Genomic DNA, 72,089 nt, shown 5'->3' on the forward strand with positions numbered 1-72,089 from the left:
CTACGAATACTCATTTGCCATAAAAGTGCATACTATTTCAAATCATAAATGTAATTAAGTGATCGTTGTACATACCTTTTGCTATGTATTATTATTAAACGCAGACTTTCGACTTGGTACATTTGTGTTGGATCCGTTTCATCAGGTGGGAGTATTTATCATAATTATTTATACCTAGTACTGGGTGGCCAGAGTCTAAAGTACAAGAGGTAGTGGTAGTAAGTATCATATCTAACAATACAGTCAGGGAATTGTACCCCTCAGTTACAACTGGCGTCTGCTATATATATCTATAAGGCCCTGTTATCTGCTATTTATCTTTAAAGTCCTTATATATGCTATCTATACTGTATAACGCCCTGATATCTGCTATCTATCTATATGTAGCAGCCTGAATATTCTACAAAGTATTCAGTAGTGCTAACTAACTGTTACTTTCCCTGTGTGTGTATAACGTGTGCCTAACAGTGTTCCTTTGGATAGCTCGCCCAGTCTAACGATGAGGTGAGGTGCTACTCTTCTCCGGCTGCAGTATGAATTACTAACAATAACATTGAGCCCTTTTTCCCTTTCTGGAGCGGTCCTTGAGTGGGACCAGTGGAGGTTGCCAGCAGGGGGCGGAGTGGCAGTGGTGGCAGGTGGAGCGGGGGAGAGAAGCAAGCAACGAGGAAGAGGGAGTTACCTGGAGGCAAAGGGAGCAGGAAGCTCTCTTCGACATTGGACTTGACGGTGATCAGTCGCAGTTACAGTGGGCGGGTGCTCAAACGAGCCCCGTTGTTGGGGAGCCCCGTCGGAACGAGCGGCGGGTGACAAGAAGAGTGCCCCGTTGGAATGAGCCGCGGGAGAGGAGAAGTACTTGCTAGTGACGGGTTATCCTAGAAGTATCAGCGATAGTGTGTGAGTAAGAGAAACCGAACCGAAGGACTAACGTCTAGAGTTAACGAGACTAACGTCTAACGTTATCGGGTTATAGTAGTTACTGTGTGCGGTATAGTAGTATGCTGCTAGCGGCTCTGTCGGACTTGAGTAGACTACCGGGCGCGTGGCGCTGAAGTGACAGGTGGTATAGCCAGCCACGTTGCGTTAGCAGTGTAACCGAGATAGCAGGAGAGTGCATCTAGACCCAAAGCTTAGCTGTGTTTAGGGTAGCAACAGTATTAGCTCGCGCGACAGAAGCAAGCCAGCAACAGCAGCGGTGGACGTCTCCCAGACGGTACAGAGGACGCCTCTTCCCACCAGCAGAGGACACCATACAACACGCTCCTCCAGCTAACCACTGCCTATGCTGTCCGCCCAGCCTGCTGGCTGTGCTCGCGGATCGCCGACGCCATCTTGTCACCTGGACGAGCGGTGACAAGGGTGGGTCCGCCATCTTGGCTAAGTACTAACGGTACCACGTGTATCAACAGCAACGTCCATTGAAGTGAACGCTAACAACCAGTGTCTAAGGGGTACCCCGAACAATTTAAGACGGCTTAGGTTAGGTTTTCTTTTGGTAACGTGGGCCCACATTTACTTGGTTTTATTTTGTTTTTTGGTTATTTGATTAGTGGATTATTTGGTTCTTTGAACTCCCAATGTGTCTCTATTTTATGCCTGGGTTCCCCTAGTACAAGCGGGGTGTTTTAAGGTATTGAGCACTCGGTGCCTATGGTGGGAAGAGTTTCCCCTACATTATAATAGCAAGAGCACCCGGTGCCATGTATTAATGAATGACAGTGTAATGGATAACATGCCCAGGCTTCTATATAAAGTAGACATTATCGGGATCATTGTGTGTGTCTGTTTCTTCCAATTTCCATTTGCTATTCTAACCCTGGGTAAATATTGTGACTGCATAATTATTTAACCCTTACACCCCATTTACAGAATAGCATTTGAAGGGTCTATACAGGTGGTCAAGGAAGGGTACTGCTTAAAGGGAAGCCCAATAATACTATTGAACTAACAGTCACTGGGTGTGGGAGGGCTGTCGGAGATACTGGGGGAAGTGAGGGTGTGTGGGTAGCTACTGCTGACCGCCTTGGAAGGCGAGGGAGACCAAAGTATCAGTCCCCAGGTTAGTAAATCCTGGGCCCCATCCACTCCAGCTGCAAGCCCTCCAGAACGACGTTCTGGGCCAAAGACGGGGGTACTTATAGGTCCAATACTATACTATCCTACTACCCAGTGTCTGTGTACTACTACTCCCACAAGCAGGGATAATCCACCCTTCTACATTTGGCGTCACGAACAGGATCAACATCCTACTCCACTTCCTTGACAGACCAATAGAGAGACCATGACGTCCAAGAAAGGAGTCCGCGCCACGCAGGCGTCGATCCGACAGCTGTTCGCTGGCCAAGAGCGGTTGAGCGTGTGCCTGGAACAGGCGCAGGAGTGGCAGGTGAAGTCTGAGCAGCGGTAGCTGCTGTGCGACCTGCTGGAAGTAGAGCTGGTGGACAGGACCAGGGATCTGGAGGAGCGGCAGGAGAAGTGCCGGACTCAGGCTGCACTCCTGGAGCAGCAGGCCGAAACAGTGAAGAAACTGGAACAGACCCAAGCCAGGGATCTGGAGGAGTTGCAGGAGAAGTGCCGGAATCAGGCGGCACTCCTGGAGCAGCAGGCCGAAACAGTGGAGAAACTGGAACGGACCCCAGCCAGGGATCTAGAGGAGCTGCAGGAGAAGTGCCGGACTCAGGCGGCACTCCTGGAGCAGCAGGCCGAAACAGTGAAGAAACTGGAACAGACCCAAGCCAGGGATCTGGAGGAGTTGCAGGAGAAGTGCCGGAATCAGGCGGCACTCCTGGAGCAGCAGGCCGAAACAGTGGAGAAACTGGAACGGACCCCAGCCAGGGATCTAGAGGAGCTGCAGGAGAAGTGCCGGACTCAGGCGGCACTCCTGGAGCAGCAGGCCGAAACAGTGAAGGAGTTGGAGCAGGCACTCCAAGAGAAGCGTCGCTCCCAGGCGGCTCTGGAGGAGCTGCAGGAGACGTACCAGACGCAGACGGCACGAATGACGACACTGGAAGAAGCAGTGACGAGACTGGAACAGGAAGAGGCCGTGAAGGAGTTGGAGCAGGCACTCCAAGAGAAGCGTTACTCTCAGGCGGCTCGGCGGGAGCAACGAGACGGCCAAGACGCCGCCACCGAATAGAACCCATGCATTTACACTTTAATAAGTTATTGCGGGCTGCCAGAAACGCTTTTGAGGGCCACCTTTGGCCCGCGGTCCACACTTTGACCTGATCTATACATTAATGATCTGCTATCTATCTATGAGGCCATTATACTATCTGCTATATATACTGTAAAGTCCTGACATCTCTATATATCTACTGTATAAAGCCCTGGTATCTGCTATCTAGCTATAAGGCCATGACATCTGCTATCTATCTACAGTATACGGCCCTGATATCTCATAATTGGGATACAAGTAGATTTGTGAAAAACTGTGTTGCCCATCATAAACCTAGAGAGAATAACAATGGGCGAGCAATTATTTCCAACACAGACACAGTGCTTGTTCACACACGCACGCACGCACGCACGTGTTTTGTACTGAATATGCAGTGCGTGGAAAATTCAGATCGAAATCAGATGGCAAAAGAAACGTGACGAACACAGGTGTCAAGGCAGATGCCCACACTCACTCACCACCTCACCTTCCTTATAGACATCTCTGCGATTAACGGGAATATATCTGTCCTCAGTGTCTGCAATGCACAGTGTGCAATGCACAGTGTCCACAATGTACAGAGTCCACAATGCCTTCAAATGCAAGATGTTCGCATAAAACATGAGCATGCCCAAAACATATTGCTTTCTTGGGACTGTAGGGTGCATTTGAAAAATGTATCAGGTGAAATGTAATCCTTTTTCTTGCATCATGGCAGATATGTTCCATGTATCGAATAGTAATGCAGTGCTAATGGGCAGTTGATAAGAATAATAATAAACCATTCAGTTCAATTCTGTCCAGTTCAACTTCATTATCCCAAATGGGAAACTTTACTTGGAGTCAGGGGCGCAAGATAAAAACAACACAAGTATAAAAGATTATCCTGAACGTAATAAACACAACGCAACAAGCAATATCTAAAGTGCTAGATTACATGAGCAAATTGAGCAGGGATATTGCACAGGGTACAATATTCAAAGTGCTAGATTACATGAGCAAATTGAGCAGGGATATTGCACAGGGAACAAGGGATATTTTACTCCTATTGTAATTGTACTTACTGGGGAACTCTACATTTTACATTTTGTCATTTAGCTGATGCTTTTATCCAAAGCGACTTACACGTTTTGTACAACACGTCAGCAGGAAGGGTACAACTCTATCAGCTGAGTATCAAAGTGTTGAGTGCTACAGTGTAGGTTAGTTTATTAGGACAAGTGCATGACAGTAAGGTTAGTTAGGGTTAGATTATTATAATTTTTTTCATTTCAGATAATGATTGAAAAAGTGTGTCTTTAGTCGACGGCGAAAGATTGGACGGGTTTCGGCTGTCCTAACTGTGGTGGGAAGTTCCTTCCACCATTGTGGGGCAAGGACCGAGAATAGGCGACTCCTCTTTGATGACCCTCCCGGAGCTCGGATAGGAGTAGGTCTGAGGTGGCCAGAAGATGCAGAGCGTAGGGGTTACATGTAATGTAACTCTAAATCTATGACCTGAGGCTAGAGCCTTGAACTCAGAGTGAAGGGGGTGGACTAAACTGTCCAACGTAGACCTGGTCTTGCGGAGAACTTGCTAGTCTCTAGATATCAGGGGGAGTCTGTGGGACATCAATCACCTTACCAGCTACCTTCACAACAGTGCTCTGGTGGTGAAATTATCTTTGATGTTCAGGTTAGCGTACCAGGCAATTATATAAAAAGTTCAATTAAATGAGTAAAACAGTGACATAATTGAATAATTAATCTACATTAAAGTAATTTAACGTCCCAATGAGGGACGTCATATTATTGCCAATGACCATTCCAAGATATTTATATTGTTCTACGACGGTCGATGCTAGATGAGCGTCTGAGATGGTGGGTGAGAAGATTTCCTTTCTGACGACAACGGCCACATCCTTGGGCTTTGTGACGTTTAGTTGGAGAAAGGCCTGATCACACCATTTGACAAACTCATCTACACGCTCAGATCTGTCTTTATTGCACAGGCTGATGATAACTGTATCATCATCAGCAGTAGTGGTGGTAAATCCGGTTAATTTTATGGACCTGGGTTAGTGTGAGTCACTCACTAAAGTGATCCGTTTCACGTGAGATCGCTATTTAACTTATTACTTAGATTTCACTGACTGGAGTGAAGATAGTGAACGGAATTCATTCAACCTTTATTTTGAAAGGCACGGAGGTTTCCATAATTTTCAGCAATGACAAGATTACATAATACATAAAAGTCTCCAGAACATCCATTGAGTCCACAGGAGATCGCTAACCCAAATCTTTGAACGAATCTGAGTCCGCGGTGCTTCCGGTGAGGCCGACCGTAACCGAGTTATTGAACACATCTGAGTCCACAGCCTTTCCGTTTCAGAATCAAATTAAATATGAACTAAATTAAGATATAAGCACAATAGAATAGAATATAATTATGAAAAAATAAATAGGCCAGGGCTGTACAACTGTAAAATTTAAAGGTGGAATAAAATAAAATGGGATATATACTCAATTAAATAGAAGCACAATATAATATAGTATAGTTATTAGTAAAACATTTAAATAGGCCAGGGCTGTACAACTGTGCAAGATGTGGTCAAGTATATACACTAATTCGAATAAAAATAACAATACAGTGGGATGAGATATATAGCAGGGCTGTGTGTGTGCAATTGGGAATTGTGTGTGTGTACTTAACAGGCAGCACTGCAGCAGCCAGCCAGTCAGAGACAGACAGACAGACAGAGGACTCATAGGATCCAGGTTAATGGAGACCTCGGACTTGTGATTCCTGATTCAGTACAAAGATTCAGATCTTTAACCCGGATGAGTCAGGAACCGCCAAACACTAATCAGCAGTGGTGGAATAAGTGCACAGTTTCTTAACTTAAAGTAAAAGTTAAACTACACAGATGAAATAGTACTCTGGTGAAAGTAAAAGGCCTTCATTCAAAATTATACATACAGTAAATTATACATATAATTAGAGAAGTATATAATACAGAATTTACTTAAGTATCAAAAGTAAAAGTACACATTTTATATGCATTGACCTGTAAAGGTCATGTTAAAGTGGTATGTGATCCAGTTATTCTATGTCCTCTTGATGTTGGCAGGCCTCGGATTTTAAAGTGCATCATCTTCATCAACGTATGCCATGTTTTCTATGCTAAATCTTTTTCCTCAAAGTAACTAATAACTGAGTGGAGTAAAAACTACAATATTTCCTTTGGAGTAAAAGTACAAAGTTCCCTACAATGACAATACCCATGTAAAGTTTAAGTATGTTGGAATTGTACTTAGTTACTTTCCACAACCGATCATCAGTGAATGTCAGGATGTCATCATGCTGGCTTCTATAGTCATCGGTGTAGAGAGCGTAGAGTGGACAGGTCGCGGCCCCCGAGGAGGAGGGCCAGTGGAAGAGGAGCGTGGTTATTTAAATTTTTTATTAAATTCTTTGGTAGATATTTTATTGTTTTTTTCCGGGCAGTCCGGTAGAGAGAGAGAGAGGAAGTATGGGAGGATAGATGGGGGAAGACATTCGGGAAAGGTTGCCGGGTCCGGGAGTCCGGAGTTGCACCGCAGTGCTGTACGTGGTGCGCCACACTGGCGCCCGAGTAGCGCTGTTCTGACAGGAAAACCGCTCACCTGTGCCCTCCTCCGAGATGTTTTCTCTCAACTCGCTTAGCAATTATCTTTATTAAAATAAAAAGGTGACTAAGGTGAACTAATTTAACAAGAAAAGTGAATTTTTTCCCTCTTAATTGCAGATGTTTCTCATCGAGGATGTTCCGGTCGGCTCTCATGGGTGTAGCGCACACAATGCCCTTTTGTAGCTCCGCTCACGGTATGCTAATGAAGCAGAAGAGTAAGTAAAAGTTCAATAAAAACTATTTCATATCACATCCCCGGGAAATGACCTTGACAAATAATGAATATATTAATAAAAAAAAACAGTTTGTTCAATTTAACCGTGAAGCTGTGAGATGGTTACTCATCAGAGAAACACAGAATATAACATAACAAAGGGGAGGAGGAGCACAAAAGACTAATACACAAGCTCTTCCAGGCGTTTAATGAGTTTGCACAGGATTGCACCAACACAACCCACAGTGCCTCGTGACCCAATCACGACAGACTTCATTCCAAACTTTGGAATAAAACTCCCCGGCCTGGCGGCAAACTCAGACAGCGCACGTCTCTCGCTGTTGCCTCTGATCAATGAGACTGTCGACCTTCGTGATGGACCTCAAACAAAAAAAAAGAAAAGAGAAAGAAATTGGGCCTTTTTTTGTGTGAAGTATAGTTACTGTATGTCTTTTGATCTGGGCTTGTGATGACGGCTGGAGTGTAAAAATGGCTCGCAGGCACAGGACGATTGTTTGAAAGAGTACCGTGGGTTTCGACTACTGGGATGACAACCGCTCATCATCGCCAGCTGACAGCTGAGAACGGAGTCCAGAGGACTGAGCGGTAAGACCGGCCGACTCAGAGTTGAAAGTGGTCTCCGGAGCTAGTAACGTGATTCATTCTGGGTCGTTTGGTTTTCTCCTTGAGTGACGAGCAGAGCAACATTAACAGGCTAAAATTTGTACTTTTGAGATTCCATCAGAAATAAGTTTTGACAATTTTTGTTGAACATTACTTATTGTTATAGGTTAGCCTTTTCTTTTTTGATTTCTTGAGGATCTGCTATAGTTTATGTATAATTTTAGCACACGACTCCACTTACCCCCCTGCCACAGATATCTGTGGTTGCTGCAGATGTCTTTTGTTTTCACTTAGAAAACCTATAGTATAACAAGCGCAAATCTGCAATAGCTGCAACCGTGTACAGTTTGCGTCATGCATCCACGCACACACACCCACACACGTGACCTCCATGCCAAATATTTGCCCCCTAGGGCGAAAACTGGTGGGGACACTTTCGTGGACCAACCAACCAATCAACAGAGCGAGCTATAGAGCTGCTGGTTGCATATAAAACGCTGTACCGGTGGCTGCCAGGTCCAGCAGCTCAGTGTCCTTGTTGGTCTTGTTAATTAGTTCCGATCCTTGGCCCGGCTTTCTCTTCGTCCTACTGATTTGGCCACTACTACTGCCTCGGGACAGCGGCACTACAGGGCACGTCAGGGGGGACGGTGGTGTTTACTCCGGACCCCAGGCCTCAACGTCCCAAACGAGATTGGGGCGAAGAGGATGTAGAGCGGGGGAGCTAAGAAAAGAGGACGCCGACTCGGCCTGTCTGCCGTTATTATAAACGATCGCTGGGGAATAAAAATGAAGGAGCATTCCTGCCTGCTGGGAGCCAGTGGGAATATTGCGAACAGAGCCTATGGTGCATCCTTCTCGCAGTGGCGGCCGGTGTGAACTACATTTGGGTGGGCGCGGGGGGGGTGAAGGGGGTGGGGGGGGGGCAAGCGGACAGCTGACCAAGCGAATACTGACTCATAACGTTACCCGAGACGTGAGCGATTCGACTCACGCTCACGGCAATATTTCGGCTCTTATGAACGAGTCGCTCGTGACCGACACAACACTAGTTACCCCGTTTCCAACGTTAAGTCGAGTTCATTCATACTACACTAGTACACTTATGATCAATCCAATAATGAACACATATATATATATATCTTGTCATTTTAAACAAGTTACCATTCATTCATTCATCCATTATGCGTCACCTGCGGCGAAATTAAATGTTGTAGTTCAACAACAACACGCTGTGTTGCGAGAGCGAGAGAGAGAGAGAGCGAGAGAGAGAGAGAGAGAGAGAGAGAGAGAGAGAGAGAGAGAGAGAGAGAGAGAGAGAGAGAGAGAGAGAGAGAGAGAGAGAGAGAGATAGCGAGAGAGAGAGAGAGAGAGAGAGAGCGAGAGAGAGAGAGAGAGAGAGAGAGAGCGAGAGAGAGAGAGAGAGAGAGAGAGAGAGAGAGAGCGAGAGAGAGCGAAAGAGAGAGAGAGCGAAAGAGAGAGAGCGAGAGAGAGACCGCATTAACTCACTTTGTTTAGTTGAAACGTGGTCCAGGAGGGCTTGATAAAGTGTATATGTCCACTGATCCACAATCCCAGACTGTTGATGTATATCCACTGTCCAGACTGCATCCAGCTAGCCAAATAGCTTCTTGTTAGCCAGGTTAGACACCACAACACAAGTACTGTGATGAGCTGTGTCTTTCCCCATTTCCGCATCGAACAGCCTGCAAACTACCTGGCGTTCTATCGCCCTGCTCTAAGACAAACTCTAACATTAACCAACTTTGAAAGAGTGCCTAAGCTTAACCGTCGAAAGAACTTGCCGTCATGCTCTAAGACAAACTCTAACCTTAACCAACTTCAAAGAGTAACTAAACCTAACCAGTGTAGAAGCTGGCGTCGGCCAATCAGAGAGCGTCTCCGAGAAATGCGGCTAGAGCGTCTCCGAGAAATGCGGCTACGGAAAGTATAGACGCTGCTTGCTTAGATGATATAGATCGCTTGAAAACGCGCCCGGCTTCCATCATATTACATCATATTTCAACGCACAGTGCGTTACGTGCGTTGACCTATTTGATTGGCTGCGAGGATACAGCGATGAAACCAGTGCACGCCCTGCTGTGTGCGATATGTCTCGCCCCGGCCTGAGAGGTAGTTACTAGTGACTTCCTGTGAATGAAAAACTATTATTTATATTTGATATATTAACGTTATATTGTGCATTGGAAACACAAACATACTTAAAATGAGTAAATATTATTCATTTTAAACATGTTTATTTTATTTCTAGGGCTCTATTTTTTTTTTTTTTTTTTTTTTTTTTTCTTCTCTCTTTTAACCAGGGAGGGCAGTGCTCTAGCGCCCACTCTCGGCCGGCCGCCACTGCCTTCTCGGCTAAGCAGCCACCCTCCACAGCAGACGGCACACCCCAGCCATCCACTTCCCCACCAGTTTTCGCCCTAGGGGGCAAATATTTGGCATGGAGGTCACGTGTGTGGGTGTGTGTGCGTGGATGCATGACGCAAACTGTACACGGTTGCAGCTATTGCAGATTTGCGCTTGTTATACTATAGGTTTTCTAAGTGAAAACAAAAGACATCTGCAGCAACCACAGATATCTGTGGCAGGGGGGTAAGTGGAGTCGTGTGCTAAAATTATACATAAACTATAGCATATCCTCAAGAAATCAAAAAAGAAAAGGCTAACCTATAACAATCTATGCTAAATCTTTTTCCTCAAAGTAACTAATAACTGAGTGGAGTAAAAGCTACAATATTTCCTTTGGAGTAAAAGTACAAAGTTCCCTACAATGACAATACCCATGTAAAGTTTAAGTATGTTGGAATTGTACTTAGTTACTTTCCACAACCGATCATCAGTGAATGTCAGGATGTCATCATGCTGTCTTCTATAGTCATCGGTGTAGAGAGCGTAGAGTGGACAGGTCACGGCCCCCGAGGAGGAGGGCCAGTGGAAGAGGAGCGTGGTTATTTAAATGTCTCTTTTCTTTTTTTCTATATTTTATTGTTTTTTTCGGGCAGTCCGGTAGAGAGAGAGAGAGGAAGTATGAGAGGATAGATGGGGGAAGACATTCTGCAAAGGTTGCCGGGTCCGGGAGTCGAACCCGGGATGTGAAAAGTGAATTTGTTCCCTCTTAATTGCGGATGTTTCTCATCAAGGATCTTCCGGTCGGCTCTCATGGGTGTAGCGCACACAACAGCCTTTTGTAGCTCCGCTCACGGTATGCTAATGAACCAGAAGAGTAAGTAAAAGTTCAATAATAACAATTTCATATCACATCCCCAGGAAATGACCTTGACAAATAATGAATATATTAATAAAAAAAACAGTTTGTTCAATTTAACCGTGAAGCTGTGAGATGGTTACTCATCAGAGAAACACAGAATATAACATAACGTTAGGTTATGACTATAACCAAGTTCTGTTAGTTAGGGGCGATGCTTGGCATCGCCTTCTGCACTATCTCGCGTACGTGCACGCGTACTGAATAAACCACAAATGTACCTCTAATACCAGTATTAGTCTGACCACACCCCTCATCAGCTTACCTTCATAAGCAGGTGTGTGGTCACCTGCTCTCCTCCTTCCCAAGCTTTCACCACAAGGTGAGGACAAGGGCTGCAGCGGCGTCCGATGCCAAGCATCGCCCCTAACTAACAGAACTTGGTTATAGTCATAACCTAACGTTCTGTATCGTTAGTGGCTTAGCTTGGCATCGCCTTCTGCACAAGGGAGGCCAAGCGGAGCCACTTGGCTGACAAATACACCCCGCTGACAGCCCCCCAAAACCATCAGAACAGGGAGGGCCGAGCCCCCCCGACCCCCCCTAATGGAGGGTAGCCCCCCTATTAGGGACGTCACGGGAGGGCGACGGACCCGACCGTGCGAAGAGGCACTCAAGCAACTCAACGCACAGGGTGAGCAGACCGTGGCTTGACCCCACGACTACACACACGCACAACCCGCATGCCACCCGGGAACGAACGGAGGAACAACCTCGTTACTGCCCCCAGAATCACGGGGTCAAGGGCAAACCCAACCCCGTGGCAAGGCCGTAGCAGCGGAGCACGAAGGAAGACCCAGACCCACCAAAAGGACTGGACTCCCTGGAATGGGGGCCCGGAGAAGTCCATGATGCCAGCATCAAGACCCCACCAGGTGGGCACGTAGTGCCCCGCCCCCCACATCGCCAGCGTATTCGGACAAAGGCCCCTCAGTTACTGCACCTGGTATTCCCAGGCGGAACCAACCAGGCCAGAACCTGCCCAGCTTCCGAGATCGGACGAGACCGGGCGTGTTCAGGTCGGTATGGCCGTAAGCTGAGCGGGCCCCGTCCCCCCAATAGTACACCGCCTGGCACACTGACCCTGCAGAATAGGCAGTCAGCATGGCCGTAAGCACACAAAAAAGGTTAACCAACGGAAGCAGGCAGCGCACCGGGGAAAAACCAGGCAACAGGCTGTTAACCCTAGCCTGGAGACTGCGGACGAGACAGGCGCCAGAGGGGACAGCTGAACACAGCCGCCCCGGCGGAAGGAGCGTAAGCTGGCGGTGTTGCATGACCAAGCCTCCATTTAACAACCCCCACCCAGAGGGGTCGAGGCAGAGAAGGCTGACACGATTGGCAGACGTCATGAACGTGCAGGGGCACCCTCAACCGGTGAACCCGGGAGTTGACACTGCTCCAACACACCAGGGAATCAACCACCTCGGTGTTACCCAATGCGGTGGTTGTTCCTATAACCCCTCAAGAAAAAACTCCAAAACACACCTGCGGGTATACACCGGCTATACCGCAGTACAAGTGTTTCAGTTTCCAAAAAGGGTTAACCCAGGCCTACGGGTCGCAAACATCACTTCGGACCGGGCCTGGCGGTACGGGAAGCACAGGGTCACCAGAGGAGGTCAAAAAACCACCCCCACAGGCCCCTCTTCGCCATGCGTGAGAGAGGAGCGAAAAATAATGGAGAACCAGCCCCTAAGCACACCGTACCCGGTATTCCCCGGCGGTCTCCCAACCAAGTACTAACCAGGACCAACCTGTGTAGCGGCCGAGATCCGACGAGATCGAGCGCGTACAGAATGGCATGGCTGTAAGCCATGACGACAGTGCTGAGTAAAAACATACCCAACCAGGGTCTCCATAGCGCTTAACCCTGTGACACCCAGACCGACCTGGCATTTTTCCCCCTGAAAAAAGCCCAAGTCCCTCAGGGTACCAGAACAGCAGATCTGCATCCCCGGCGGACAACGGGTTCAACTGATCTGGACCAGCGTGACCAGAACCAGTCCCGTGCCCTAACCACGCCGACATGCCTACTCCAGGAGAAGGGCAGATATGCGTGTTGATCTTAACATGAAAAGAAGGCGCCACCCAGACGTCGGGACGAACCGCGCCTGGCGGCCCACCCCAAGGGCGTGAGACCCCACTACATATGTTCAGATCCATCCCGTCATCATCCCCCAGACATGAACGAGAATCCGTCGACAACCCACCCAGGTCATGGGATGTGGTCACCGGAAGAGGAAAAACCCCCATCTCAGTTGCTTTATAAAAACGCTGTTTCAACCACAAGCAACTAAGGCGTGCCAGTCAATCGCCTGTTTACAGCGAGCTAGCACTATACGTGCGTCGGGACACACCCCCATCAATGAACAGGCTATTTAGACCTGTCATTGAATCCCCAAGGCGCCCAGGGGAACGACAAGAGGGGTGTGACACTCCCTAACTCCAACACTTCTGGAATAGAAAGAAGGAAGCATCAACAGTATGTATCCCAGTCTACACAGCCGGGGTAAAAAATGTTCACATTTTTACATCCCACCACCCTCCCATAGGAAAGAGACGGGGATCCCCAGAGAGACTTCCCACGCGAGCTGTACAGATTGAAAAGAATATATTGCACCTTGAGCCATGTAAAAAACTGGTTTTAGGGCCTCCGGGGAAGAGGCACCGAACCCATACACACTCAATAAACGAATTGAATCGAATATACATACAATAGAAAAGGACCCTTCTAGAGGGTCCACTCACTTTGACAATCTGAGGAGGAAGGCTCTGTACTCTGATGGAGGCTTCCTCACATGGAAGAAGGAGTCCGAACTCACAGAAGGCCTGAGTAGGCGCTTGGTGAGGAGGAGCCCTGACCACCCCCCCTGAAAACAGATCCATCACATGGACCTGAACAGCACACGGAAGTCCTACCAACAGAGACGCGCACGGTGACGTACTCTATGGCGGGGGAATTCCTGCGGTGCACACGCCCAATATACCAGGCCGTGGGACCAGGAACTCCCTCCCCCCCCCCCCCCCCCCCCCCCGTAACGTGCCGAACCGCCACGTGACGGGAACCTTGAAGGACAGGGGGTGTACCCCTGACCGACAGAACAATGGGGAGAGGAAAGGTTACCAGTTCACCCCTTTACGACCCCACACCCATGATACGACATAACGACAAAAAAAGAATATGACACAGTCATAGTCAGCTCTATGAAGCGTTTCACCGCTCCACACAGCGCACGAGCTAACCTGCTATCTGATTTTTACTAAGGAAAAACACAGAATAGAGAGGGCTCTAAGAACCCCGGTCCAACATACACATGTGCTTCTGTGGCCAGTACAACCCAGTTGTAGGTCACATGACACACACAACCCATCATCACCTACAAAAAATGGCAAAAACACTCAACAGAGGAACGCCGTTTTTTTCACAATGAGAGAATACATCATTCTTGATTAGTATCGACCACAGGCCTTGCTAAGCACACATGACAGCAACCAAACCAATTTCCCTTTAGGAAATAAGTTTCTCCAGCAGATTTAGCACAACCTCAGCAATCAAGCTGAGAGTTACATCGTATCCCTACCACACAAAAGACACAATTAATGCACAACATGTCTGATAGGAGGTGATAAAGTCCCCAGGGAACCGGGGGGGGAAACACAATCCTCCTATTTTACCCTCAATACGGCCAGTTAAAACAGGAAAACCTGTTAATGTGTGAACTCACTGTTCATTGTCATTACAGTCTGAGAAAGAACATTCTTTTACTCACTCGTCACCAAGCATAGCTTCATAGGTTAGTTGCCTTAGTAGTGAGTACACGGTACACATAAACACCATGATGTTTCTCACACAACAACCAGATCAATACATCACGACCTGCACGGAGAAGCTAACTGCCAGTGACAAAAACAGCTCACACACAACCCGCAACGTATCTCAAATGCATTGCAACAACACACGTTTTGGGAAAAAACACCGTTATTCACAATACATTTAGCAAGGTAAAACCAGAAGACGTGCTATGGGGTCTGGCCAACCCCGTACCTGCCCGGAACGCAGATCAGCGAAGTGCAGTCACAAGCCACCGTAGAACACAGCCGTCCCGTGTTGTTCGATCCGGGCAGCGTCGCCGCTCCACCAGTCGCTACAGTCCTCTTTGTTGACGCAATCCCCGTCTAGGCTCAGGCAGGGTCGACGAACATCCCCTGTCAAGGATGACGTCGTGGTCAAGAGTGTAAAACATGTTAAAAATCAAAGCACGTTCAACAGAATAGCATCAAGCTAACGGCTGCTCCAACCGTTCGGGTGCTATTGCTTCCGCTCGCGAGACGCCGATCTACGACGCACGCGATCAGGAGCGAGCTCCCGGCGGCGCGCGAGAAGCCAAGCTACCCCGCGCCAGGCCACCGACCGGCTAACCGTAAGCTATGAACATGTAAACAATGACATAACACTCACCCAGACAGGCCGCCGTTCTGAACCCTCCTCACTTTTTAAGAAAAAAGAGAAAACAAGACGTCAACACCGCTTCACAACGGTGATAATACCACGTCCGGCGGAATCAGCACAGTACCAACTGGCCTGTATAGCTGACTTTGAACATGAATCTGCCGCTATCGCACATTACATGCACATATCCCCTCGTGAAGGAATACTCTCATTTGGATATGAAAGATGGGGTCTTAACACGGTGACAGAGAGAATCCACTCGTCCAGAACACACAGGGATCACCAGTGTCAATGGTCGCGGCCCACTAGTTAAAACTATAATGGTCGCCAGACCAAGGCCTTCTGTCGCCTAGACGGCTAAACAAAGGACCCTAGCCTGGGGCCGGTTTCCATAAACTTTGTCTAGTAGCCCCCATAGCACTAACAGACAAGTGGAGCCCGCCAGCAAACACTACTCACCCAACCTGGAACGCACCGCTCCTCACAACAGCGGCATGTCCGACAGTTCAGCTGTGGCCTGACAGGTTTCACCCCAACAAACACAGCAAGGAACTGCAGTTGAGAAGCATGCAGCGGCGTGCTCCCAATACGAAAACCGGTGGAGGGTTTGTAGAATGATCATCATCTTCTAGACACTCCAGTACGAAGACAATATCGCCGTATTTTCTCGAAAATAGTGAGAGAGAAAATAAAGATATGATGTCAACGTATCCTTGTTTCCCAAGCTGTTCCTAATCCAATTTCTTCCATCATGGTGTCAAGTGTGGGGATCTACCGAGGCACCTCTTCCTTGTGGTGAAAGCGAGAAGGAGGAGAGCAGGTGACCACACACCTGCTTATGAAGGTAAGCTGATGAGGGGTGTGGTCAGACTAATACTGGTATTAGAGGTACATTTGTGGTTTATTCAGTACGCGTGCACGTACGCGAGATAGTGCAGAAGGCGATGCCAAGCTAAGCCACTAACGATACAGAACAAAGGGGAGGAGGAGCACAAAAGACTAATACACAAGCTCTTCCAGGCGTTTAATGAGTTTGCACAGGATTGCACCAACACAACCCACAGTGCCTCGTGACCCAATCACGACAGACTTCATTCCAAACTTTGGAATAAAACTCCCCGGCCTGGCGCCAAACTCAGACAGCGCACGTCTCTCGCTGTTGCCTCTGATCAATGAGACTGTCGACTTTCGTGATGGACCTCAAACAAAAAAAAAGAAAAGAGAAAGAAATTGGGCCTTTTTTTGTGTGAAGTATAGTTACTGTATGTCTTTTGATCTGGGCTTGTGATGACGGCTGGATTGTGAAAATGGTTCGCAGGCACAGGACGATTGTTTGAAAGAGTACCGTGGGTTTCGACTACTGGGATGACAACCGCTCATCATCGCCAGCTGACAGCTGAGAACGGAGTCCAGAGGACTGAGCGGTAAGACCGGCCGACTCAGCGTTGAAAGTGGTCTCCGGAGCTAGTAACGTGATTCATTCTGGGTCGTTTGGTTTTCTCCTTGAGTGACGAGCAGAGCAACATTAACAGGCTAAAATGTGTACTTTGGAGATTCCATCAGAAATAAGTTTTGACAATTTTAGTTGAACATTACTTATTGTTATAGGTTAGCCTTTTCTTTTTTGATTTCTTGAGGATATGCTATAGTTTATGTATAATTTTAGCACACAACTCCACTTACCCCCCTGCCACAGATATCTGCGGTTGCTGCAGATGTCTTTCGTTTTCACTTAGAAAACCTATAGTATAACAAGCGCAAATCTGCAATAGCTGCAACCGTGAACAGTTTGCGTCATGCATCCACGCACACACACCCACACACGTGACCTCCATGCCAAATATTTCCCTCCTATGGCGAAAACTGGTGGGGACACTTTCGTGGACCAACCAACCAATCAACAGAGCGAGCTATAGAGCTGCTGGTTGCATATAAAACGCTGTACCCGCGGCTGCCAGGTCCAGCAGCTCAGTATCCTTGTTGGTCTTGTTAATTAGTTCCGATCCTTGGCCCGACTTTCTCTTCGTCCTACTGATTTGGCCACTACTACTGCCTCGGGACAGCGGCACTACAGGGCACATCAGGGGGGACGGTGGTGTTTACTCCGGACCCCAGGCCTCAACGTCCCAAACGAGATTGGGGCGAAGAGGATGTAGAGCGGGGGAGCTAAGAAAAGAGGACGCCAACTCGTCCTGTCTGCCGTTATTATCAACGATCGCTGGGGAATAAAAATGAAGGAGCATTCGTGCCTGCTGGGAGCCAGTGGGAATATTGCGAACGGAGCCTACGGTGCCTAACGGGAGACGTGGCCGCTCGAGACGAGTCCTGCGTGTCCATGGAGGGGCGTCAACTTGTGCGGGCGGACAGGCACCCGAGGGAGCGCGGGGAGAAGAAAGGCGAGGGGGGCTTGCCGTGTTCATTAATAACAGACGGAGTAATCCAGGGCATGTCACAGTTAAAGCACAAATCTGCAATGCTGAGATTGAGCTTCTTGCAGTGGCCATCCATCCATATGAGTTACCTTGTGAATACGTATGTATGTAGCTCACCCTACACTCCACCACCACCCTGACCCCCTTCAAAAGAAATGACTGCCCACGTAGTCCCTGTGCTCCCTACCCAACTGAACACGCCCTCGAAAACCCCCTCCTACTGCCAAGTGCACACTTCTCCCGAGACCAGAAGACGCATGTCTTCACAGTCATACAGCTAGGATGTACCTATCAGAGGCTTCTTCGTCTGGTCTCGGGAGAAACGTGTGCTTCCCAGAACTTTTATTGCAACAGGAAAAGCAAGTAAAGCAGGGTGAAGTAGAAGCAGGCTAGGATTGTACAACTTCAAGGTGCCTTTCGAGTGCCGTTGCTGCAAGGAAGGAGCGGAGGAAAGACCTATGCTTAGATTCGGATGTCCTCCACAAAACAGATATGACCGCGTCATATTGTGTAAGGCTTTGTGTCCACCGGGGAATTTTTTTCAAGACGGACCGCTTTGAATAGCAAAAAAAAGCTCAGAGCGTTTTCCTGAGTCTCGCGACTGCCGCGGCTCAGCCACTTGCTCGATGTTGATTGGTCGGTCGAAAAAGGTTACCTTGATGAGCGGCGCTCCTCTCCAAAAGTTGAACTAGTTTCAACTTTAGGCGCTGAGAGCGATCCGCCCAAAAACGCCAGCCGCCAAGAGCGCTAAAACGCGAGGCGCGGCGCTGGGAAAAGGAGCACGCCTGTCGCGTCTGTAGCATAGAAATGAATGACAGAAAGGAGCTGACAACTCATAAAACGAACCGGTCGACACGGGCCCTAAGCGTCCATCCAAATTGTCAATAGCGACACAGTTGTCTGGATTAGGGGCTAAGAGTTACCTCCACTATCGAAGACCCTGTGCTCCACAAGGGGTGCCTGCGGGGGACATGAACATGAAGCGCTGCCAACTCTCCTGGGAGCAGTCGCCTGGTTGTCCACACCAGCAGCGCTGGTCTGCTCCGGCTGCTCTTTTCATTTAATTTCAAACCTTTATTTAAACTCGAAAGGCAACTGAGGTTTCCCTAATTTACAGTCAGGTCGGGTGTACAAAAAAAAGGCATATCAAATCACACAGCATATAAAATCATATGCAAGGCGAGACAAAAAGCGTATTAATTAATTAAAACGTGTATAACTTCATTGACAATGGTTGGAGATCAAGGTTTTAAACTCTGAAACAAAGGGGATAATCTCAAGCTTTAAACCTGTAAGGCACAAATTGGACTGTTGGAGTTAATTCCATGAGCTAGGGGCATCATAGCAAAATGCAGATTTACTTTTATAATCACACATAGAGCTGATCTTTGTCATGGGTAAGTAACAACCTCATCAATTTAGAATGGTATTTATTTATGACAATATACATAAATAATAATAATATAGAATATATTTATATATATATAATTATAATATAGAATAATCTAATAATATTTATAATATATTATTATTCTGCTCTTAGGTTTATTATTGGTGATGTTTATAGCACTCATCATTGCATTATGTATGAAAAAGCCATCTGGTCTTCTCTATCTGAGAGACGTGATAGACACTATGTATTTGTTTATCTACAAGGCCCTTATTGAAAACTGCCATCTTACATCACATATCTGCTATTGGTCCTCTGGACCAGACGACATGCGGTCTAATGACTCACTTTCACTGCAGGTCCCTCGTGTTCATACTGAGCTTGGATGATCTGCTCCAACACTCTCTACAAGATGCCAGAAAAATCCAGAGCTTGGTACCCTTGGCCATTTAAAATCCATTATTTTAAACCATTCTGTCTCTGTTTGTACCGGTCTCTGACTGCCAGGATGGTCCAGAGAGAGAGAGAGAGAGAGAGAGAGAGAGAGAGAGAGAGAGAGAGAGAGAGAGAGAGAGAGAGAGAGAGAGAGAGAGAGAGAGAGAGAGATAGAGAGAGAGAGAGAGAGAGAGAGAGAGAGAGAGAGAGAGAGAGAGAGAGAGAGAGAGAGAGAATTTGCTATCTCTGCTATCTCTGCGTTCCCTCCTCCTCTCCTCATAATATTATAATATATTATAATTTGATCGCCAACCTGAAAATAATAATACAGTATATCAGAAAACACAGAGGCCCTCTATAGGAGGAAGGCTGTTTTTCCTGGCTGTTCTTACCCGAACCATTTCATAAAGAACATCTTACCCTAACCACTTCATAAAGAACATCTTACCCTAACCACTTCACAAAGAACATCTTACCCTGCCCACTTCATAAAGAACATCTTACCCTGACCACTTCATAAAGAACATCTTACCCTAACCACTTCATAAAGAACATCTTACCCTGACCACTTCATAAAGAACATCTTACCCTAACCACTCCATAAAGAACATCTTACCCTAACCACTTCATAAAGAACATCTTACCCTGACCACTTCATACAGAACATCTTACCCTAACCACTTCATAAAGAACATCTTACCCTAACCACTTCATAACGAACATCTTACCCTAACCACTCCATAAAGAACAGCTTACCCTAACCACTTCATAAAGAACATCTTACCCTAACCACTTCATAAAGAACATCTTACCCTAACCACTTCATAAAGAACATCTTACCCTGACCACTTCATAAAGAACATCTTACCCTAACCACTTCATAAAGAACATCTTACCCTAACCACTTCATAAAGAACATCTTACCCTAACCACTTCATAAAGAACATCTTACCCTAACCACTCCATAAAGAACATCTTACCCTAACCACTTCATAAAGAACATCTTACCCTAACCACTTCATAAAGAACATCTTACCCTGACCACTTCATAAAGAACATCTTACCCTAACCACTTCATAACGAACATCTTACCCTAACCACTTCATAAAGAACATCTGGACCTGATTGATTGATTGATTTTTATGTATCTCGAACCAACACACATAACGATCACAACAAATTGATACAAGCTAAAACAATATACATACATAGTACATACTGTACACGTATACATATATCTATCTACATACACACATACATGCAAACACATATATACGTACAGTATACACACATACACACAAACACACACACATACAAAGAAAAAAAAAAAAAAACATCGAATTTGGTTCGAGAAGGGTCAGAAAGAAGCAGTGCTTATCTAGTCCTGCCCCTTCCTTACATCACACAATTCACAGATGCATGCTCTCTATTTATAGTTTATGATAAAAAAAGTAAAACACTGAGAGAAGAAAAGAAAGCAGTATTTGCAAGGAATATAATATGTCATAATCATAAGAAGTAACAGTACTACTCTAGATTTTCCTCTTTCATGTATTTGTCTAAGAATGTGTGTTTATAACTGCTTTTAAATGTATTCATATTTTGACTAATTTGTTGCGTCTCATGCAGGCTGTTCCAAAGTAACACCCACAGACTGAGATCTCCATTTGCTTCAGGGTCATACGTGCTATGGTGTTTTAGGAGCAGTTTCCTTCTTAACCCGTAGATACCATCTCTGCCTGTGAACATTTTCTGAATGTTACTAAGCACTGTATTATTGATTACTTTAAACATAATTTGCGCTGTTTTTAATTGAACCAGGTCAGTTAATTTCAAAGTTTGATTCTTTAAAAACAGAAGGTTAGTGTGATCTCAATAACTGGCATGATGGACTATCCTTATCGCTCTTTTCAGATCTTTTTGCAGATCTTTTGTAGGTTGGTTTCATAGGTGTTTCCCCAAACTTCAATATGACATGTAAGGTACAATAAGTGTGCAGTATAAGGTGTAAAGTGCCCTCTGGTTCAAAAACTGTCTTGTTTTACCCAATAGTCTAACACTTCTGGATATCTTTGAGCACAAGTATCCTATGTGGGGTTTCCAGCAGAGCTTGTAGTCCACTATGATGCCCAGAAACTTGATCTCATACACTCTATCAAGTTTAACATTATACATTTCCAAATTAATTTCTATAATATTTTAACATTATAACATTTTAATTTGGACAATTCTGTATTGGCTACCTCTAATAGCTGTTGCAGGTCAACCTCAGAGCATAAGATATCTGTATCATCACACTGCAGTTTGCCTACCAGACACAAACTTTGAACTCTGTTGCCTCAATTTATACCTACCTGTCAGAATGCAGGTAGGTGAATTCCAATGGTTGAAGGCAATCACAGAGACAGAGAGTGTTTACTCTTGAACAGGTTCGACTTTAATAGTAAGAACACAGAGTAAATTCTAAGAGAGAACAAGTGCTAAAAGCACAAGTGTAAGAATAAGGTAAATGGGAGCTTATTGGAGGTCCACAGTAGAACCGTCCGCGTTATCCCCGAACGCAATTAGTGAAGACCTGACAATGGACAAGCAGAAGAGAGGTATGTTAAATAGAGACAAGATAACAACATTCCACACACACCCCCGTGACAGCCAATCAGGAACCACCCCTAAGTGACAGCACTAATTGACAGGGAAATGACAGGTGACAAGCCCAGTGACATATGCCAGGAATGTGGGTGGTCACCGACCGAGGTCGGTGTCCAGAACGTAACACCTACCTACTGCTTTCACTGTCAACAACCGCCCTACACTGTAGGCCTAATCATAGTACCGGTAATCATAATAATCATAACTACCTACCTACCTCATACTATAGTCAACCCATATAACTCTGTATGATAACATGATACAATAGTGCTGTATATACCGTGTATATACATAATATATATATATATATTTATCGCATACTGTATCCATCTGTAAATACCTGCATATATATAATCATTCTATATACCTACTTATAACCCATACAACTCTGCATGATAGCATATACAATAATGCTTTATATACCATATATATATTACGGCTGTCAGTTTATCGCGTTAATTAGATTAATGAATTACAGAGCAAATTATCGCGTTATGCAAATTGACTCAAAATGTATTAAAATAAATTGTTTTCAACTTTTTTTTTATCTCATTCATTCCATAAGAACGTAGAATACACATTTACAGACTTTTTTTATATGGTCCATTTGCATGTTCTTGGTATCTGATTCTAGGGACATCTATGGATCTCCCAGTGTCAGAAATACTGTGTCTGTTACTAGGCTTGAGTAAATTGTAATGACCCAAATGAGAATATCAATTAATTTTTTTTTATCTTTGACTGTGAATAACACTGCTCAAATTAACCAGACCTGAAAATCTAAATTAATAGATGGAAGATGATTAAACAGAAGGTTTTGTAGATACAGTACTGAATCCTGCCATCCGGACACATGCAATATGAAATATGATTATAGAATATAGAATATCAGGCATAAAATGGTTATGCGATTAAAATGTGATTAATTAGATTAATTAATTACAAATCCTGTAATTAATTAGATAAAAAAATGTAATCACCTTAAACTTTTTTTCTCCCATCCCAATTTCTCACATTACATTCACCCTGAATGTTGACGTTATCCAGGTGAAAAGTTAACTTCATTCAAGCGAGGCATTGCAACCAGAGTAATCTAAAAACTCCGCCTCCAACCTGCTGCTTCATGAGAGCAATGGCGCCATCGTCTGTAAAAATCAGGTGACTGCAAGTTCTGCAACTAGTGGATGTCCCTCATCCTTGACATAAATCATTTGATGTATAATTAAATCAAAGGAAATGCGTTTGTTTTGGCAAAATTCTTCTGCACTGTGTGACAATAAATAAATGAATGATGATGTGCAATTTAAAACCAAAACTAAGGCCTCAGTATGAGTTTAAGACGTGAACATGGTCATGTTTGTTGAATTTTAAAAAAAAGTTCAAAAAAATTTAATCCCGATATATATATATATTTTTTAGCCTGATCTTCTGAAAATCACATGATCGGCTCCCGATCCCGATCACGTGATCGGATCGGGACATCACTAATATATATATATATATATATATATATATATATATATATATATATATATATATATATATATATATATATATATATATATATATATATATCCACATCTGTCTGTGCATACCTACATATAAGAATTGTTTACATATCTGTAGATACTATATCTATATCTGTACATATTCCTTACCTACACTTACTAGTTGTAAGATGACACCATTACAGTATGACACCATTACTACCATAGTATCTTTATGCCTGTATCACATGAATTTACATATGAATACTACAGCTCTGTACATACATTTACCATTTACATCTGATTAGCACTATTACTAATTTATATATGTTTAATACCAGTTTAATCACCTGCACATTGTATATTACTATTGCACTCTACTGTTACATTTGCACTCTGGTTGGATGCCAAACTCATTTCCGTTGTACTGTACTTCTGCTGTATAGTGACAATACATTTGAATCTAATCTAAATATGACCCGAAAAGTGCCATGAAAGATAAACAAACTTGTCTAATGAGCTAGAAGGAGGGTTTTTGAGTAAACAACTCATCCCCTGTTAAACCTTTACATCCTATTTGGTTCAGTTTCAGTTTTCAAGTGTGTGTGTGTGTGTGTGTGTGTGTGTGTGTGTGTGTGTGTGTGTGTGTGTGTGTGTGTGTGTGTGTGTGTGTGTGTGTGTGTGTGTGTGTGTGTGTGTGTGTGTGTGTGTGTGTGTGTGTGTGTGTGTGTGTGTGTGTGTGTGTGTGTGCGTGCGTGCAGGGAGGTTCCAGAGTTGACAGACTGGCACCTGACTGACACGCTCCACCAGCTGAACAGCGTTAAGGCCGCTGAGCCGTCTGAGAGGGTGATCGTTGGCCAAGGTGAGGACACGACAGAGACACTTTTGGGGATAACACATCCATTAAATCTCATTTAAAGCTGCGCCGGGAAGTTTTGAGGGGAAAAAAGAATGGCGCGTTGGAACAAAGTGAACCGTCGTTGAGCTTAGAGAGGATTCAGGTGGTGGGAGGGTAAGAGCACCACAGTCAGATAAGCAGATAATTTCTAGTTTCAAATAGAATAAAATAAAATGTAGTATATGTAAAGCCCGAAATCACAAGGCAATGCCCCCATGGGCTGGACAAGTCTTCTTTAAACAAGTCAAGAAGAAACATCACAATAAATCAAGAACAAAATCCACCATAAAATCTAAATATGCAACACTCGACACAGACATTCCCCAGCGAAGGTGAGGAAAAACTCACTAAAAATCTAGCAATAGGAAAAAAGCACCACAGGCGATGTGGAGGAGAAACACCTTAGAAGGGCTGTTCAGAGGGGGATCCCCCAACTTGGATGTTGGTGATAATATAGTGTTGCTATGGATGATCGATCTGTGGAGAATAAAACAGGCAAATTGTTGGTATGTACTGTATGTACATTAGGGGTGTAACGGTCTGTGTATTCATCCTGCGAATTTACGGTACAGGCTTGACGGTGTGGTACGTGCAGCCATACGAAGAATACGTCTCATACCACTAGGTGAAACTAGGGTTGCACATTTTACAAATCTATGCTCAATATCTTTACTTTACTTTACATTGATCTTTAACGTTGAATATTAACTCAATCAGCGCCAGAGGTCTTCTTCAGTCGCAGCTAACACATGAAGTTAAATCCTCTCTACAAGTGAAACTGAAACTAAGTTGTTGCATAAGTTGTTAAGGGGGCAGTAGGCAATTAATTTACTCATTGGTTGCCTGAACACAGAATGACACCAGTATCACTGACTACCACGGCAAGCCTATATAATATCATTCTATTTAATAATAATAATTATAATAATAATTATAAATATATAATAATCCTTTTTTTCCCCTATTGTACCGAAATCGTACCGAACCGTGACACCAATACCGAGGTGAATGAATGAATGAAATGAATGAATGAATGAATGAAAACTTTATTTAACAGATTGCAGAATGGGTACAATACAGTACGGCTCAATACATACAATTGTTAAGGGGATGCAGACCTGAGAAAGACGTTTGTCTTGTTTCCATCAGGGTCCCCCATTTTCAATTCATATAGACATTTATGACATACACAACATACATGACATTTATGGCATAGGGACATATAGGTATTTAGTACTGATACATTTGTGACATAGGCGGTATTCAAATATACAGTACTGTTACCCCTAGATCCTGACAGAGTATATACATATGATGGGGAGGGGACTGTACATTAGGAGGGGGTGGGTGGGTGGTAGGGAAATATACATACGGCGGGGAGGGAATATATACATGCGGTGGGGAGGAGACTGTCTATTAGGAGGTGGTGGGGGTTTTGGGCATTTACGGTGGCCAGTTTCGAATTGCAGCCTCCCGTAGGTGCCCTTTAAGGGCGGTTTTGAATGTGGGCAGGGATTCACATTCCTTTACAGCTTTGGGTAGGGCGTTCCACATTGTTGTGGCATAATTGCGAAACGTGTTTAGTCCCTTGTTTGAGCCGAATCTGGGTTTAACATGATTTGTTGAGCTTCCTCTGGTGTAGTGGTTGTGGTATTCACTGACCTTTGGGAAGTATTTTGACATGTACATGGGCACCCCGGTCGTATAGTGTATCTTGTAGACCAGGCCCATTGCAAGTTGCTGTACTCTGTCGTCTACTCTAAGCCATCCTAGGTTGGCAAAGTGGGCAGGGGTGAGGTGGGTTCTGGGGTTCAGGTCAAGTAGTAGTCTGACCAGTTTGTTTTGTGATGTTTGTAATTTTGTTTTAAGCGCCTTTGAGGTGCTTTGGTACCATGAGGTGCACGCATAGTCATAGTACCCTTGAATGAGTGCTCCTGCCAGAGTCTTCAGGGTATTCTTGTTTACCAGAGAGGAGATCCGGTACAAGAATCTAGTTCGTTGGTTGACTTTTTTTATTACATTGGATGCCATTTTGTCACAGGAAAGATTTGCCTCTAGGATGGAACCCAGGTAGGTAATTTCGTCTTTCCTTGTGACAATATTGTCACCCACTGTAACTGAGAATCCGTCGGTCTTGCTGAGTTTGTTATTTGAACCGAAGAGAATGGACTCTGTTTTGCCCATGTGTAATGATAGTTTGTTATCAGCGAGCCATATGCAGATTTTGCCTAGTTCCGTGCTGAGGGTTTTTTCAACCTGCAATTTGTTCTTGTCAGAGACCAGCAGGGCTGAGTCGTCCGCAAACAGGAACAAGTTGCAGTCACAGGCTGACGACATGTCATTTGCATAAATTAGGAAGAGTAGCGGTCCTAGTATGCTTCCTTGTGGAACACCACAGCTCACTGTGAGGGGGGGGGATAGAGTACCGTTTACCTCTACGTACTGAACCGTGGCTTCTGTGTACGTTACACCCCTAATGAACATATACGTGTAATAAAACACATAGCAACTGGGGTACACATTCAAATGGCGATCCATTTTTTCTCGTGTAACACGTTATGTATTCAATACTAAAGGTGATATTTAATGATATTTGAATCTAAACACGTGGGGGTGGATGACACCATCATCTTCTTGCTCCACAGGGCATTCTCCCACCTGGAGAAAACTACTATCGTTAGGATTCTGAACAATTTGAATAATTTGTAAAGATATGACAAAGACAGACACAAAGTCACTCATTGCTAACAGGGTATTTCTACGCCATTGGATCAGCTTTGGTGTGATGACTGGCATGGATGAAGACTAGTGTCTGACATGAATGGTATGACAAGTAAGCCATCTTAAACTGAGCCAATTTACAGAGAAACAGACAATTCAGAGAAAAAGTGTCACCCATTCAACACATCACTTTTTGTACAAAACCTTCCTTGGTCAGACACCTCCTTATTTGATTCACCTGTAAAAATGGTCATCTACTCCCTATAACACCAGAGCTGCTCACCATATCTCGCTAGATGTTCCCCGTGTTAACACTTCCTTCGGTCAATCCTCCTTCCAATTTGCTGCTTCCAGCTGTTGGAACGAGTTGCAAAAGACTTTGAAAATGGACAAATTTATCCCATTCACTACTTTTAACCCTTTCACTACCAAAGGGTTAACCCTTTCACTGCGACAATACATATGGTTAACCCTTTCACTGCCACACAACAAAGGGTTAACCCTTTCACAACCAGCTACAGAAGGTTACCCGTCTGTAGTGTGGTAGTGAAAGGGTAACCTTCTGTAGTGTGGTAGTGAAAGGGTTAAGGACTCTATTGCAGAGTTGTTTACACACACCTGCAACTGTCACCCAGCGTTTTAACTGTATTTTTACTTTTCTGCTTCATGTATGCCCCTTTGTAATTTTATTTGGTTGTTTGTTATGTGTGTTTTAATTATTTCCCTTACCTCTGTGTACAACACTGTTGTATGCACCATCTGTCCCTTTTCTATTTATTTTATTAACCTGTTAACCTTCGAGGGGACCTTTTGTCCTCCCACCAGGCCGTCATTGTAAATAAGAATTATTTTGTTCTTAATTGACCTGCCTGGTTAAATAAAATAAAGGCCTCCTCGTTCCCTACAAACTACTATTCTGTCTGTGTCCTCCTTTTATAAAGCTCTCTAAAAGTAGCCTGCCTATCTATAGGTAGCAGCCTTTCAGGGCACGACGACCTCTGACATTGCCTGATTTGGATGTATTCTTTGTGTGCCTGATTATTGTCCCCGTGCTGAGCTGAGCTTGATATAATGGAACTATGCGGCTGTATAACAAAGTAAAAACTAAATATATTATTGAGGGTTATATATTATATTGTTGGGGGAGCGGCTGGGTAGCGCAGTGGAGAATGCACTTGCCTACCACCGCAGAGACTCTGGGTTCGAATCCAGCTGTCAGCGGTACCTCCGGCTTGGTCAGTCGTCCCTACTAACACTTGGCAGTGTTAGCGGGTGGGAAGCCGGCGGGGTGTGTGTCCTGGTCGCGTCTATATTAATCCCAGCCGAAGAGTGCAAGAGCGCTTCCGCATTTTGCCCTGATTGGCCCCGGTAACGCTCTCCAAATGCGCATACTCTTTTCCCCTGCTCAGACGCCGAAATGGAATACATGTATATTATCGCGACGCGATTCACTCGCAACGCCATAACGTTTTCCCTGTACATTGCAACGTTAACACAACGCAGCTGTCAACTGTACTTTACATATTATCCAAACGAGGACCACATGTACTTTACATATTATGGAATACATGTCAATCAATCAATCGCGTACCCCTTAGTTAGCTGCATGTTAGCTCCATGTTAGCTCAGTTAGCTCATGTTAGCTCAGCAGTTAGCTCATGTTAGCTCAGTAGTTAGCTTCATGTTAGCTCAGCAGTTAGCTCATGTTAGCTCAGTTAGCTCCATGTTAGCTCAGTAGTTAGCTTCATGTTAGCTCAGTAGTTATCAATCAATCAATCAATTGTAGCGCTGGGATAAAGGAGTCGGAGGCGGTGTATCGAAGTTGAACCTAATTCCTTTATTCAACAGCAGCATAACAACAATGTCAACATAGTCGAATCGATAGGTAGAATGCTCGAGGCAGGAAGTGCTACACACAATATCGTCCGGGGGGAACTACTATTCCCAACAGTTCTGTGTGAATTATGTACAGTCACTACACAATCAATCATGTACCTCTTGCACGGCTGCGGCGCGGCGGCTGGCGTGGCAATAGCAATAGCATATAGTATTAATGTGATTGACCAGCGTTAATGTGTGCTGCATCTGTGATTAGTGTTGAATGGGGGTCTGAACCGCATCGAACCAAGCGGCGACCTCATGCGCATGCGCGGCGAGCGGCGAGCATCTGGGCGGCAGAAAAGGAAATGCGCATTACCGTACTGGCGTATGGCGAAGAATGCGGAAGCGCTCTTGCACTCTTCGGCTGGGATTAATATAGACGCGTCCTGGTCGTTGTAAACTGCGGTTCCTACAGGTCGGTCGGGGCGCCTGTTCAGCAGGGAAGGGATCGGGGGGAAATAGCGTGAACCTCCGCATGCGTTACATTCCCCCAGTGAGTCTCCTCGCTGTCAGGTGAAAAGAAGGCTGACTCCACATGTATCGGAGGAGGCATTCTCGAAGTCAACTTCCTGTCTGTTGTTGCTAGGCAACTGCAGCGTGGGGGGAAACTGCCCCGCCTGGTACATTGTGTACGGTTAATTTAGTGCAGAAACAGATCGTTAAAGCGTCAAATTAAAGACTATCAAGCGGAATTTTCTTCAGTCCTTCACAATGCCAAAGAGCTGCTGTGTTACGCGTTGTACTAATGACAAAAACAGAAATCCAAATCGCAAGTTTTATACCATCAAGGAGGAAAAAGTGGCTGGTGGCTAACTTTCGGCTAACTCGCTCTGCTGTTGTGGTTGTGGTAGCTACATGCTAAGCTAACGTTAATTACATAATATCGAACCGATAGGAGCTTATCTTATCTAATCTTACGTGGATGTTTGATCGGGTAGTGGCACACGTGGTACCACCACGTAAAATTAGATAAGATAAGCTCCTATCGGTTCGATATTATGTAATTAACGTTAGCTTAGCATGTAGCTACCATGACCACAACACAGAGCGAGTTAGCCGAACGTTAGCCACCAGCCACTTTTTCCTCTGTGATGCATCAGCTGGTATTATATAAAACTTGCGATTTGGATTTCTGTGTTTGTTATTAGTACAAAACGTAACACAGCAGCTTCAATTTGGGTATTCGAGAGTTGGCCATGTCTGTATGTGTTTTGTATGGACATTATGTCAAGTCAATCAGGGGGAGATCTTTGACTCATATCTCGCCTTAGAATCACCAGAAAGGCTTTCGAAATAGTGAAATGCCATGTTGGCCTCAATATTTTCAAAACAAATTGTATGAAAATGTTATGAAATGAACAAGAATGTGATAAAACATTTAATAAAAACGGACCTCAACGCATGCATTTGATGGTAGAAATCCGTATGGTCCCCCTATACCAAGATGGCGGCGGTCTCGTGACATCAGAGTGTCTTCGAGAATGTGGTAGTCTTCACCCTCCCTAGGCCGACAGTGGGGCAATGCGCGCAACGACCAGGAAGGGAATTGGCATAACGACTAAATTGGGATGGGAGAAAAGTACAGAAAAAAGTGAGAACAAAAAATATAATATATATTATATTGTTGACCTTTTTAGAAGTAGACCACTTAGTCAGTTCTGATTCAATGGTAATAATTAACATAATTTCTCACTTGTTTTTACTATAGGCCTTAATCATTATAATTATCTTTGTAGATCACACTGAGTCTCAGCTAAAATCGCTGGCCACCCGTTTCGGTAATAATAACTCTATGTCCCTAGCGGTATTCAGATTCAGATTCCTTTATTGTCACTTATTTCAGTACTTTACAGCAAGATGAGTGAAAATCTATTTATTGTGGTCCCTCGACCATAGCAGCTTCCAATAATAAAAATACAATAAATTTAGCATAGAATAAAATAAGATGACTTACAATAAATAAAGATTACTATATACAGTTCTAAAAAGTGTGCATTGCAGATCAGGATGTAGATATTATACTATATAAAATTTAAATAACAGGTATGCTTATCTATCTATCTCTCTGCTCTGAATACTCTTTGCACAACATTCAAATCACATGAGAGACTATAACCCATCTTTGTAAATCCAGATTGACAGGACCAACACTTGTGGAGCAAGGAATATTATTTACTACTAACCACCGCAGGCGAGGTCAGACGGGGTCATCTGAGGTTAACTACCCTCTGTTGGCTAGGTGCTCGGGAATTTTACAACCTGACATTTCGGCAAGAGAGACAATTACATTGATTTTAGTTGTCTCTAGAGGGGGCAAATTATCATGCCGCATAACTACTGAAATGTGGATAGCTTATATAATTCTATGGGGATTTTCACCACTTCAGCAGGGAATTGAATGAATAATGTTCTCCCGTCCCACAGTACCAACCGCTGAAGTGCCCTTGAGCAAGGCACTTAACCCTTGACTTAATGTCTATCTGTCTATCCATCTATCATCTTGACGCATTGTGGATCCACATTATGTCTGTTTTCAATTTCCCCTGTAAATTGTTTAGAATGGGTTTTTAAAAAAAAAAGGTAAAACAATTGGCTGTTGTGATTATGGTTTTCTTGGGAACGAGTATCTTCATGCTCCTGGGAAGCTATTATTTACTTGATGTACATTCCAAAATCATCAATGTCATTTTTAGTTTAATGTATTTGCTTGTTTAGATTGTGCCACATTGCTTACTGCCCATGTTCCATTTCAGCCTTCGGTCCTTTTAATTGTTTATACAGTAGGTTAAAATAAGCACATTTGCTGGTGTAGCCGGTGTGATCTTACTGCGTTGTGTTTATTTCGATTCAACCCCTGTTAAGGGATTGCCCTGAGTGGGAGTTGATCCCCGGTCTCCCGCACCGGGGGCGACATCACAGACCACTGTACCAAGAGGTGAACTCACCTCTTGCTACTTGGTCTGGATGCCTCTGGGGAGTGAGTTTACTTGCAGTACCGCTTAACGTCCACAGCCACGTCACTACTTGTACCCGTGACTGTGGATAGAGCGGTACCTCCGTTACACTGGTTTATGGCATTCAGCACTACCGTGCAACTCATTTGGATGTAATAGCTCTATTTCAGTCTACAAAGTCACCCTCAAATTAATTGTCAATGGAGCATCTCTGGGTGTTGTTTTTTGTCGATGACATCACTAATCAATATCATACTCTGTTTTCATTGGCTGCGACCAAGCAGCTAGCATAAGTCCATCTGTCGTTCTGCTGGCCTGTATATCGGCAGCAGTGGAAAGTAACTAAGTATATTTAAAAATGTTGAGGTACTTGTACTTAACTTGAGTATTTAAAATTGAGGGAACATTGTACTTTTACCCCTTTACATTTTAAAGGAAATATTGTACTTTTTACATCGGTTACTAGTTACTTTGGGGGGGGGGGGGGGGATTTTGCATAGAAAACATGGCAGAAATATATGAAGATTATGTACTTTCACATTTGAAGCATGTCAACTTCAAGAGGACATAATCAAAGCAGCATAACTGGACCACATACCACTTTAACATAACCTTTAATCAGAGCAGCATAACTGGATCACATAAAACTGTAACATAACCTTTAATCAGCGCAGCATAACTCGATCACATAAGACTTTAACATAACCTTTAATCAGAGCAGCATAACTGGACCACATACCCCTTTAACCTCTTAACACATCCACCGCCAATCCCGTCTGCCAGACCACGCTGAACAGCGAGATCATATTTCATTTTTTCGCCATGGCATTCATAATTCTGCCACCCAGCTTCTGGTGATACAGTGGGACCCTGCACAATAGTGCAACGCCTCAATACCGCCGCCTGGTGGATGATCGGGCGAGTTACAACCGGAAGTGGCCATCGGTGCATCTGGGAAATCCGTCCGGCAGTCACATATCGTTGCGGGACTACAGACAAACACTGGCGTGCATATGGATCGCTGCCATAACTCAATAATCGATATGATTTGGGCGTTTATTGCGCCATACAAACCAGAAATGGATCTAGTAGATCGACGTCAAATAAGTGGGATATTTTTCCTCCAGTCTCATTGGCGAACGGTAAGAGGACAGTAACATTATTTTCAAGCCGATTGTACATTTCTTTATTTACAAACCATCTGATCAATAAATCAACCCATACTACATAAAGCATTTACAGACAATCACGGAATTATAAACGACCCCCCCCCTTTCATCCGTGCATGATGAGGCATAACGTATACGATCATGTACAGTTGAATTTTTTTAATATAGCGTGTATGGAAAAGAAACGGCAATCGATAATCTATATATGCGTTTAGGCCTATATCTCACATTCTAGGAATTACTGCAGAAAACGATAAAAACATACTTATATTCTAGAAGGTATTTTTGGAAGAATCTATGAATGAAAAAGTATAACGGTCCTACATCCTGAACGATAGATAATCGATGTTGAATGGGCCATAGTAATGTCAATTTAGCAATACAATTTAAAAAGTTATAGCCCTGCAGAGAAGGTGAACATCTCCATAGGCTTAGAGTGGTGGCAGTGAGCCTACATTGATGGATAGAACCGTGGCAGGGAATGTGTTAACAGTCCTGTCAATTTAGCATAAAACGATAACAATACCTACAGAAAACGAGTGTGTTACACATGTTTTTCTAATGGTATGTATAGGCATGTTTATCCAAAATGGCCATTGGCACCAATGAAGTAATGCGCGCAGCAGATGTCGAACTAGTCTGGACCTTTACGCAGAGAGAAAATCATATATATCCTGGGAAACATCCCTCAAGTCAGTTATCGTTGTTTACAGAATTTCATTGGCTACAAAAACGGTAAATCATTTTCACCGTCAGAGGGTGATTGGTCCGGTCACCTGGAGGCGAAACTGGAGGTGGTCACTTTTTCTAAACTGAAGCTTGTTGGCTGTTTGGTCTTATAACACGGAATTCGAAGCACGTAATAGGTTAAGTATGGTGTTAATCAAACGGCGGCCATCTTATCTTTCAATCGATGTATTGGTTCAGAGACACTAAAACAGCGGGACACTGTCAAACAAGGGCAAATGTGCTGCAATGGGCCGTTGGAACGTTAAGAATAACCTTTAATCAGAGCAGCATAACTGGACCACATAACACTTTAACATTAACCTTTAACCTTTAACATAACTTCAAAGTAACTAGTAACTGATTGCTTCAGATACATTTAGTGGAGTGAAAGTATAAAGTTCCTTAGAATGAAAATACTCACGTAAAGTACAAGTACATACAAATTATACTTAAGTAGTACAGTGCTTGAGTAAAAAAAAGTATTACTTTCCACCACTGGTGACTCTCTCAGTCGTACGTGTGCTCGGCTTCCTCGTAGGCGGTGGTGGCGTGCGGAGGCATGCGGAGCGTTTGAAGACATCTGTCACAGCGACACACACGCATGCCATGCCGTGTGTCTCCTTGTTTTTTAAGCAGTGACACCTTCCCACTTTAATTTATTGTCTAATATTTCTTATAAGACTCTGGCTGCCTGCCTTTGATATACAGGCAAGGCGCAACCCATCTCCGACCAGCTGAGGACGATGACATGCAGTCATTTAGTTCCCACATGCGGAGAACAAAGAAAAAGTGGGCTTAAAAAAAATAACACATGAATGTGTCACAGAATCGCATTAGGTGTGGCACGTGGTAGGCCTACTCTGTACAGCTGAGGTTGTGTGCCGGAGAAAATATTAAATATGTATATATATAAAAACTAAAAGGAGAATACCTTCAAGAGAAAGGTACACGCACAATCCTCAGGACTGGTTTTTGCTTTTTTATTGCACAACGCGTTTCGCTATCTGCTTCCTCGGGTGCTATGCAGCAGGTGTCAATGATCATCATGTATATATATATATATATATATATATATATATATATATATATATATATATATATATATATATATATATATATATATATATATATATATATATATATATGTATATATATGTGTATATATGATCATGTGATCATGTGATCGAAACATGGACAAAATCAAGCCATATATACTGTACATATATATATATATATATATATATATATATATATATATATATATACTATACTGTACTGTAAGGACCAATCTGTACCCCAATAAATGTCTGAAAAACTGAAAAAAAACAAATGGTCATAATCCCCTGATAGTATCAAAACTGAATTATTTGGATTGATATGTATGAGCCAGCTGGACAGAGATTCAGGAAACAAATGTGAAGTCAATCAATGGTATTTACTGACAGGAACACACGGAGAAGAACAAGGAACAGTCCTGGAGACCACAGCCCTCCATGGGGGCTGCAAGGCTCTCAAGAATGATGACACAACCATGACTTTATACTATGTGGGTTCCAAATTTAGCGAGCCAATAATAATGGATGATGAGGCTTGGTCGTATATGGTCATATGTGGGGGCAGGGCCGCCTCAGGGGGTGTGCGAGCAGTGCGAGGCCCCCTTTCCCGCGAGGCCCTTTTTCATCACAGACCTAAAATCTAGTTTTGCTTATATGCTTATATATTTCACATTAGACACGTTTGTAGAATGTGTCTGACTTGTTCCTGGCTCTGAGGCTCTGCAGATACACTATTGGAGGCAGCTCTGAGGCTCTGCAGGCAGCAGAATTGGTTTCAATGAGGGGAGGGGTTACAGGTAAGGTAGCGTCTGACTATTTCGCGCGTGCAGCATTGGAGGTTATGCCAGCCAAGATGAAGAGGACATCGTTCGGCAGATGGACTGAAGATGAAAGTTGTTGCATGTTAGACAGTTCAGTCAGGCTAGCCATCCCGGCTAAAGACAGGGACAGCTAGTTAGCTTTAGCTACGTTATAATATTGAGTGCTAACGTGTGGTTCAGTCGGGATATAGCCATGATGATGTCAGCTAGTAGCTAGCTTATGAAGTGGATTCCTAGCTTAATTTCCCTACTCTGCGTTGTGATTTAAACCTTTTTACAAGCTCTTGGAATTGCCACTCTTGCCAAATGCAGATAACCACTGTTTTAACCTGGTTACTGCTTACCCAGAGAGAAAATACGGCGCGGCCGTTGAAATGAAGCGAGATCTGAGCAGTTTGAAAATAACCCGTTTTTAATGAAAAAAGGATTTCAATTAGATGTTACAAAAGAAATATTTGAAAGAATGGTGCAATGAATTCTACCGGGAGCAGTCGCTATGCCGAAGGTCAGTAGAATTCAGTCTAAATTCTCAATAAAAAGATCTGTCTAAAAACATGTCTCATCTCGGCTTCTTCAGATGTTATTTTGGAATTTGCCGTCTTTCTGCTGTATCTTCTCGTCGGTCGGGTTTTCCTTGAGTCAAAGGGAGTGTGTAGAATGAGCTGTGTCCTTGTCTCGTTCGTGGGATTGTGTCTGTCCTCTCTCCGTGGAGCCGGCCATATTCAAATCTAGACTCCGCCTCTAGTTTTACGACAAGTGGGCGTATCCGTCTAATTCGTACCGAGCTTTCTAATTGGAGAAACGCTCGCTTTGGCTGTCTATAGGCTAATCCACTACAGTGACGTCAAAACTGAATTTATTAGTGGCCGTGTTTCCCACAGTTCAAGATACCCCTACGGGGCAAACGGAGGGGGGCTGAAGGCAAAAGGGGAACTATTTGATCTATTCTTGGCTCCTAAGGCCGTTTGAGTATATCCTGTGTAATCAACCTCACAGACCAGATGTCTCCTGGAGGTTCTTTGATCTTAAAACTGTAAAACCACGCAGCTGCTAATTTCACCACCTTCTTAGGAGATGAAACAGCCACTGTCTCTGGTTAAATTAGCTTGCTGCTTATCTCATCCCCCCCACCAGGAGTTTGAGACAGCCAGCTGGTTCTCTGATTGATTTGTCTGCATTTTCTAATCTTGTGTTGTGCATTTATGTGGTGTATATTACCTTTCCCATTTTCGCCATTCTGTGCAGTGCTGGTACATTTTACACAGATTGGTTGACAAAACTACCACACTTAGCTAAAGGCTAACTAGCGTTAGCTAACCTAGAGACAGCGCGTGCAGCATTGTTATGCCAAGATGAAGAGGACGGTCGTTCGGCAGATGAACTTCGTCAACTCCACGCGGTTGTCTCCATCCTCTTGGACGTTTGGTGAGTTTTTAATGCACTCTATTCTATTCCCGCCGTGGATCTCTCTCTCTCTCTCTCTCTCTCTCTCTCTCTCTCTCTCTCTCTCTCTCTCTCTCTCTCTCTCTCTCTCTCTCTCTCTCTCTCTCTCTCTCTCTCGGGAGCCAAACGGGCCGACTAGCTGTTGTAGTACTAGTAGCTAACGGTGTGTGGCCTGGTGTCAGCACCTGGTGCGAGGGAGGTGAGCTTGGTGTTTCATTATGAGAATATCTCCATGCTCAAGTCGGCTATAGTCCGCGAGGGACTTGTTGCCGGCACCGCTATGGTAAACACCACTCTGTAGTGGGACGTGTATTGCCTTCTTTTTCCCTTCTCTCTTCGTATGAGAAGAGGAAAACACAGCGGCTGTCTGAAGTGTTGGCCTGTATTGCTTTTCTCACGTTGTACAGTTTTTCAGTGGTAGCCGCATAGCTTGCTTCTGCGTTAGCTAATGGTTAGCGATAGCCGGGTTGAGCTAACTGTTAGCCAGTTAGCTGTTTAGCTACGACGTTAGCTGCTCGTTTTCGCTCGGCTTGGAACGTTAGCTTGATGCTATCAGTTAGCCTAGAGTTAGCTGTTAGCTTGTGCTACGACCATTGACATTAGCCGTGAGAATAGCAGGCCCTGGCACTCTGACTACGACATCATCTTTGACAGAAGATGTAGTCGGGCCTGCACCATGACAAGGCTCCGGCCATAGCTTCTTTTTGTCCCGCCAGCGAGAGGCCTTTCGTCAACGTGGAGACCTGTGTTGCGGCCTTTCGCCCTGCGTTCCTTGGTGCAGGTAAGATGTCCATTGGACATTACCCCACTCTTCCTTCCTTCCCCTCCCGAATGTTTTGTTAATAACGATGTTTTTTTCCAGGCAAAACATATGTTACTTCACAACATTTGGAGATACGACATGTGCTGTGTGTGAATTGTCTTGGTCGTTTGTGTAGCTTGGGTAGCATTGGCCAAAGCTGTGTGTGGCCTGGTGTCAGTACCTGGCTACTCTATTTGCAGTTAGCCTATTTAGCTGATGTCGGCCATTGGCTCCTTGCTACTTTGTTTTCTCTGGTATAGACCCTCTTCTCTTTGGATTTAAGTGTTGATCTTTGTCCTTTTGGATCTATGTATATTCATGTTGCCTTTGTGAAGTTATCTTTTCCTTCTGTTTTGTTCTTCCATTAAAAGTTGAATATCCTTTAGGGGCTCATCTTTGCTTATCTCTCTCATACATGCTCTCTCTCTAACACACACACACACGACACACAGACATGCTCTCTCTCTCTAACACACAAACACACATGCTCTCTCTCTCTCTCTCTGTTTCTAACACACACAGTCTGCCTATGGCGGCCTTTCTCGATGGCTAGGCTGTGCTCGCTGAGTCTGTACCTAGTCAAGGATCTTCAGTCACAGTGCTCAGGTATTCTGCCACTGTGTACTCTCTTTTTAGTGCCAAATTGCATTTCAATTTCTTGCCAATGTCTCTCTCTCTCTCTCTCTCTCTCTCTCTCTCTCTCTCTCTCTCTCTCTCTCTCTCTCTCTCTCTCTCTCTCTCTCTCTCTCTCTCTCTCTCTCTCTCTCTCTCTCTCTCTCTCTCTGTACACTGTATATTGACTGTAGAACGGGAGCTCTCTCTCGCTCTCTCTCTTGCTATATGTTGACTGTATCATGCCCAGCCTCGGGCAGCACTATTATTTAAGAATATGTTGACTGTATGCGTTTAAATCTCGCACAGGGCCTCGCATTTCTCCCAGGCGGCCCTGTGTGGGGGTATATGTGAGCTGTTGCTGAATCTGATAATATGTCCATCTTTGCTCCTCCTCAGTGGCTGGCGCCGATACAGCCATGCATGCACATTAGGTCACACAGGTCATCAGGTCAGAGTATTTTTGGGTGCCTGGCTTGGCGTGGTCACTCGACCCACTGGCACATTCCAGAGACCTATGCACCCAGAGGAGCTGGATGTAAAATATTAGACAGTAATGAACTGAATATAGTTCCTATCAACCCCTCTTTTGACATTAATTAAATATGTCAACACAACAGTTCATTAATGGACCATACCTGCCGATCATCAACCATTAAACACATCATAAGAAAACTAAACAACAGTTAGAGAGGTGAGAGAGAGAGAGAACTTCAACTTACATAACAAGAACAAGAAAACACAGAGTCACACTGTATGTGAAGCCACTCCCCACAACATTAAAAGGCATCAACTACTTCAACATCTGCACATAATTGCCTATAAAGGCTGTGAAAAGTGATATAGATGGGGCAACGCAGCTGATAGATTAATATCTAATATTTTCTAAGCTCTTCTATCTCTCCTCTGGTCGTCTCCCTCACCCTGGAATGTGCCAGGAGGCCAAGCCAGTCAGGCACCTAGAAATACATTGACCTGTGTGACCTCTGTATCCAGGCACAGGCCAGGTTTATACTATGAGGAGAAAACCAGATTCATCCTTACACTACTACCATATACGACAAAGCCTGTCTGATCATCTATTTATTAACCAGTGGCTCGCTAAATTTGGAACCCACTGTTACAACCCTGGCTCAAAGGGACGCAACATAAGTGCAAACAGACACCAAAGCCTGTGTTTAAACCAAAAGATTACTCTAACGATGAATACTAGCACAAACTAAAAATCAAAGAATGGTGGAACGTGAAAAGTCTCTGTTTCCACACTCTCCTCTAGCCACAGTCAGGCTGCATGTGTGACTGAGGGACTGACTTTAACCTGCCAGCAGGTATCCAATCAGCAGCAATCAGCTAATTAGCAGCCCTCACCTGCATGCACAGTGACACAGGAGTGATCAAGCTCATGGTACATAACACCCACATAGTATAACCACACACATGAGTGCATGCTTACCAACTGTCCGTCTGCAACACTACTATCACCAACATCTAAGAAGGGAGATCCCCCCTTGAATGGCCCTTCTAAGGTTTCTCTCCTCCACACTGCCTGTGGAGCTTTTTTCCCTATTGTTAGGTTTTAGTGAGTTTTTCCTTACCTTCGCGTGGGGTATGTCTGGGAGTGCTTGCATTCTTTCATTTATTTGCATTCATCTAAAAATGTTTGGACCTTATGGTGTTCTTGTTCTGTTCTTGACTTATTGTTATGTTTTCTTCTTGACTTGTTTAAAGAAGACCTGTACGGCCCATGGGGACATTAACGTGTGTTGTCGGGCCCTATAAATAAATTTGATTTGATTTGATTTATAAAAGCATGATTGTGTCATCATTCTGGAGCCTCTCAGCCCCCTGGAGGGCTGTGGTCTCCAGGACTGTTCCTCTGTGTGTTCCTGTGTCAATAAATACCATCGATTGACTTCACCTTCGTCTCCTGGCTCATCATATCAATCCAAAAAACTCAGTTTTATACTAACACAGCCTAAATATGAAACAAAATGTAGGACACGCGTAAGATTAATTTAGCACCGACATCCAACTCTCCCAACACTATTACATTGTGAAGCCACGGTCCGAGAGGTGTTTCAGATCTAAATACATTTACAGTTACCGTACTTTTCGCACTATAAGCCGCACCTGACTATAAGCCGCAGCAGCTAAATTGAATGATGTGTACATATATAAGCCGCACTGGACTATAAGCCGCAGGTGTTTTAATGTTTAATTACCATATGTAATTAGCATTGGGACACAATACTGTCGGACAAATAACAAGAATTAACTAATTTACAAGTTGTATTAAATTTAGCAAATAAGGGAACAGATAAATAACATTTCAATGCAGTCAAAAAAGCAATATTTAGATTTTTACATTTTCGGGTTTGGTCACGTCGAGTCACATATAAGCCGCACCGTTATATAAGCCGCAGGGTCGAAAAATTGGGGAAAAAGCAGCGGCTTATAGTCCGAAAAGTACGGTAATTGCTCCTCGTTTCCAGTGCGATCCTTTTACTTTTTACAGTACATTGTGGAGATGGAAGTTTATTTCATACCGCCAGGGAAAATGTGTAATTTTGTAGAGAGTATACATAATGACTGTGCCCTGCTGAGCGAGGCTGGCTGGATGTTACATAGTGACTCACAGAGATGTCTTCTCCTCAGGACAATTACCCAGTGTGTAAATGTAGCAGCTTTCAGATGAAGAGAACGCACCGGGTAAAGGCCACGCCTGGGCCATCATTTGCGCTTAGCATGTGTTCTATATGCGAATGCATGTGGGAGAGGCATGTGTTGTGTGTGTGTGTGTGTACGTGCATGTGTTGCATAATCATGCATGATACGGCACATGCATGTTAATGTGCTCTTGTGCGCGTGACCCGCCCCGACATTTACGGGACACCCTTTTAAATGAGGAGGGATAATGTCGGAAAGAAAATGATGAACAATTATCTCCACACCATCTACCCTCCTCCCCACCCCCTCCATGCAGCTATGGATACATCATTAAACTTTAACTGGGATGAAAAACAGGCTTTCACACTGAAGTTAATTCGGGGGGGGGGGCACCCGTCTCTCTGGCTTAACGTGGTGAAGGGGTCGCACTGACTTCACGCTGTTCCGCGGCCCCGGTGAAACCTTTGAACATTCCGCCGGTATAGTAGAGCTATACGCCGACGCGTGGATAACGGATAAATCCTCACTTCGATATCCCTAAGTGTTCACCTTCCTCTCTATCTCTCGCTCGGAAGAGTCCCTTCTTGAGAGAAATGCGAGCGCCGGTGTGAACGACAGTAATGCGTACGGATGTAATGAGAGCACCGCGGAAGGTCCCGCTGTATTTCTCATTTGTGTGCATTTTTAATAAAAGTCCCAGTCAGTGGCGGCAGCGGGGACCGTTTCTGTAGTTATTACATGGTGGCTGTGATCTATCCTCTCCGGCACCTGAATTTCTCTTTGGGCCGGGAATCTTAATGAAATCGGGAGACACCCGTTGCCGTTGGCGGACTGTCTCGCTGTGGTGGAGATAGAGCATAGGCAGCCCAGGTGTCTGCTGGGCATTGTATGGATGGTAGGCAGAATCATATAGCCTAAAGATCAAAACAGATGATTCATATCACAGTGCTTATAGGAGATACTGTCATATCTGATCGGCCTAATGACTGCAGATCAGTATTGACCAGAGGTGGTGAAGTAATTATTATTTATTTTTTTTATTGTGTTTTTGGTAGATCTTTTATTTTTTTTGATCCGCTTTTTCTCCTTATTTTCAATTTCATGTATCCAATTCTCCCCTCCCCTGTCTTGAACGTTGCTCGACTATGCCCCCCACTGGTCGGTTGTAGAGAGGATAGAAGCCTTGCATCACGGAGGCAGCCTGTCACATCTTTTCGCCTGCCAGCGCGGACTCTCATTGGCGAGGTGTAACACATGGGAGGCTCACACTACCCTCGCCACTTCCTGTCTCTGCTGTGCAGGCGTCTCCCAACCGACCTGTAGGGGTCGCTGTCCACAACGTCCAATCCCCACCCATCGACTTCCACCCGCTGACTCTGGCAAATGAGCCAGTACGACGGCCGGCCCAAGCCGAAGGCAATGCTGAGACTGGGATTCGATACCGGAGTCTCTTGCATTAGTGACGAGCGCAATCACCGCACGCCACCCAGATCCCTTGGTAGATCTTTTATTGTTTTTTTGCTACCAGGCAAGAGAGAGAGAGAGAGAGAGAGAGAGAGAGAGAGAGAGAGAGAGAGAGAGAGAGAGAGGATGAATGGGAGATAGACGGGGGAAGACATTCGGCAAAGGTCGCAGGTCTGGGAGTCGAACCCGGGACGGCCGTGTTGCACACAGCGCTGTACGTGGTGTGCCACCCTGGCGCCCCAACAATTTTATTTTTTTATCAAGTATTTTTATTTGAAGTACAAATTTGAGGTACTGTCTGTATTTACATGACATGGACCTTCTAGGGACAGGGAGGACATGCCCCCCTCACTTTTCAAAATCTTGTTTTTGTCCCTCAAATCTTTTACAGTCCGAAAACAAACATTATATATAAAAAAAAAAACAAGAAACACTGCACGCACTCTCAAACTTTCGGTTGTCTCTGTTAACTATTGGGCTCCAGCGAATCATTACATAATGAACACGAGTCACGACAGCCGGCACGGCTGGAGACCGACGGATTTGTGAAGCAAGCCATGCGTCTGTTTTTTCTTTTCTTTTCTTTTCTCACTGCTGCTGTCGCCCACTGAGACAGTGAGACCACATGTGTCAACTCGTCGGTATGTAACGTTATGTCCCTAAATGAATGTCAGCAAGTAAAGATTTGTGTTCTCTAATGAGAGTGTTAGCTGTCAACGTTATTGCCCAAATTATTATAATGTTTCGCCAGAATTTTCGCAGGTTTAGCCTATACTGTTTAGGCTGGCTCAACTTAAAAGTAACTTGTATTTTTATTTTAGCTGTTACTGTTTTGGGGTAAGACTGCTGTAGTGTAGGAACGTATTGAGCACACTTCTCTCTTGCACACGATGCATCTAAATATCATTTCACATGTACACTAGCTTGAGATCAAATGCAGAGGTCTTCCCCCAGAATGGTAACAGTTGCAGACGTGTATAGCATCCTTTTCCAAATAAGTGCAAGCCTGTTAGCTAGTTAGCTAGTCAGTGTTCAGTGATTGAAATCTTCGCGGCAGTGAATAAACATTTTTTCTACGGCAAGCGGTTGTTTTTAGCCCACCCAGCCACACCCATACAACTCCCTGAATAACAGTAGCCAATAGCTATGGAATCATAAAACCACACCTAGCTTCTGTTTACATTCAAACTCTCCATGTTAAAATATGTGCACAGAAAAGGCCATGTCAGTCTCTTTAATAAAAAAAAATAACAACTTCCGTTCCTTCCTGTTATGTGGCATGTTGGGGAAAATAAAGGATGCATGGGGAGAAAGAAGTCATTTGGGATTTGTGTTGCCTATGTCCCCACCTAGTGGTTAAACATGTACTATTGCCGATGGCCAGTATTGTTGACACAGTTTAGCAAGAAATGTGTTTGTACAAACTGAACAGCAGACGTGATGACAAACCATCTTTTGGCTACTTTACTTGCAAAAGGACATAACGTTAGCTAGAACTGAGACCCTAGGCTATGAGTAAAGTAGCAGGCAAAATTAGACCGGGGAAATAGTTGTTCTATGAGTGATTTTGGGCAGATAAACAGAAAGGTAAGCACACATTTTTAGTACTATTCTCTGCTGTGTAATGTTGATGATTAATTAATATGCAATACTTTTTTCTGTGATATGTGTGCTTTTGTGCAATGACATGGCGAGAGGAGTATGGCTAATGAAGAAATGTATGGTTAAATGGAAATCGTCGTGGGTTGATGATGATTGATTGATTGATTGATTGAAAAGTTTATTAACAGATTGCAGAATGGGTACAGTACAGTACAGCTCAATACATACAATTGTTAAGGGGATGCAGACCAGAGAAAGACTTTCGTCTTGTTTACATCAGGGTCCCCCATTTTCAATTCATCATATAACATAACTGATTTGAGCTTCACATGTGTGCGTTCTTCACATGCACGAAACAATCTAGCGCATGCACATATTTCCCATCCTATAATAATTGTGTCCCCCCCCCCACTGCTCAAACTAAAGTTTCACCCTTGACTATATGTATACTGTCTGTACTTCCATTTTAGAGCATTCAATACTTTTTACTAAATATATGTTTAACGGTGCTGTAGATAACATTCAGCCACTATATCACCAGCATGTAGTTTATCCAATCAGGTGCATTCCACGTGGGGAAATGGGAAGTAGTATACAGTATATGCATGCAATGTGTAAACAACAACATTAATTTTGGACCTGCCAATTATTTTTTTTATTATAGGCCTACATGAGATTAATCAATAATCTTTTTGGGGGAAAAGCAATACTTTTATTACGCACCTTTTCTTTAAATGATTACTCTACATACAATTTTTATCTATAGCACCTTATAAAATGTTAATACTTTTATTCAAAGAGGATTTCAACATCAATATCTTAATACCTTGCCAGGATTACTACAGAAACCGGTGTCCCAATGATAATGGATGGGGATTGACAAGTCTGTTGGTAGCCTCTAGAGATTGACAAGTCTGTTGGTAGCCTCTAGATTGACGAGTCTGTTGGCAGCCTCTAGATTGACGAGTATGTTGGTATCCTCTTCTAGATTGACGAGTCTGTTCATCTGTTGGTATCCTCTAGATCAGGGGTTCCCAACCTTTTTTCCCCCAGGGACCCCCAAACATCTCTGATGAAATTCCTGGACCCCCCTCCTAATAAAATACCATAAAATACTTTTTTTTTGTCATTTTAATACTTTTTTTTGTCATTTTAATAACAAACTGCTTATACACAGGCATATGCATCATAATTAGACCCACTATGCTTCTTTGACTTGTGCCTTCAATCAACAAATCTCATCTTGCACCATATGTATTTCAAAATGTTGGCCAATATTCAAATCCTGTATTCATCCTCTCAAATCAGGCCCTAATAATAATAATAATGCAGGACCTGTTGCAGAGGTCTTTATTCGGCATGCAACGACACTCAATGTTTTAGTGGTACACACAGCGGTTAGTATAGCACACACACCGGAACACACACGCATGCATTGTCTGTTTAGGATCGCCGATGCGATTTGTCTCTGCGATTAACCCATCCCGTTGTCCTTCCCCCCCCCAAGGGCAGCCGGGAGCAGACAGGCATCAACGTGAGCTGCGCCAGGGGACCAATCCAAGTGCTCCTGTCCGTCTTCGTCAAGGACGCCACAGCGTTAGCGATCTGTTGTTGTGCATGTTTTTCCATTGGGTTTATCTTATCGGGGGGGAAACCCTTGCGAGCACGGGGAGAACATGCAAACTCCACACAGAAAGGCCTGGGAGATACCCCACCTGGGTACCTGGCATCATGGAAACCTGGTCCCCAAGCGGGAATCGAACCCTGGACCTTCTTGCTGTGAGGCGACAGTGTTAACCACTACACCACCGTGCCGCTAATGGTGAACGGTTTGCATTTATGTTCAATGAAGTAAGAATCCACTGCAGTAAAAATATCCTCACCTCGAGTGGTGGTAGTAAGGTTGACTGACATGAGAATGTCCTGCTTCAGATCCTCATTTTTGATATACTGCACATAAACGATGAGCACAGCCTCGTCTGCGACAGTTGTAGTTTCATCAAGTTGTATGGCAAATGGACCCTTTCTAAGCTTTTCTGACAGCTGCTGCTCGCAATCACTTGACATCTTATCAATTCGGTCTTTCACTACATTGTTCGAGAGTGGTACTGATTTTAGTTTATCTGCCACCTGTGGGCCGCACAGTTTCTAAACCATTTTGATGCAGGCTGGTTTGATGAGCTGCTCGCCAATATTGTGCGGTTTCTTTGCTTTTGCAATTAAAAGCGAACACTCAAAGGAGGCTTCGGTAGCCTTCTGTAAATCACTGCCACCCCTGCTCCACGCTACTCTAACATCAACGGGCTTGTTCGCCTTGAGAGACTGTTCTTTCCTCCGAAAAAAGTCCGGATCCTTCCCAACGGTTTCTGGGTGCTTAGACGCCTGATGTCTCTTCAGCTTGCTGGGCTTCAGGCTCGAGTTTGCCAACTTTTCTCCACAAATCACACACTCAGGTCGTTTGTCTGGTCCCTCAGTGAAGCCCATGGTGATGTAATTTTCGCGATTGCTGTAGGTCCTAACTTTTTTTGCAGATGAGCTGCCGTCATCTCCTTTTCGTTTGTCACACATTTTCGCCTCTGGCGGCTGACTGCAGACGAGCCGAGAAAGTTAACTAGCGTGCTAGGCTAGCTACGGAAAGTGATACAGTCAACTGATTCGCGTTTTAGCGGCTACCCGGTAGCCTACTGTTAACGTTCAAAAATCATGTCTAGATGTTTATTTATTTATCTTTATTTTTTATTGTAGTGGAGAGACTATTCATGCTTCTGATGATAAAAATATGCTAATTAAATATTTCTCTGAAAGAAAAAGAAAAAAAGGACCTCAAATCATCTGTGGTCTGGCGGACCCCCTGCGCCCCCTGGCGGACCCCCAGGTTGGGAATCACTGCTCTAGATTGATGAGTCTGTTGGTAGTCTCTAGATTGACAAGTCTGTTGGTAGCCTCTAGATTGATGAGTCTGTTGGTAGTCTCTAGATTGATGAGTCTGTTGGTAGTATGTTGGTAGCCTCTAGATTGATGAGTCTGTTGGTAGCCCCTAGATTGATGCGTCTGTTGGTAGTCTGTTGGTATCCTCTAGATTGATGAGTCTGTTGGTAGCCTCTAGATTGACGAGTCTGTTGGTAGCCTCTAGATTGACAAGTCTGTTGGTAGCCTCTAGATTGACAAGTCTGTTGGTAGCCTCTAGATTGACGAGTCTGTTAGTAGCCTCTAGATTGACGAGTCTGTTGGTAGCCTCTAGATTGATGAGTCTGTTGGTATCCTCTAGATTGATGAGTCTGTTGGTAGCCTCTAGAATCATGTGTCAAAATCAAGAGAGCTTGCTGGTTTGGCCGTCCGCTGCCATTCATTCAGACGCGCGAGTCAAAACAAAGAACTTGTTGGTCTTCTTCTGCCCCTTTCTCGTTGCAATCAGCGCTCGTCTGGGATCGCTTTCGGAGCAGACGCTAATTGGCTACAACGGTGGTCAATCATTTTTGCCATCAGCGGTGACTGGTCCATTCACAACGGTCACTCGTCCGAATGGCTTGTCAAATGACGCTCGCTGGATATTTAGTCTTGTAACTCGAGACCCGAATCACTTTCAACTTTCCAACAGTGTATTGGTTGATTGGCGAAAAATGCAGCCTGCAATGCATGTCGATTATGTGACCCGATTATCATTCCAACAAGTCAAATTGAGAAATATGATGCCAAAATGTCCAGGAAGAGAAAAGTTAATGCAGATGGAAGGCAGTTTCAAGAAAGATCGAAAAGTGAATACATGTTTGTGCTTCAAGCAGAAAAAATGGTGTGTCTGTTGTGTCATGAGGCGGTCATTTTTCTTTGTTATTTACTTGAATAGTTTGACCATTGATTGATGGAGTAATATGGGGTTCTTAACCTGATAAATAAAAATGATGTATGTTAAAATAACCTATTTTTATATCTGCAAATGCATAGTAATATTTGTAACTTGAATAAATACAGAAACATTGTTTTTTACCAATATGAAAAGGAGTAGTTACATTTACTTTACATTACATTTACATTTATACTGTCTTACATTTACAACTGGCCCTTTGAGGGCAACCTTAATGCTGATGTGGCCCTCTGTGAAAATTAGTTTGACAGCCCTGCTCTAGATTGATGCGTCTGTTGGTAGCCTCTACATTATTTGTGTTATGAGCCACTGGGTCGGATTTCTGCTCAACTGTTTTTACGGTGCAAAGGAAACCTTTTAAAAAATAATTTGCTTCAGCAACAAAAACAACTTAATGTTCACAATTAGGGAGCTCTGTTAACCGACTCCTTCAGAACAAACCCCATGCCAGGAGTCACAGGGGGCCGGGAACCAACAGCACCATCTTCTTGCAACAGGAAGTAAGTAAGGTTTATGGAAAATGTGGTCTCAGTGTGAGGATTAGGCAATGATGTCATTTGTTTACTGATTCTGCAATGGTCTCATTTGTTTCCTTGAATTATACCAAGATATCTCAACTAATCTGACAATGATATAGGATATGTTGTATTATTGTTGAAGACTACACGTATAGATGCTTGATTTGATTTGATTTGATTTGATTTGATTTGATTTGATTTGGTTTTATTTTATTTGATTTTACTATATGTATAGTGTCATACACACCCAAGATGCCAAGCCCACATGGACAAGACACTGCATATATACGGGAAATGCAATGATGTAACATAAAAATCAACACAGGTACAAAAAACTAAAAGATCGTATCCACAGTGGTGCTGGCTTTTCTCCCACACTATATGTAAAAATGTGCCACAAAGAGAGTAGCATACCTAAACAAAGCCTGGGTCTTTCATAATCATCTAAAATAAATCAGCAGCTATAGATAACATCCTACTAAATAATGTATGTCTTATTCCATCATATATACAGGACAGTGGAACAAAAAATACCTTTTTTTCTTCAATTTCTCACAAATCACATCACAGTGAACAGTACCTCTGGGGTACGATAGAATCCACCTGTTTTTTGGCGATTCACCTGAATGTAATGCTGTGCAAAGGATCTTTGACTTTTAGATAGATTTAGCAAAACAATCCAAGTCATGGTTATTCTTAATGTTCAACAGACCATCTTTCTTTAAGGAATAATTTACTCAGAATGTCACACCGTAATCTATTTAGAAAAATGTATAATAAATTGATTCAATATTTTATTTAATGGTTAGTACTCCCAGGGGTAACCATTAGAGGTTTCCCAATTAACTATCCTCCTAGTGAGTCTGTGCTCAGGCATATTCACAAGTCTATTCCACGGTTGAAGCGCCTCACATTCGAGTGACATTTGGAGACTCCCATATCCTACTGTACCTCCACTAATAGCCAGGACGAGTGAGTTTATGAACTCCCAGAAACAATCTAACGGCTCCGTGTTGAATTGTATTGCAATTTGCACGTACATTAATTAAAACCCCAGACACCAGAGGCATGGTCTGAAACAGAACACACACAAGAGAGAGAATTAGGATGCGGTATGTGTCAACTTATGCAAAACACGCCCCTTTTAGTTTGATTGATTGTAGCCACGCATTGGAGCATTCTGATTGGCCGAGAGGTTTAAGGGGGCGGGACTTAGGGTAGGTTATTTTGAGATGATTTATGACCCCCTAGGGCTTCTCTGATTGGTCTAGGATGTAAGGAGGCGGGACATCCGGTTTTGAGGGAGGGACATCCGGTTTTCGGAAGGGGAGGAGTTTTTTTTTTATTTTATTTTTTTTTCAAAAAGAGTGTATTCCATGGTTTTACAGAATATGTATTTCTGTATTTCCAAACGTTTTCAGAATATATCTTCACAATTAAGTTTTACAAGGTTGAATACATTATGTGTATTCCAAAGTCTTAAGAATATATATTCAGAATAAAAATACAAGATGTGTTTTCTTCAGAAAGTGTATTTATTTCAAATGGTGAGTGTATCTTCAGAAAGTGCATTTATTTCAAATGGTGAGTGTATCTTCAGAAAGTGCATTTATTTCAAATGGTGAGTGTATCTTCAGAAAGTGCATTTATTTCAAATGGTGAGTGTATCTTAAGAAATACCCTCTCTCTGTCTGTTTGCTGTTGGTGTGTGTCTCCACTCTGTAGGCTGTGTGTTCTCTCAAATGTCTCTCAGTAGACTGAATATTTCTCCCTCTGTCTAACTGCAGCTTCTCTGAAAATTTTGACATACCCCGTAGATGTCATACGAGGCTGGTGAAAGACTAGGACCAATGAGATGACTCAAAACCATATGACAAAAGCAGATTTATGACTCTGCGACTTCCCGTTTCTGTAGAAAAACGGCCCCCAAGGTGTCTGTGTGTGTTTTCTTAAGGCCAGATGCCAATTGTCACAATCTTTAGATAAGTGTATTCCAAATTACAAATGTAATGTGTCTAATGTGTTTAAGCAAAAGTCTAAATAAATGTAAAATAAATGTTTTGTATTCCAAATTACAAATGTATGTATGTATATTAGTTTCTTGGATAAAGACATAATCTTTATACACTTGTGTTTAAGCAAAAAGAAAATTACAAATGTAATTTGTAAAATTAAAAGTGCACCATTACATTAGCATGCAAGGGTCTAGGGTTTGAATATTTCGTTAATACAGGTGTTTTATATTATACACATTAATTATTTTAGAGTTATTATTAAAAGAGTTGGGCTGAAAATATAAAGTACAGAAAAGATCTATGTGTGTCTGTGAGGTGTGTGTCTCTGATCGGGGGTGTGAACAGGGCTCTCTTAGGTGCTAAAACACAGCATGAGGCGTGAAGATTAGGGCACATACATACTTGGAGTAAAAAATGTAAACTCAACACACATTTACAGTCATCATTCAAATGGTTTATATCTTTTGTAACATGTACAAGTAATGTACAACATTATACTCATAGCATATTTTTAGTACACACAATGTTTTCACACATATTTTAAAAGATTTCCCCATAAACATGCATTATGTCCTAATAAACTAACCTACACTTTGATGAATATTGTTACACCGCTAACAGAGATGTATTATAATTATAATTTGGATAAAAACGTCAACTAATTGACTAAATGTAAAAGTAATACCAACTATTTGACAGTTTGGGTGGTGATTCTTATTTTCTTATTTCGTAAAACTAAAATTAAAAGGCTACAGATCATAGAAAAACTTATGTCTTGTTTACATCAGAGTCCCCCTTTTTTCAATACATCCAGACATTTAGGACATAGCAGATTTACAAATACAACACTGTTTGTGAAAACAGTCCAGAAAATATATGTCCAAGCTGTTTTAACTGTTTAAATAGGGTATTTCAACCATCTCTTTAATTAAGACTTATTTTGGATATAGATCGCCTCAAGGCCTGAATGTCCATATACTGTAGCAATGCTAAGCCTGCATTTTAGGTCAACTTCCCTTACCAACATGCACATCTAACCCCTCTTTTAATGTCACAGTAACCTGAAATAGCACAGAGTGTGGGGAAAAGGCCTTATTCAAAATAAAAAAACTTTGAAACTGTACCCATTCTCCAATCTGTTAATAAACTTTTCAATCAATCAATCAATATATGATTAGGTATAAAAGTTAAAGACATGATAGATTAGAGTTGGGGCGAAAATATAAAGTGCTGTAAATATCTATCTTTTTGAGGATCGGGGGTGTGAACATGGGGCCCTGTTATAGGTGTCAAAATGCTGCAAGGAGGTGTGAAAGATTAGGGACCAAACAACCTCTGTATATTTGCTTGTAATACTCTGCATTTACTCTAAACAAAACTAATAAAGTCTGTATTACAGCTAACTCTTTAAGTTTCAATAGTTTGGATTTAATACATAATTCATTGGTATGTTCTCTTGAATCTACATTGTGAACTATTCTTACTGCTCTCTTCTGTAATATAAATAAGGGCTTTATGTTGCTTTCATACGTGTTACCCCACACTTCCACACAGTAACTCAAATATGGTAGGATGAGTGAACAATATAATATTCGCATAGAATTATAATCAAGCACATTCTTTGCCTTGTTCAAAACAAAACACTCTTGGCTACCTTATTTTTTTATGTACATTATATGTGGCTTCCATCTCATTTTCTCATCCAACATAATCCTTGGATTCCTTTGTCAATACATAATGCCACATTGTCCTTCTTTCGATTAGTAAATATCATACATTTCGTTTTTCCAAATTTAGGGATAGCTTATTGTTATTAAACCATATCTTAAGTTTACACATTTCATTTGTAATTTGGAATACAGACATTTGTATCGACAGCAAATAAAACAAATTGCAATATGTTTGACACTTCACATATATCATTAATATATATAAAATAAAAAGTATGGACCCCAGGACCGAACCTTGAGGGACAACACATTCAATATAGTTGGCTCCACCTCAAATGTAATGTTCAGAAAATGTGTATTTTTAGGTCTTTGCTGTTGCTGTCATTTTGACCATCTAGCTAAAAGAGGGGTCAATGATCGCAAATGAATACATGGTAAAAAGGTCTACCAATTGTCAGGCAAGAATGCACTTCTAATATGTTACACACTAGTAATACAGCCATAATATTTCCAAATAGTATTGTTCTAAACAGTGTATTACAAATACAGTGTATTTGTAGCTAATGTAGACAATAGGCAATTATATAATTGTCACCTGAAAACACATTGTTGTCTATTTTCAAGATAGCCACTTAACCAGTTCATTGTCACCCATCTCACACCGCATGTTTGTAATTTAGAAATTAAAATGTGATGATCAATCGTATCAAATGCTTTTTTAAGTGTATTTCCTATTCCTATTGTGTAATTCCTTTCATCTACGGTTGTGGTTATTTCTTCATATATATTTTACATATATTCATTAAGGCTAAGGCTGTTGATCGATTTGCCCTGAATCCATACCGTTAGGTTATGACTATAACCAAGTTCTGTTAGTTAGGGGCGATGCTTGGCATTGCTACTGCACTATCTCGCGTACGTGCACGCGTACTGAATAAACCACAAATGTACCTCTAATACCAGTATTAGTCTGACCACACCCCTCATCAGCTTACCTTCATAAGCAGGTGTGTGGTCACCTGCTCTCCTCCTTCCCAAGCTTTCACCACAAGGTGAGGACAAGGGCTGCAGCGGCCGTCCGATGCCAAGCATCGCCCCTAACTAACAGAACTTGGTTATAGTCATAACCTAACGTTCTGTATCGTTAGTGGCTTAGCTTGGCATCGCTACTGCACAAGGGAGGCCAAGCGGAGCCACTTGGCTGACAAATACACCCCGCTGACAGCCCCCCAAAACCATCAGAACAGGGAGGGCCGAGCCCCCCCGACCCCCCCTAATGGAGGGTAGCCCCCCTATTAGGGACGTCACGGGAGGGCGACGGACCCGACCGTGCGAAGAGGCACTCAAGCAACTCAACGCACAGGGTGAGCAGACCGTGGCTTGACCCCACGACTACACACACGCACAACCCGCATGCCACCCGGGAACGAACGGAGGAACAACCTCGTTACTGCCCCCAGAATCACGGGGTCAAGGGCAAACCCAACCCCGTGGCAAGGCCGTAGCAGCGGAGCACGAAGGAAGACCCAGACCCACCAAAAGGACTGGACTCCCTAGAATGGGGGCCCGGAGAAGTCCATGATGCCAGCATCAAGACCCCACCAGGTGGGCACGTAGTGCCCCGCCCCCCACATCGCCAGCGTATTCGGACAAAGGCCCCTCAGTTACTGCACCTGGTATTCCCAGGCGGAACCAACCAGGCCAGAACCTGCCCAGCTTCCGAGATCGGACGAGATCGGGCGTGTTCAGGTCGGTATGGCCGTAAGCCGAGCGGGCCCCGTCCCCCCAATAGTACACCGTCTGGCACACTGACCCTGCAGAATAGGCAGTCAGCATGGCCGTAAGCACACAAAAAAGGTTAACCAACGGAAGCAGGCAGCGCACCGGGGAAAAACCAGGCAACAGGCTGTTAACCCTAGCCTGGAGACTGCGGACGAGACAGGCGCCAGAGGGGACAGCTGAACACAGCCGCCCCGGCGGAAGGAGCGTAAGCTGGCGGTGTTGCATGACCAAGCCTCCATTTAACAACCCCCACCCAGAGGGGTCGAGGCAGAGAAGGCTGACACGATTGGCAGACGTCATGAACGTGCAGGGGCACCCTCAAACGGTGAACCCGGGAGTTGACACTGCTCCAACACACCAGGGAATCAACCACCTCGGTGTTACCCAATGCGGTGGTTGTTCCTATAACCCCTCAAGAAAAAACTCCAAAACACACCTGCGGGTATACACCGGCTATACCGCAGTACAAGTGTTTCAGTTTCCAAAAAGGGTTAACCCAGGCCTACGGGTCGCAAACATCACTTCGGACCGGGCCTGGCGGTACGGGAAGCACAGGGTCACCAGAGGAGGTCAAAAAACCACCCCCACAGGCCCCTCTTCGCCATGCGTGAGAGAGGAGCGAAAAATAATGGAGAACCAGCCCCTAAGCACACCGTACCTGGTATCCCCCGGCGGTCTCCCAACCAAGTACTAACCAGGACCAACCTGTGTAGCGGCCGAGATCCGACGAGATCGAGCGCGTACAGAATGGCATGGCTGTAAGCCATGACGACAGTGCTGAGTAAAAACATACCCAACCAGGGTCTCCATAGCGCTTAACCCTGTGACACCCAGACCGACCTGGCATTTTTCCCCCTGAAAAAAGCCCAAGTCCCTCAGGGTACCAGAACAGCAGATCTGCATCCCCGGCGGACAACGGGTTCAACTGATCTGGACCAGCGTGACCAGAACCAGTCCCGTGCCCTAACCACGCCGACATGCCTACTCCAGGAGAAGGGCAGATATGCGTGTTGATCTTAACATGAAAAGAAGGCGCCACCCAGACGTTCGGACGAACCGCGCCTGGTGGCCCACCCCAAGGGCGTGAGACCCCACTACATATGTTCAGATCCATCCCGTCATCATCCCCCAGACATGAACGAGAATCCGTCGACAACCCACCCAGGTCATGGGATGTGGTCGCCGGAAGAGGAAAAACCCCCATCTCAGTTGCTTTATAAAAACGCTGTTTCAACCACAAGCAACCAAGGCGTGCCAGTCAATCGCCTGTTTACAGCGAGCTAGCACTATACGTGCGTCGGGACACACCCCCATCAATGAACAGGCTATTTAGACCTGTCATTGAATCCCCAAGGCGCCCAGGGGAACGACAAGAGGGGTGTGACACTCCCTAACTCCAACACTTCTGGAATAGAAAGAAGGAAGCATCAACAGTATGTATCCCAGTCTACACAGCCGGGGTAAAAAATGTTCACATTTTTACATCCCACCACCCTCCCATAGGAAAGAGACGGGGATCCCCAGAGAGACTTCCCACGCGAGCTGTACAGATTGAAAAGAATATATTGCACCTTGAGCCATGTAAAAAACTGGTTTTAGGGCCTCCGGGGAAGAGGCACCGAACCCATACACACTCAATAAACGAATTGAATCGAATATACATACAATAGAAAAGGACCCTTCTAGAGGGTCCACTCACTTTGACAATCTGAGGAGGAAGGCTCTGTACTCTGATGGAGGCTTCCTCACATGGAAGAAGGAGTCCGAACTCACAGAAGGCCTGAGTAGGCGCTTGGTGAGGAGGAGCCCTGACCACCCCCCCTGAAAACAGATCCATCACATGGACCTGAACAGCACACGGAAGTCCTACCAACAGAGACGCGCACGGTGACGTACTCTATGGCGGGGGAATTCCTGCGGTGCACACGCCCAATATACCAGGCCGTGGGACCAGGAACTCCCTCCCCCCCCCCCCCCCCCCCCGTAACGTGCCGAACCGCCACGTGACGGGAACCTTGAAGGACAGGGGGTGTACCCCTGACCGACAGAACAATGGGGAGAGGAAAGGTTACCAGTTCACCCCTTTACGACCCCACACCCATGATACGACGTAACGACAAAAGAGAATATGACACAGTCATAGTCAGCTCTATGAAGCGTTTCACAGCTCCACACAGCGCATGAGCTAACCTGCTATCTGATTTTTACTAAGAAAAAACACAGAATAGAGAAGGCTCTAAGAACCCCGGTCCAACATACACATGTGCTTCTGTGGCCAGTACAACCCAGTTGTAGGTCACATGACACACACAACCCATCATCACCTACAAAAAATGGCAAAAACACTCAACAGAGGGACGCCGTTTTTTTCACAATGAGAGAATACATCATTCTTGATTAGTATCGACCACAGGCCTTGCTAAGCACACATGACAGCAACCAAACCAATTTCCCTTTAGGAAATAAGTTTCTCCAGCAGATTTAGCACAACCTCAGCAATCAAGCTAAGAGTTACATCGTATCCCTACCACACAAAGACACAATTAATGCACAACATGTCTGATAGGAGGTGATAAAGTCCCCAGGGAACCGGGGGGGAAAAACACAATCCTCCTATTTTACCCTCAATACGGCCAGTTAAAACAGGAAAACCTGTTAATGTGTGAACTCACTGTTCATTGTCATCACAGTCTGAGAAAGAACATTCTTTTACTCACTTGTCACCAAGCATAGCTTCATAGGTTAGTTGCCTTAGTAGTGAGTACACGGTACACATAAACACCATGATGTTTCTCACACAACAACCAGATCAATACATCACGATCTGCACGGAGAAGCTAACTGCCAGTGACAAAAACAGCTCACACACAACCCGCAACGTATCCCAAATGCATTGCAACAACACACGTTTTGGGAAAAAACACCGTTATTCACAATACATTTAGCCAAGTAAAACCAGAAGACGTGTTATGAGGTCTGGCCAACCCCGTACCTACCCGGAACGCAGATCAGCGAAGTGCAGTCACAAGACACCGTAGAACACAGCCGTCCTGTGTTGTTCGACCCGGGCAGCGTCGCCGCTCCACCAGTCGCTACAGTCCTCTTTGTTGACGCAATCCCCGTCTAGGCTCAGGCAGGGTCGACGAACATCCCCTGTCAAGGATGACGTCGTGGTCAAGAGTGTAAAACATGTTAAAATCAAAGCACGTTCAACAGAATAGCATCAAGCTAACGGCTGCTCCAACCGTTCGGGTGCTATCGCTTCCGCTCGCGAGACGCCGATCTAACGACGCACGCGATCAGAAGCGAGCTCCCGGCGGCGCGCGAGAAGCCAAGCTACCCCGCGCCAGGCCACTGACCGGCTAACCGTAAGCTATGAACATGTAAACAATGACATAACACTCACCCAGACAGGCCGCCGTTCTGAACCCTCCTCACTTTTTAAGAGAAAAGAGAAAACAAGACGTCAACACCGCTTCACAACGGTGACATTACCACGTCCGGCGGAATCAGCACAGTACCAACTGGCCTGTATAGCTGACTTTGAACATGAATCTGCCGCTATCGCACATTACATGCACATATCCCCTCGTGAAGGAATACTCTCATTTGGATATGAAAGATGGGGTCTTAACACGGTGACAGAGAGAATCCACTCGTCCAGAACACACAGGGATCACCAGTGTCAATGGTCGCGGCCCACTAGTTAAAACTATAATGGTCGCCAGACCAAGGCCTTCTGTCGCCTAGGCGGCTAAACAAAGGACCCTAGCCTGGGGCCGGTTTCCATAAACTTTGTCAAGTAGCCCCCATAGCACTAACAGACAAGTGGAGCCCGCCAGCAAACACTACTCACCCAACCTGGAACGCACCGCTCCTCACAACAGCGGCATGTCCGACAGTTCAGCTGAGGCCTGACAGGTTTCACCCCAACAAACACAGCAAGGAACTGCAGTTGAGAAGCATGCAGCGGCGTGCTCCCAATACGAAAACCGGTGGAGGGTTTTTAGAATGATCATCATCTTCTAGACACTCCAGTACGAAGACAATATCGCCGTATTTTCTCGAAAATAGTGAGAGAGAAAATAAAGATATGATGTCAACGTATCCTTGTTTCCCAAGCTGTTCCTAATCCAATTTCTTCCATCATGGTGTCAAGTGTGGGGATCTACCGAGGCACCTCTTCCTTGTGGTGAAAGCGAGAAGGAGGAGAGCAGGTGACCACACACCTGCTTATGAAGGTAAGCTGATGAGGGGTGTGGTCAGACTAATACTGGTATTAGAGGTACATTTGTGGTTTATTCAGTACGCGTGCACGTACGCGAGATAGTGCAGTAGCGATGCCAAGCTAAGCCACTAACGATACAGAACGACTCTCACTCAGAATCTAAGAATCTAAGAATCATGAATCAAGAATCTTGAAAAATTGTGAAAGCAAAGACACTGGTCTGTAGTTGGTAAAACTGTGTTTGTCCCCAGATTTAAATAGAGGAATAATAATTATTTGAAAAAATTAATAGAAATTTCCCACAGGGATAAGGTTTATCTTATCTAAGTGTGCTACTGTTTAATAGTGTATAGGGACATAGTGTGTAATAGTGTAATATTGTCATAGGGTAGTCCTAGTATGTAATAGTGTTATATAGTGTAATATTGTGCAAATGTGTAATCATGCAATTGTGTAATAGTGTGTAATACTGCAATAGTTTAATACATTATTTTGTTTCCTCAAACAGACATGTTCATGTAACTTGCATCAATCCAGTTTTCAGTCACCTTTTCAGTCACCTTTCAGCCAACTGTGTTGAAGATTTGTAGCATGGTCCTAGGATAAACATAAATTATAGACATCTAAAATCATGAAACAGGTCGATTTTTAGTAGATTTAATCAATAGTCAGAAAGATAATGCTATTTTAGTCAAGGGTTGAGATATATCACCCCCATGACACATCCCTATTTTGTAAGACAAACAGTTTGATGTTGTAATTTCAGTGATTAGGCTCGCTTGCCTGTATACATTTTTATCAATCTGCTTTTGGTGTATTTTTTAGGTGTTTGGTTATGTTTTTATCTGTCATTTTGATCAGGTCTAGCTAAAAGAGGGGATTTATGATCTCAAATGACTAAGGTTTACCAATTGTCATGCATGAATTTCAACTCTAACGTGTTACATAAGTAAAACAGACTATTTGCAAACACCATTGTTCTAAAACAGTGTATCTACTACAGGTTGTATTTATATTTTAACTAAATGTAAAAAACATGAGAACACAATCCTAGTGAATTCTGAATTTGATGTTTATTGGTTGAATGTCAAGGATACACATAAATTATAAAACATCTAAAACCATGAAACTGACTGATGCACTTAAAACAGACATGTCAACATAGTTTTTTTTACCTGTTTGCATAATGATAAGGTATAAAAACAAAATGCTTCAATACAAATGTATTTTTTTAGAAGTTTAGTAATATCAAGCCCCAAATGTATTTTCTTTAACCTGATCTAAGGTACATTATACAACTCATTTATGAATTACTTTGCAGCGTCTAGTTTTTTTTAGCCCCCCAGAGTTTTATGCTCTCAATATTATGGATATGCATTAAATCCTACACACGATAGGAAATATTCAATCAACTCAAAGATGATGGTTCTAAGGTAAATAAAATGTAATTCAGTCAACATAGTTAGTGTATAGTATGGCTAACATGTATGAAAGTTGTTGATACAATATTATAATTCATAATTCAATTCAAAATAATTACCGGCGAGGTTGTTTGATTTTTATCCCGATGATTGAAGGAAATTCATTTTAAGAACTATTTAGCATGAAACATCTTAAAGATGTATTTTATTCATTATAACCATGAAAATAATGCAATGTTAGGTTTTACCGTGATTTTAGTGTTCACAGATAGGAATGTATCATTCACATTCAATTATCCAAATGTACTCTGAGTAAAATTTACTCTGTGAAATTTACTCTGTGAAATGTACTCTGCGAAATGTACTCTGCGAAAGTTCCCTGCAATATGCAGGGTTTTACATAGACTACTAGCAAAAACAATTCATATTGTTTCAGTGATGGCCTGGTTGATAGCTACATTGTCGACATGTCTTATTTTTTATTCTTATTTCATTGTATAGTGAATCCAGGGGTATAGTGGAGCGATTATATTTTGTTTTTATAATATTTTATAATATCAAAACATGTCTTATGTTCTTATATATCTACAAGTCTTATATAGAATGCTGTAAAAAGAGTCCTACTAATATATTTCACTTAAAAAACTTGTACAGAAAGATAAATTTCCGACCCCCGGAGCCCTGTCAGAGTGTATACAGGTTCTGTACAGTATACCATATGCAAATCCCATATGGTCTAGCGGTAATGATGCCCTGCTTTCATCAGGGAGACGCGGGTTCGACTCCTGCTATGGGAATAACACTTTTTTCTATACATAACAAATGTGTTGGTATGTTTTATTGTAACTGTTTGACTGTTTGACTGTTTTTAGTGCAACACTACTGTCACCGGCATTTAAGAAGGGTCTAGGGTTATCTCCTCAACACTAGGTTGGAGATGCATTTAAGTCCTATAGTTTTTTCCATACATTTGCAAGGATATGTATGACTGTGTTGCATTAATTTATTTTAAAATTTGGTGGACTTTATGGTATTTTATGGTTTATTTATGATTGTGATACTTCTTATTGAATTGTTTAAAGAATATGTGTTTAACCAGAGTATAGTAGGACCTTACAAATTTGATTTGATCCCAACAACTGGTGACATTTCGAAGTCTTTAAGGGATCACATTCACATAGCTGAATATAGTTGCACAACTGGATAATATTTGTATTATTACTAGGATGAACTTAAAATCATTCAAAACAATTATTACATAACAATTATTACAATGAAGCGTAGTTGTGTATATTATAAATGTTTTTTATTAAAGAATATTACAAATCATGCTGCAACCTTTTTTATCAATAATATAAGCGTGCATAACATCAATAATGTGATTAATATCTAAAGTTTCTAAACACTTATGATTTTTCAGCTTAAAAGCCGTAACATCCACTATTACGGTGTATAAACACAACAGGTGTGCTCTGTTAAAATGACCATTCATATGATCTAAAATAGTAACTAAGCCGTTTTCAGATAGAAGACTTTCATCCTCTGAGAGTGTCTCTATCATATATTGCCAATTATTTAACAAGCCTTTCTCTCTCACCAGCTTCAACATATTTTCAAAAAGCCTTAAGCGCAGGCTATTGACATTCCCGGTTACCCATCGATGTACAATTGTCCTGACAGCTCCGCGGCTGTCACTAAGGCTTTAAGAGTAGATACTTTGATTGGGAAGTGGAAGGTTTTTCTTCTAGTAGGACACAGTCTCTTAACCGTACCCCCGGTTGGGGATGGCAGTCCTGATGCTATGTTGGTTACATCAACGATAGGTATTTCTTCGGGGTCAGGGTGGTATACATTAGATTCTGATGTAGGAGGTGTGTAGCAGGGGCTATTAGGAGGGGTGTAGCAGGGGCTATTAGGAGGGACATCCATATGCCTGACGGGGTTTGGCGGTGATGAAACCGGCGACGAAGTCTCCCAAGGACCCGTGTACCAGGGGCTATTAGGATTCGTACACCTGACAGGGTTTGACGGTGGTGAATCCGGCGATGAAGTCTCCCAAATCGTTGTAAGAGGGCCGTATCTAGTCCTAAAGCTGTCTAGGAGGCTTTGCAATGAAGGAGTTTTAGTTGAACCATACAGGGGTACGGGTAATGTCTCAACTTCCTCGTCTGGAGCGTATAGTGGAGACATGCTATCTAGTGTATCCAATCCATTCTTAGAAGGATCAGCCTCATACCAAGCAAAGTTTGGTTGCTGTGAAGGAGGGTCCATGAATCTATAACCGCCAGCGGGTAGTGTCTCAACATCGTCAGGCGTGTTTAGTGGAGACAGGCAATCTAATGTATCCAATGCAGAGTTAGCAGGATCAGCCTCATGTGCCACATACAAAGCCATGATCGCTATCTAAAACTACAAATGCACTGTAAGTCTTTTTAAAGGAGGATTTAGGGTTGACACGCCCCATCCTCCGCCCCTTCGATGAGGGTCAAACGCACTCCATCTCCTCTGATTCGGTGTATGGGAATAGACGTCTTTTTAAATGAACCAGGTCTGTCCTCACTTTAACCCCTTCGTTAGTAACCAATCCGCAAGTCCGTAGACATTCTAACCAGGCCGGTACCGGTACTGAGAAAAGGATATACTCATGACTTGTATTAAGGAACCTTGAGAAGATGGTTAGATTAGTCTCTACACCAAAAGCCAGAGTACTTTTTATAGATATCCGCCCGTAATACACATACCCGTAGTCTATCGAGCTTATTACCAGGGTGAATATCTCCCCATCCTTAAGCGTTCTACCCACTAATCCATCCATAGCCTCATACGAATCTTTTTTCATTTTCCAAAATTCCGTCTCCGATAGGTCTATCTCAGATCTTCTTCCAACACCCTGGAAATTCTCCAAGGAGGTCTTGTAGAAGACAACTCTCTCAAATTTAACATCATAACAGAATCCGAGTACCCCATCCCTGAGGGGCCATATCTCTTTATAAAACACGCTACCAAATTTGGATGGTGCAAGTAACTCTGCCTTAAAATGCGCTACTGGGGCTGACGTGCGTACAGTAGATGTAGCTAGACTGCTCGCCATTTTTTCTTTTTAGGGTCTCTCTAAGAGGTAACTCTCTAAATATATAGGTTTCTATCCTACACATCTATAGAGTCATATACACCCGTCCGCAGCTACGTCCCCACCCCCATACAGAAATACACGCCCTATATCAGCTGTTGTTTAAAGTACCAGGATCGTAGCATAGGAAATGGGGAATTTCTTCAGTAGGACTACCAGCTGTATTACGACCTCTATAAACTATGATATCGCACTGCTTTTAAAGCATGCTATAGCTAATAAAGTCAACGATGCCCACTTGTACACTGTAACCGGGAATGTCAATAGCCTGCGCTTAAGGCTTTTTGAAAATATGTTGAAGCTGGTGAGAGATAAAGGCTTGTTAAATAATTGGCAATATATGATAGAGACACTCTCAGAGGATGAAAGTCTTCTATCTGAAAACGGCTTAGTTACTATTTTAGATCATATGAATGGTCATTTTAACAGAGCACACCTGTTGTGTTTATACACCGTAATAGTGGATGTTACGGCTTTTAAGCTGAAAAATCATAAGTGTTTAGAAACTTTAGATATTAATCACATTATTGATGTTATGCACGCTTATATTATTGATAAAAAAGGTTGCAGCATGATTTGTAATATTCTTTAATAAAAAACATTTATAATATACACAACTACGCTTCATTGTAATAATTGTTATGTAATAATTGTTTTGAATGATTTTAAGTTCATCCTAGTAATAATACAAATATTATCCAGTTGTGCAACTATATTCAGCTATGTGAATGTGATCCCTTAAAGACTTCGAAATGTCACCAGTTGTTGGGATCAAATCAAATTTGTAAGGTCCTACTTTTAAACTGAGCTCGGCCCTCTACTTGGACCTTTTTGGTGTACCGTCTGCAATCTTAACCTAAGAAAAATACATTTGGACAGCATAGCCTACACCGCCCTCCTATAGCAAGATGTCTGATTCTTAGCAACCGTGAGCACAGACTGCTGCCAATTGCTGGAGAGCTAACGGCTGGGGAACTTGAGAACTGTCAGGACTGTCTGACTCTTAATAATAAACACTGTCCGGACAGTGCAGTGTGTTACTATACGGTTTGGATCATCATCATCACTATTACTACTGTCTGATTGAATCCTGCTATTCACTACTGTTCACTACTGCTACTGTTATCACTATTATTTCTATCATTATTATTACTTTGCACTTTCTATGCTATATTATTATTATTATTATTATTATTATTATTATTATTATTATTATTATTATTATTATTATTATTATTATTATTATTATTATTATTATTATTATTATTATTATTATTATTATTATTATTATTATTATTATTATTATTATTATTATTATTATTATTATTATTATTATTATTATTATTATTATTATTATTATTATTATTATTATTATTATTATTATTATTATTATTATTATTATTATTATGATTATTATTATTATTATTATTATTATTATTATTACCTATCCTACCTGTATACACCCCTGCATTTCCCCAAGAGGATTAATAAAGGAACCCTTGACTTGACTTGATGAATTGGAGAAATGACTGCTCTCCACCGCTCCTTTGGCAGGTGGATGGATCTGTGATGTTATGTATTTTCTTCAAATAGAAAAGACAAGGTGCACACACAGTACAGGGATCCACGAAAAAGTCTACTGCAGTATGGCAGCCTTTTCTTTCCTATGTGTAATGACTAACTAGTATGCACTTTGCTACTAAGGAATCTACCGTGCCTATATTACTACCTAATATGCTAATATGTCTATACTACTATGCACTCAAAACTGTAGCACTCATTGACGAACAAGTACTGACCCTTAGCTGCCAGAGTTGTACCCTTCCGGCTGACTTGTTGTACACAACTTGTAGTCGCTTTGGATAAAAGCGTCAGCTAAATGACTAAATGTAAATGTATGCTTTCCCTTGAAAATGGGTATGGCATTGTATATTTATTTAAGTGGAACTGTGGACTGCTCTCGTATTTATGTATTTGCTCTCCCCTTGTACTTGGTTTGGTGTGTTCCTGTCTGTTGCTTTGTGTGTATTTCTATACGTCTGTCTGTTATCGTTAATGTGTTTATATAAAAGCTCAATGAGAAACAAGGAATTGGATGTGAGAGAGGGAGGAGAGATAGTGTGATAGCGTATAGCTTGGGCAGTGGAGAAGGTTTCCATGATATATACAGTATACGTTGTGTGCCTCTTGCTTGCGGGTTATTGACATAAGCTGTATAGGCAAGAGTCAGTAATTATACAGTAATTCTGTTGTAATATCTGAATGTAATAATGTAGATCTAATTCTAAAATAAAGTTTATATGTTTTGTCTGACCCAAACTTTACTTAAACGTTATTAGTTGACTAGTTAGTTAGTATACTAGCAGCTATATCCCATCATGTGATTTCTGTAGTTGGCCATAGAAGGTGAAGGTTGACAAATCATACTAGTTCACCCAGGTTTGAGCAAAGTTTGTGTACAAGACAGGAAACAAGAGAAATGCCTCCAGATTTGCAGATTTGATCTGGGACATTTTATCCTTGGAGGGCATCCTTCAGTAATGATTTGTTTTCTCAGTAACAGCTGTTGGAATGTTGATGGAGGCTGAGTCGTTATAAGTCAAGTTTCAAGTTTCTTTAATAGTTGTCATACAGAAGTACAGAATACTTTTATACAAAATGCTTCTTACTGTTACGCTCCAGAGACTGTGCAAGACAAGATAAGTATGAAATAAAATAACATAGTATAGCATGTAAATTAGAAGTAAAAAAATGAGGTCACAGTGTTCAGTATAGACATATGTACAATGTTCGATGCAGAGTAGACGTAACTGAGTTACCATATAATATACAATACTGTGTAGTGTACTAATATACAATACTATATAGTGCAAGGCAGAAATAGGATGAGGTGCAATTTAGGTACAATTTACAGTAGGTGTACGAGTTGTAGTGCAAATCCTTTATCAATAAATATAAAGTGTGTTTGTGTGATCTAAAGTGTGGAGAGTGGGTGCTGCAGTGTGTTGTTTGTTTAAGTGAGTGTGTGCGTGTGGGTGTGTGTGCTGTGTGCATTTGATATCTCGATGTGATTTATCAAGAAATATCTACAGCAATAATTTTGGGTCTCAATGAATCCAAAATGACTATGTGGTTAGACGTGGTGGAGAGAATAAAAGCTAGCATATAATGGTAGTGTCTGGTTAGGAACAAGTTATAATGGTTGGATTATCCAATGGGGGGTCCGGGAGGGGGGGGTACGAGCTAGAGCATATGTGTGTAGGTTTTTAGATAACAGGTATTAGGGGTATATCCTGTATAAGACATTTGACTAAATGGTAATTTCATTGGATATGCACTGTAATTAATGCTTGTATATCTTATCGTGTGTTGTCATGTTTGTTTATATGTTTGTTTAAAAAAAAATAAAAAAAAAATATATATATATATATATATTAAGGCTGTCAAAGTTAACGCGTTATCGCCCGATTCTATTAATGCCACTATTTTTTTTAACTCACGATTAACTTAAATTTTATAATTTATTTTATTTGTTAGACTTCACTCAGGTGTATTGTTGATGCTCTCGTTGATACTATGTTTGTTTCTGTGTGTGTGTGAGATATATAGAGAGATGAGGAAGGGGCAAGAGAGAAAGAGAGCTACAGAGTGTGTGTGTGTGAGAGAGAGAGAGGGGGGGGGGGGTGTGATTACTCAGCCCTTGTGTAACAAGTTCCTAACGTTTTCTTTCCCCAATTATTTCATGCACACTTCATTCATTTTTTTTAAATTAATATTTTCTTTTAAGTTATTTTGTGCATCACTCTGTTTTGAATTTGATGCAAATTTGCAATGCATGAGGGTCATCCTTTTGTGTTAAATGGCTGCATAAAGCAAGCATTTGTTGACTCATGTTGATAAGAGTATTAAAACTTGGAACTTGAAAAATATCTGTTTAAGGTAAAAAAAATATTTAAAAATAAATGCGATTAATTTGCGATGAATCGCGAGTTAACTATGGACAATCGTGCGATTAATCGAGTTAAATATTTTAATCGATTGACAGCACTAATATATATATATATATATATATATATATATATATATATATATATATATAACACACAAACTCTCTAGTAATTGCATATGCACATAAACTATCTCTCGTAATAACACACATGCACATAAACTATCCCTAGTAATAACACACATGCACATAAACTATCCCTAGTAATAACACACATGCACATAAACTATATCTAGTAATAACACACATGCAGATAAACTATCCCTAGTAATAACACACATGCACATAAACTATCTCTAGTAATAACACACATGCAGATAAACTATCTCTAGTAATAACACACATGCAGATAAACTATCCCTAGTAATAACACACATGCACATAAACTATCCCTAGTAATAACACACATGCACATAAACTATCTCTAGTAATAATACACATGCACATAAACTCTCCCTAGTAATAACACACATGCACATAATCTCTCTCAAGTAATAACACACATGCACATAAACTTTCCCTAGTAATAACACACATGCACACAAACTATCCCTAGTAATAACACACATGCACATAAACTATATCTAGTAATAACACACATGCAGATAAACTATCCCTAGTAATAACACACATGCACATAAACTATCTCTAGTAATAACACACATGCAGATAAACTATCTCTAGTAATAACACACATGCAGATAAACTATCCCTAGTAATAACACACATGCACATAAACTATCCCTAGTAATAACACACATGCACATAAACTATCTCTAGTAATAATACACATGCACATAAACTCTCCCTAGTAATAACACACATGCACATAAACTATCTCTAGTAATAACACACATGCACGTAAACTATCCCTAGTAATAACACACATGCACATAAACTATCTCTAGTAATAATATACATGCACATAAACTCTCCCTAGTAATAACACACATGCACATAAACTATCTCTAGTAATAACACACATGCACGTAAACTCTCCCTAGTAATAACAGACATGCACACAAACTCTCTCTCTCTCTCCATCCATTATGGTGTTCATGCATCAGCACTGATTACCCTGATACCAAAGTGGCAAAATTAAGGTCATCTATAACTGACCTTAATGACTTATGTATACCCCCCTTTTTTGTTCTCTCTCTCTCTCTCTCTCTCTCTCTCTCTCTCTCTCTCTCTCTCTCTCTCTCTCTCTCTCTCTCTCTCTCTCTCTCTCTCTCTCGCTCTCTCTCTCGCTCTCTCTCTCTCTCTCTCTCTCTCTCTCTCTCTCTCTCTCTCTCTCTCTCTCTCTCTCTCTCTCTCTCTCTCTCTCTCTCTCTCTCTCTCTCTCTCTCTCTCTCTCTCTCTCTCTCTCTCTCTCTCCCTGACACACACACACACACACAACACACACACACACACACACACACACACACACACATCCATATGCACATGACAGCGCACATCCTATTAGCATAATATGCTATCTTTAACCTTCCCTCTCATTCATTAATGAAGCAAGGGAATAGGTGAGGTGTACTTAATGAAGTCAGAAACCTTCTCAAGTCATCTGGATAGGGTGAAGACCTTAGGAACGGGACCAAGGACCTTTCACTTTGATCATGCAAACCGCAGATTTATAGATTGGGCTTTACTCTAGAGTGGCAAATGAAAAAAAAAAAGGCTGTCGCAAAACACTGTGTTAGCGGGCTGACAGGCCTGGCCCCGAGGGCAGGAGAGACTGGCAGGATGTGGCTGAAGAGTAAAACCAATACGGGGGTATTTACTGTCGAGCAGCAGAAGGCAAGCAGGTACAGATGAGAACTGGGGACGAGCTCTCTGGCTACTGTGACAGGCAGGAATATAACTACAAGAGAGGCTCAGAGGCAGACAGAGGGGACACACGAGGACATCTACAGAACCTGGGTAGAAAACACAAGAGGGAGAGACACTAGGGAGGAGCCAGGGGTCGGTAGGAGGAGCGGGACGTGCCATGTGATTTGTGAAGTGTAAATGCCGTAAAAATACAGTAAATTACCTTTTATCAAAATATTAACCATTAAATAAAGGTTGTAATCTGTAAAGGTATTTGATTTTACTGTAATTTGACAGTATTTGCAACCATTGATGCCAGACATTTACCATTTTCTTGCAGCTTTTTTTCTTACAGTGTAGGCAATACAATTGTAGTAAAGATACAAATAAACAGTGTAAACAATAACATTTATTCTGAATATAAGAATATTATGAGAAAATAAACAGTGTAATCAAAGGTGCAAATGAGGGTCTGTATGCTCTATCAATTATATTATACATTACAATTTATATGGGCAGTAAAACACTTCAGAATCAGAATATATACAATGAGTAAGTCAAGTAAACAGTATACAGTATGTTGAATGTACAATTGAAATAACCCTAGCTTGCAAAATGTTCAACCGATTTACAAACGGTTTGGTTCAGGATGCTTGGACATGTTGAAATAATGCTGACGTTTATAACAAACCAAACCATTTGAAAATCGGTTGGAAATTGAGCAAGCTATGGTTATTTCAATAGTACATGCACCATTGCACCATAGACATTCATGTGATGAGTGGGCGTGCTGTCTGTGGCAAGATGGCCGCCATTTGGCAACGCACGGCCAGCAGTGCGGGTGAGTCATCTAGCCTTTATATATGTGAGAGCAATGTGTTTGATGTCACATAACAAATGGTCCGGCACGCTGGGTCCATGTCGCCTCCTCCTCACTATATACTTACGTATACTTTTCAATCTATGTCTTGTGAATCATGCTGATAACTACTAATTCCTGAGCTACGGCGCTTCAAAAAAACCGTAGCCATTTCTCTGGCCATGCATAATGACTACTTTACCCAGAAAGCAATGTAACCCCCCCGCCCGACTTGACACATCAGTCTGAGAGCTGCCCTGCCTTTGTTAGTCTAATGAGGAATGTTCATTGCCGGAACTATCCGACCTGGACCATGCCGGGTCACATATATAGTCCTCTGCCATGTTACAAGTAGAAAATAAAAGTGTGTCGTGCATGAAAATAATTAGGTTCAACTTAAATGTTTAAACATGGGAACTAATAGGATAATAGGTCAACATACCTATAAAAAACATTGTATTACTGCAAACCAATTACAGGGTAATAACTATGAAAATACATAGACATTTTCAGAATGTACCTAGTAATTTCTAGTGCTACTGTATTTGTAATTATGAGATGTGTGATTTCTTGGTTGAATGTCACCAATTATTAACATGTTGTTATTATGGTTAGATGTTTTTTTTCCAGCATAGCCCCAAGTCAGTCAGTCAGTCAGTCAGTCAGTCAGTCAGTCAGTCAGTCAGTCAGTCAGTCAGTCAGTCAGTCAGTCAGTCAGTCAGTCAGTCAGTCAGTCAGTCAGTCAGTCAGTCAGTCAGTCAGTCAGTCAGTCAGTCAGTCAGTCAGTCAGTCAGTCAGTCAGTCAGTCAGTCAGTGAAAATGTGTCAGACAACCGTTTACATTTACCAGCAATACACAGGAGCTTTGCACCTAACCTCTTTGGGAATATAAGTAGATAAACAATAGCCTTGTGCTAATCGCAATTAGCATAGCTAATGTCAGTGACTGTTTGCTATTCAATATTTAATATGAGAATGTGACGGCCGGGGTTGGACTGTTTGCTACTCAATATAGGGGGCACACGCTGTGTTGTACAAAGGCTTTCACATACTGTACGTGACCATAAATGCAGGGACTCATCAGCACAACATTCAGATGAAATCATCTCATGAAACACTGAGTATTTCATTTATTGTGTTCCAGAAGGGTGGAACTAACTTCCCAACATAGCCAGGACAGCCAAAACCTCCCCAATTGTCTGCCATTGACTAAAAACACACTTATTCAATCAATATCTGAAATGGAAAAAAAGAAAAACAACTAAATACGAGTTATTTACTGTTATGCACTTTGCTACGAAGGAATCTACCTTTCCTATATTACTACTTACAAAGCCAATGTGTCTAGGCTACTGCTATGCACTCAAGACTTGTTTGACAAACAAAGTTTACCCTTAGCTGCCAGAGTTGTACCATTCCGGCTGACTTGTTGTACAGATCAGTGTTTTGCTAAAGTATTTCCTACTCCTATTTGGACGTCCAAGGGACATGGCATACATACTTGACTTCTATTTTATACTTACTATTTTATACTTATCTATTTTTATCTAGCACAATCTCTGGAGCAAAACAGAAAGAAGCATTTTATATAAAAGTATTCTGTACTTCTGTATGACAACTAATAAAGAAACTTGAAAGCTTAGGCCTACTTAACGTTAGCTGTTTCATTACGTCGACTGCCGCCCTCACCGCTATTACAGTAACCGCAGGTCATGCTTCTTGCGGTTGGCGTGGTCTACGTGGTCTATGCGGTGCGGATGGCAGGTTGTTTCATAGCCATTGTGGTCAGAGCAGCTCGGGCTACGTTCACACTGTAAACAATTATGAGAAATAGCAATCTAGAGTGACGTAAACGTCACATGACAGTTCAGACTGAGGTTGCATTGCAAAAAACATTACCAGTATCTAATTTAGGACCACATATGAAAGTGGCCCAAATCAGAAATGAAAAGATCAGATTCAGATGTGATCAGATGTGATTTGTGCTCTTCACACTATTGTGAAAAAAATCTGATCTGAGTCACATTATGAGCAAATAAACCAGATTCGGGCCACTCGCCTGTAGTCTGAATGTAGCCTTGGAGATGTGCGACCATGGGGTCACCCCGGTTTGAAGACAGCAGACCGCGCTGTCCAGATTGCAATGATTAGAAAACTACTTTGGTGCATGAGGCCAGTGGAGCATTATGGCCAAG

Source organism: Notolepis coatsorum (genome assembly GCF_963971535.1).
Source record: "Notolepis coatsorum genome assembly, chromosome: 7".
Lineage (NCBI taxonomy): Eukaryota > Metazoa > Chordata > Actinopteri > Aulopiformes > Paralepididae > Notolepis > Notolepis coatsorum.